General features: G+C 39.7%; 2 protein-coding genes and 1 pseudogene across 3 annotated transcripts in view; all 3 read right to left on the bottom strand.

The window, feature by feature from the left end:
- Positions 1-16,168: 16,168 nt before the first annotated feature.
- LOC308382803 (membrane-spanning 4-domains subfamily A member 4D-like) lies at positions 16,169-30,315 on the bottom strand (the record flags this gene model as incomplete). Its single annotated transcript, XM_080860325.1, has 7 exons — positions 16,169-16,282; positions 16,390-16,467; positions 16,590-16,706; positions 16,852-16,953; positions 20,538-20,594; positions 29,931-30,041; positions 30,157-30,315. The coding sequence occupies 7 exons, from the start codon at positions 30,313-30,315 to the stop codon at positions 16,169-16,171; spliced, it is 738 nt and encodes a 245-aa protein (XP_080716451.1).
- A 12,548-nt stretch (positions 30,316-42,863) lies between these two features.
- LOC308382801 (membrane-spanning 4-domains subfamily A member 4A-like) lies at positions 42,864-45,863 on the bottom strand (annotated as a pseudogene). The gene is made up of 7 exons: positions 45,705-45,863; positions 45,479-45,589; positions 45,243-45,299; positions 43,520-43,717; positions 43,293-43,406; positions 43,104-43,181; positions 42,864-42,996 (listed from the first exon to the last, which is right to left on the bottom strand). The product of its transcript is annotated as a membrane-spanning 4-domains subfamily A member 4A-like (transcript).
- A 7,891-nt stretch (positions 45,864-53,754) lies between these two features.
- The window catches only part of LOC308382799 (membrane-spanning 4-domains subfamily A member 4D-like), a gene marked incomplete at both ends in the record, with an annotated part of 5,129 nt that continues 1,326 nt past the window's right edge, over positions 53,755-57,557 (bottom strand). Inside the window, 2 exons of the mRNA XM_080860322.1 lie at positions 53,755-53,856; positions 57,511-57,557. The exon at positions 57,511-57,557 is cut by the window's right edge and continues 34 nt beyond it. Of these exons, the coding sequence (XP_080716448.1) occupies positions 53,755-53,856; positions 57,511-57,557 (149 nt within the window). The remainder of the gene's footprint in view (positions 53,857-57,510) is intronic.

The following is a 57,557-nucleotide window of genomic DNA, read 5'->3' as shown; positions in this document are numbered from 1 at the left end:
ACCTATTAAGGTCATTGATGAAGAAGCAGTCAGTATTAATTTATTAAGATATATTTCATCAGTGAACACAACTTTAACGTAACAACCATATTGTACACAAAGTCAGGTCATTTTTTATTTAGAGCACATTTTTTTTTTAAAAACAGGAGCTGCCCCCAGGTGATTTCCAGTCAAGGCGTGCATTCATGAATAAGAGGAAAAAGAGTTCAAAGCAAGACTAAAGAGAAAGTAGAAAAAATAATAGTGGTGTAAAGGAGAAGACAAAGTAATACAGAGTCCAGGCAATGTTGTTGCACTGGGGATAGAGAGGCAGGGCTCTACTTCTAGGGGGCGCTGTTGAACAAAATTTATCTTATTTAAAAACACATAATTTTAGGGAATAAAATGCATTTTCAGTGACTCAAATTTCGATTTCATATCCATAGCCTCTGTTTTAAAATTCACCAAGATTTTACACAAATATAATTGCATAGTTTTATTTACTGTGACATCAGAGATTAACACTAACATAACCAAAGAATAACAGAAAAAGAAGACACATTTTTGTTTTTGCTCGTATTTTCAGCCCATATGTATTGTTTTCTAAGCATTTGAATGTGGAGAATGTGTTATCAAATAAAACGTTGGCAATAAGGTTAATATACATTGGACAGCGTAATTTATTACAAACTTCCAACGCTTATTGGCGTGAGATTGACGGAGATTAATTTATTTGTATGCTAGACCGGACTGAGGTTGATGACTTTTGGGCATCTGAAAAACTACAAATCTCTGTGAGACAGGGATAGCACCAATAAGGTAACTTGCATCCTTTTGTAACTTTTAAGTTCTCACCAACGAGTAAAAGCCAGAGACTGAATATTTTTCGGTCTCTTCCTCAATTCCTCTGACAACGTCTGCCTCGGTTTCTTCATAACTCCTGCCATGAAGTCCAAACAAAGAATACAGCATTAGCTTCTTCCTATAGCTAGGAGATAGGTCTAGTTCTTGCATGAGGTGGTGCCATAAAGCACTTTGTAGTTCTTGCGAGAGGTCTCGCGCCCTGTACCCCCAAAGTCCCATAGTGCAACATCAGGCAAGTCATTGTGCCGCCAAAAAGATTTTGAATCTGATACTTTAAGGTACATTTGTTACATAATGTTACTTTAACTAGCTACTCAAGTCGGAGGACTTGTTTGTTGTGACCTTTTCATTTTCTGCCTATACCATCATTGCACTGGTGTGTTCTTCTGACTGGCATGGACTGCAGACCCACCATCACTTGGCTTGTATATCATGGCTTTTCACCAGTGTATAGGACAAACAACTTCAAAAGGAGCTGACCAAGGACAGAAAGACAAAAAAAATCAGTGATTATGGATGCACATACGAGAAAGAAATGGAGGAAAAAATCTAGGGAAACTTGTGTAATGGAAGTGAAAGAGGAGGAGAAGGTGTTAAAGATACTGCATAAAAATGCTGAAAGGAAACTTAAAAGACACAGGAGGTGGACCAAAAGAATCAACAAAAGGTAGATTAAAAAACAAAATATGTGAAGCACCAGGACAATTGTATAGAGCGGTGTTCAATCCAAGCTTTCCGACTCATCTGAGAAAGACAGCAAGACAGATTTACCAACATCAGGTTTTCATTTCAACATTTTCACCTTTTCTATCTTTGCAGCACATAATGTGCATGATGTCAGTGTATAAACTGCTACCTCTCTTACAAATATGTTAATCAATTTGTTATGTTATTCAGAAAACAATTCTCACTCAGTTTAGTTAACCACTCTCAAATCAAGCCAAACTAAAAACATGAACTTACTTCTGATCTATTCGTATTGAAAGTAGAATGGAAACAGGTTTCCGTTGGGTATAGGCTACAGATCAATGGCGATACCATCCGGAATTGTTTTTCACCAATTCACCGAGTCTCAACTTAAGGTTACTGCCTTCTTGCTGCACTGGCAGCTGAACTAGAATGATGAGCTTGCGATGTTCCTTGGTTATCTTGACGTTCTAAAATAGCTTTTAGAAAGTGATGAAACATCAGACTCTGGTGGTAGACAAGCATATTACACCTTGATTGAGGTACCTTTGCTCCAACCACAGGCCTATAGCACAAAAATGCTGAAGCTACTGAAATGAAGCAGCCTTAATATAAACCACACAAAACAGTAATACGTCACAGTATATATCTTTATGAATGTGTATAGGCTAGTTATCTGGATTAGCCTACATCATCACAGGGTAGGCTGTACGTCATTGCTTTACAGTCTTAGCAGAATAAATGCTACCAATCACAGCTAGACCTTGACCCCTCTCATTTCCTCCATAAATATTTATACTTCAGAGTTGGAGTTTAAGGTTTTCTGTTAATTTGGAGTTTCTGTGTAGGTCAGGCTAGCTGAAGAACTGTGTCAAGTCATAGTTCCATTTAAAACATGCATTTTTACAGAGACTTCCCATTTGTTCATCTTATATCAAAATTCTGCCTAGGGTAGTTTTTAAAATTTGAATATAGAATTTTGCATACAAGGAATTTGAACAACATACAACAATTCCTCTTTTCTGTTAATGTTTCCTTTTTTCCCAGGTATGGGTGAGTGATGTTTTCGCAAACTTTCACAACCTTACTTACAGTATGTGGTCATTTCATCAAATCTAGAATAGGATTTAAGTTTAAATAAAAAAAAATCATGCCTTAGTTTGAATCTTTGAACTCTATTCCAAAATCACAACTTTTTGGTAATATTCAGAACAGTAATCATGAAGAGTCCTGTACTTTTGTTTAAACTCAACAGATAATATGAATATTCTATTCTTGTGTTGACCATTCCTGGACTTACTTATTCTACTATTCTAGTAACTCATACTACCCTTCAATAAGTAGGCCTATAAATGAATTTAGGAATGTAGGGAAATTACATTGATGGCATAGCAGAATGATGAAGATGATGGTGATGACATAGCAGCATGATGAAGATGATGGTGATGACATAGAAGCATGATGAAGATGATGGTGATGACATAGCAGCATGATGAAGATGATGACATAGCAGAATGAGGAAGATGATGATGACATAGCAGCATGATGAAGATGATGGTGATGACATAGCAGCATGATGAAGAGGATGGTGATGACATAGCAGCATGATGAAGATGATGGTGATGACATAGCAGCATGATGAAGATGATGGTGATGACATAGCAGCATGATGATGATGGTGATGACATTGCAGCATGATGAAGATGATGGTGATGACATAGCAGCATGATGAAGATGATGGTGATGACATAGAAGCATGATGAAGATGATGGTGACGACATATCAGCATGATGAAGATGATGAAATAGCAGCATGATGAAGATAAAGTAGCAACTCTTAGTTGGAGCCCCATGAGAAATGTGAAAGTCATCATGGATCAAATCAATCATTTCCAGTAACTCTTGGGTCTTACAGTGTTAGTACACCAGTTAAAGAAGCATTATGCAACAATTGTACTTCAGGGTAAGGGTTAGGATAGGCAGTTTTACCTTAAAATAACAGCTTGGAAAAAATTGGGGCTTTACAATTACTTTTAATATGGAGAATCGCCACCATATGCATATTACTGCTAAATGTATAATTGCCTGAAGCCGCCCGGCTTTTTACTGTCTGCCGAACTAGTAAGTAGCTTATTTGCCGTCTTGCTTTGTCTTGTGTTGCACTTGCTTGATGTTTGACTGTGTTAGGACAGTTGTTGACTAACTAGTTTGTCATAATGTCAAAGAAGCAAAGGATCTAATGGATGTTCGTGGGTTAGACTGGCAGTAAGTCTAGAGTGTTGTTGGGTAGACTGATTGAGATGGTTGGCCGGTTGGCAGGTGGATTTATGGATGGGAAATTAGCAGGGAAAGGCTGATGATCCTCCAGCCCGTCACCATGTAGTCCACTGCCAGCTCTGGTGTCAGGTAGCGAGCTGCCACGCTCAATAATTAATGGCGGTGCATTTAAAAAATGCAACAAAATAGCTGTTACTTCTCACACTCTCTCCCTGCTCCCCGGAGCCCTGCATTAAATCCTGGTAGGGGCGAGTGCAGCTTCCTGCCAGTGAGTCAGACTTTCTGGAAACCGGATCGGTGCCGAGGTGGCCGGCGCTATTCCCCGTTCTCTCACCTGCGACTCAGGCAGGTGTTAGTTACACAGCAGCAACAAGACGAGCGGGCCGCGTTTCCTTTTCCTGGACGCCTTTTGTCTGTCGGTTGGCCTATTTGTCAGCTCAGACAGCTTAGTTACAGCATCGGCAGGGCCTGTGTGCAAACCTGTGACAAAGACGTCTGGAGCTCGCCCAAGCCCAAACACCTCTCTAGTGTACTCAGATTAAGAGATCTGGATGGCAGAGTGATCGATCTCATTAGCTTTGGACCATCACTAGCCTTTTGGTATGGTGATATGGAACGGATGACTTTAGTTATTTTCTTTGGAATGTGGAGGTAAATTTAAAGATTGCCCTTGTTGGATTTTATCTTTTCTATTTGTTACCTCATCTTCAGAAGTGGTATTTGATGGTTTTATGGTTGCTGTTTTTTTAATAAAGGCATGTGTTGAGGCATAATCCTACAATGTCCACCAGTGCTTAATTTAGATTAAAGCAACATTATGAACTTTTGGGGTAACACTAGTGAGCTAGCTACCTAAAAAGCATGTAGAAACCTTGCAAACACCACCAACAGCCTGGTTGGCATTGAGAAAGGCTTGTTAGCATGATGGCTATTGTATTTTGGCAATATAGTTAGTGATGTTATGCTGTGAAGGCTTCTCTTCCATTTCTACAAGGTGATCCGTCCCAGACCACGATCCCTGGTCCAGACCCAGATCTATGTACGCAGAGTATTGCCTGGATGGCTACAGGGGTAGACAGGGTGTTTATTTGTCCTTCACATGACCATATTCCTGTCAGGATCCTGCTCGGTCCATTTTGTGTCAGCCTGTTTTGTCTCGTGTTTCTTGTGTATGTTGTTTGCCATGTGTTTCCCTGCGTTTGTTTTTACATGTGCTCTTTGTGTTTTTGTTATGCCATGTGTTTTCTGTTTTGTTCTAAGACTCCGCCCCCACCTGCCCTCTGTCACTTCCTGGATTTCCCTGTCACCATTTACCACACCTGTCCGTTAATCAGTCATTGTCTTGATTAGTTGATTAGTTTCTCCTGCCACCTGTTTGTTCCCACCAATTACATGTCTCCCCTTAGTATTTAAGTTAAGTCTGCCCTTTGTTCCATGTCTGATCGTCGTCTAAAGTCTGTGAGAAAGACTCTGCCTGGTTGACCTGTTACCTTTTTGACTTTGCTTTTTTGGGATCTTTTGTGTGTTACCTTTTGCCTTTGACTTTTTGGATCTTTTGTGTCTTGATTTTTGAACCTTTTTGAAGTTTTTTGCCCGCAATTTTGGTCTGCTATTGGGTCTCTTTTTCCCTACGGAACCTAACAATTCCAACTCAATTAATCTGAAGATGATACTTAAAATAGTCACCAATAAAAACATACCCTCAAGTGCCATATTGGAAATTGTTGCTTAAATAATACAACCCTTATGTTACAGCTATTTTCTTTCACAATCAATTACACGTTGAAAGTTCTTCAAACGACAAGTTACTAAATCACAGAAGGAAATATTAAAACCTTTCCCACTACACTGTAAAAACTTGTCTTTGAATTTGGGAATTATAAACTTATAGATCTTCTGTTATTAATACTCCAGAGAGAATACGTCACACTGCTGTGTACATGATAAGTATGGAATCAGATCAATGCCATAAATATTTTGTAATCTGTAATATAGATTTTGTATCTGTGAAACCATCTACACTTTCAAAACCTATCTACAGATACGGATTTAAAATACGAAATGTATCTACACTTTCAAAAACTATCTTCACTTTCAAAATCTATTTACAGATACGGATTTCAAATACGAAATGTATCTACACTTTCAAAAACTATCTACACTTACAAAAACTATCTTCACTTTCAAAATCTATCTGCAGATATGGATTTCAGTTACGGATTTCAGTTACGCATTACGGATACGGAGACGGATACGGATTTCAAGTACGAGTTACGGATTTCTGTTACGAATTACAAAATCTTTTTGGCACTGTCTTTACTTCCTTTCTAAAGAGCCAATCAGCGCTTTTGGCAGATTTTCTAAAGCGCCAATCAACACATTGTATCCTGTACTGACTAGCCAATCAGCGGCGCTAGCTTGCTGGTAACTGGGAAAGTTGAGTGAAACGGTGTATGCAGCAGTCATGGATCAGAGACCGAGAAATGGCACAAGTAAGAAGTCCTATATTTGGAGTTGTTAATAAAGTCATTGTAAAACGCACAATCATAGTCAGTGGTTTTCACTCCACACTTCGTTACACCTGTTTCAAAGATCCTTGTCGTTGTATGGAAGATATTAGGATCTGCTTTGGTAGCTAACGAAAGCTAACGTTAGCATTTTCGTGACCGATCTCCTATTCACATTTAAACAATGTGAGTTAACAATGAACAGTATTCATATGACCCATTATCACGATGAGAACATTTAGCAGACAGACTGCTATTGTCTTGTTCTCCAGACACATGCAAAGTGATGGTGGGGGTATACCGTTAAGTGCATATGCATCCTCAACAGCTGGATAATGACCAGCCTGATTTCAAAACCACCTTGTAATGTCATTTTCGTTTCTTTTCATGGCACTTTGGGGTAGGCTATTTGTAACCCTTTTCTGAAGTCCTTGAAAACGTTTTATTGTGTATTTTGTGTGGAAGCGAGTTTTCTAGCGTCTCAGTGGAAGAGATATATGAGACCAATTTCTTAGTTACAATGCGTTCTGCAGCCAAGCGATCTCTGAATCGCCAGAGCCTAAGATTAACTAAATAGTACAGGTGTTCATCAGCCCTTTGGGCCAGACATAAGGCATTCTTGTTTAACACCGTACACCGTATTGTATTCAAACCGTGCGGGGGAGACCCCAGATCTCTCCCTAGGCAGAGCGGTGGCAGATTCAGGTTATAACTATTGAATAATGAGCGGGCCAGCAGCAGTTGCCAGCAAGCTAGCGCTGATTGGCTAGTCAGTAGAGGATACAATGTGTTGATTGGCGCTTTAGAAAATCTGCCAAAAGCGCTGATTGGCTCTTTAGAAAGGCAGTAAAGACAGTGCCAAAAAGATTTTGTAATTCGTAACAGAAATCCGTATCCCTATCCGTAATGCGTAACTGAAATCCGTATCTGCAAATAGATTTTGAAAGTGAAGATAGTTTTTGAAAGTGTAAATAGTTTTTGAAAGTGTAGATAGTTTTTGAAAGTGTAGATACATTTCGTATTTGAAATCTGTATCTGTAAATACATTTTGAAAGTGAAGATGGTTTCACAGATACTAAATCTATGTTAACTTACATATACAAAATCTATAATACAGATTACAAAATATTTATGGCATTGATTTGATTCCATCAGTGGAGGCTTCTCCATTGAGGAGAGGGAGGAAGATCCTCCTTAACATTTTGAGAATAAAAAGTGTACTTTGCCCAGACTACTGTGATTAATTAAAACCCTTAAATATGACTACTTTAATACCTTTGTATATGTAATGTTAGTTTCCCTGGGTAAAGATGACATTAGCACCCCCTATCGCTATCGAAAATTACTGCTGGAGGACCTTCCTCCCTCTACCCTCCATTGACTCCCATTCATTTCTCTGCCTGCGTGGGCGGCTGGTAGAATGCGTTCACTTCAATGGCAGAGAGGAGGACGATCCTCCTCTGAGAGGCTGTGACTAGTTTAGGGGTCTGGATAGCGCCAAAATCTATTAACGAATAGGCTGGAGTCACGTCTGCGCTATGAACTAATAAGCAGAAGCCCTGGATATGGTGGGTGGGGTTATCCCCTCAAATCTAGGCTACGAAAGATAATCTGCTCAGTCTAAGAGACACAGTTTAGCAAGAAGATCTGATCATTTTAACAATGAGAACACATTAGCAAATTAGCAAATAAAGCAAACTATGGAAACCGAGGACATTGTTCATGTTTTATTACAGAAACCATTCCATGGGGTGAGTTACAATGACAAGTTGGCCATTAAAGCAACAGGTAGACCAATTCCAAAGATTGAAATCACCAAAAGCAACGGCAGTCAGTGTCGTGAGTGCTACATGGTTTGCTAGGTACTCGTGGCTGACTGGTAGCATTACCAACAATCGGTTATATTGCTGGCCCTGTTTACTAATGAATGTCAACTCTCTAATGTTCATGTTGTTCTTTTACTTGTTGCCTTTGTTACTATAAAGGTTATTTTAAACTTAGGCTGTGCCGGCTGTGCCGACATCGCAGGTAAGGCCAAAGCTGGGAATTGGTACAATTCGCATGTGCGAGAGTCGCCATTCGTTTCAGAATTGGTACAATTCGCATACATGCGAAAGTCGCCATTCGCTTCACGCGAATCAGGCACAATTCGAGTGGGCGAGAGTCGACACTTTGGGCGCATATGAGACATACAGTATGGCGCATATGAGACATACAGTATAGGCTACGTTGTTGACAATTCTCACAAAGACACGCGATCTGAATTGCACAGAGACGGGCGCATATGAGACATATACGTTGTTGACTCACAAAGACAAAACAAATAGCTACACGTAGCCTATAAACGTTGTTGAGACTCTTATTAAAGATTTTACTCATTCTCGTGGTTGAAAGTCGGTAACAAAACAGAGACAAATAGCTACACGTTCAAGCAATGTCATTTCATGTAATTTATTTCAAAAACAAACAATCAGAGTGTAAGAGCTCTGGTTCCAAGACACAAAAAAGCCAGGAACCAGGTCTGATGGCCCATCAACCTAAACAATAGGCCAGGAGCCACCTTGATGGTTGTAACCTGGTGCTGTGTAAACTACCTTGTGGGTGTTGAATTGGTATTTTTTTTGTTCAGCCACTTAACATTTTATAGTGTATTCATATCTATTTATGTCATATCATGCCTCATGACTCTTACCTCATATTCATTGTACTTATATATCTTATCATGTCTTACCTCATTCATAACCTCTATTGCTACCTTCACCTGTATCATATCTGCACTAATGACCAACTATTGCTGCCAATGTTACTACTGCTCATACCCCATATCTTGTACTGTCATATCATACTGTATACATCCCATCTATTTATTTTTATATTACCACTATGCAGAATACTCTGCACTCTTCTGCTATGGTTCCTTTGGTTAGATTCCTTTGCATTGTTCTTCATATCAACATCAGCAATGATCTCACCTGGTGTGCCCACACTGACAAGGTGGTCAAAGCTGCCCGAAAACGCCCCTTCTTCCTGAGGAGACTCAGGAAGTTTGGCATGAATCCAGACATCCTCACCAACTTCTATAGATGCACTATAGAAAGCATCTTGACTGTTAGCATCTCAGTGTGGTTTGGAAGTATCTATGCACAGCCATGGACCGTAAGGCCCTACGCAGTGTGGTCAGATCTGTTGAGTTCATCATCGGCAGGAAACTCCCATCCCTTCAGGACATCTACCTTAAAAGATGCCTCCGAAGAGCTGGCAGGATCCTAAAAGACTGTCATCACCCATCCTTCAGACTGTTCACCCTGCTGCCTTCTGGTAGGCGGTTCCGAAGTGTCCGGTCTCACACCCGCAGACTGGAGAACAGTTTCTACCCTAAGGCAATCAGACTCCTAAATGAACAATAATGCACTCCTCACTTTACACTTGCCACTTTACTCTTCACTGGCTCACTTTTACTGCTGTTTGCACTACTTTCTCAGTCCAGCTCATGTTCAGTTTAGCTCATGTAGGTTGTTTATCTGTTTAGTATCTGTTTAATATGTGTATTTATGTTTAGTATCTATGGTAGTGTGGTATGGTGTCCTGTCTTAAGCATTTCAGTGCCCAGTCCAACTCTGTTGTTCTGTGTATCTGACAATAAAAGAGTTGACTTGACTTGACTTGACTTGTACCTGTATCATATCTGCGCTAATGACCAACTATTGCTTCCAATGTTACAACTACTCATACCCCATATATCTTGCGCTGTCATATCATACTGAATACAAATGCTATACAATACATTATCTGTAAGGTTGTGAGTGTGCAGTGTTAATGTAAGTTGATATTGATTATGTTTTTATTCAGTCACACACAGTAACAACAAACAAGTTCAACACAAATAATAATACATTCAAAGTGACTGAAAAGGCACAAGCTGAAGCATAATGCTTGTATTTAAGCCTGTCCTGTTTGACCAATTTAAGCTACCCATCAACATATGCATTTTTATTTTATTTTTTTACAAGTAATACATGTAATGGAAATAAAAAAACAAACAAAAGAATTGCCTCCAAAAAGTTAGTCACAAGAAGAGCAATGAAGCAAGATCCCAAATAAACAGCACAAAATCCTGCATACATTATGGACACTTGTAGCCCTCGAAAATTGCTTTAGCTACTATCCCTTTGAAAACAAAAAATGTCTTACACTTTCTTAAGATTATGTTAGCATCATTCCATAATGAAATTCCAACAACAGATATACATCTCCTTTTAATTAATTTTTTGGCATTTGGTACACTAAATTTACAGACATCTCTGAGATTATATTTTGTCTCTTGAAATGAGAAAAACCTTTGTATGCTGACTGGGAGTTGGTTTGATTTAGCTCGATACATTATTTGCATTATTTTATAATATACCAGGGGCCGTATTCACAAAGCCTTTTATCTTACCACTAGGAGTGCTCCTAACTCGCGCTAACACCTTTTACGTAGGAGTAATTTCTTAAAAGTGATTCACAACGGCTCTGAGACCTACTCATACTAAGGATAATACCAACTCCTAAGCTTAAGATAAAAACTCCGTTGCTATGGATGACGTCGCTTCTCATGCACGAGTTTAGAAGGGGTGAGGACGGTGATTGGTTGTTGACAGGCTCTCTCATTAAAAACTCAGTCCTAACATCCCCCTAACGATCCCACTAAATAAACAGAAAATAAGAGAATAACCTAGGCTTCAAATTAAGTCATATTAAATAGTTATGGACAGTGCACTTAGCAGAATGCACACGCATGATGACAAGTTTGTGCATCCAACGAGAATGACGCTTTGCACGTTAAGAGAAAGAGAAATTGCCGAAAAAAACACGGAAATTGCATGAAATCAAAGAAGTAATAATTAAAGCACCCTGCAAACTATGCGTGAGGCATGGGAGGACATATGTGTTAACATAAATGCTTCATTCCCTGCCGTGTGTCGCTCTGTCGATGACTGCGAGAAGCGGTGGTATGCGCTCCAGTCACAATGTAGGATGGAGATTGCGGAGTGGACTTTAAAAGAGCCGTCGCGGCTACAGGTATTGTGTCACCAAAATAGGCCTCATGCGTATACTTGCATGTTGTAGTTCAACTGTGCTCCCGGTTGTGGATTGAGGAAGGGTGTCAAAAGCCATGTCTTGCATGGATGGCCACTGTCAGGTCACCCAAGTGGCATCCAGCAGGTACATGGTCCCGCTCAAAAAGCTGGCGCAGACCGCGCTCTCCATTAAACTGCGCGAATCGTGAGTAGATCCAGGCCACTTCGCAACAATATCCATGATTGTGAAATTTGGATCAAACACTATCTGTGTATTAATTGAATGTACCTTTTTGCGGTTTACAAAGACGTCCTCATCTCTGGATGGAGCAATTATTTTAATGTGTGTTCCATCGATGGCACCCACGACACCGGGCATTCCTGCAAACGCCATGAAATTGACCTTGATCCTCTGAAGTAGCCGATTGTCCAAAGGGAACCGGATAAACTGTTGTACAATGTGTGGTCTACAGAGTGCGGTGATTGCGATATTCTGAAGTCGTCTGCGTTGCAAAGTTGCATTTTCCCCGTAGCCAAAAATCTTAATGTTATCAAACATTTAACTTCCGGACTGATTGGGTTGTTTCGGATAGTTGGAGACGTGATTGCATCCCGCACTAATTCTAGTAAAATGTTGATGCCTTCACGGTTTAAACGATATCTTCTCAACAATTCAGAGTCGTTCATTGTCTCCAACACGTTACGTCTGGCTTCAGCCATTTTAAGACTTTTTGTGAATAGGTCTTAGTGACTTAGGAGTCCTCATGAGGAGTTTTAAGCTGTCCTAGACTTAGGTGCTACTTTTAGGGATAAAATATTTTGTGAATTGCTCTTAGTAAAAAAAAATAGGAGTCCTAAATTTAAGACTGACACGCCCATTATTTTTAGGAGTTTCTCCTAAATTCGCCACTTATGAGCTACTTTTAGCCCTAAGATTCTTTGTGAATACGGCCCCAGATCATTACATTTCATAACAAATGATTTCATAAACAATGGGTTAGTGGGTGCATAATAATCAACCTTATTTATTATCCTTATGGCTCGTTTTTGTAAAATAATGATTTCATTGACAGTTGTTTTATATGTCAATCCCCAGACTTCCACACAATATGATATGTAGGGAAGTATAAGTGAACAGTAAATAATATGTAAGGCCTTATAGTTTAACATGCTTCTTGATTTGTACAAAATTGCTATCATCTTAGAGATCTTTCCTTTGATATAATAAACATGTGGTTTCCATGTTAATTTATGGTCAATGACCACTCCTAGAAATGTTATCTCGGTCACTCGTTCAGCATCACTTATTTTTAATTGAATGTCCTTACCTATTTCCTTTTCGATTTCTAAAGACCATGAATTAGTTTTTTTATTTTTCTATTGAGTGACAATCTATTAACATCAAACCAGGTTTTGAGGATTTCTAAATCTCTTTCAATAGAAGTCAAGAGTTGCTGTAGATTATTACCCGAACAGTAGGCTACATGTTTGTATCAGTTGGATTCGTAGAACGTAATAAATTACATTGCTTGACCGTGTGGCTATTTGTCTCTGTTTTGTTATTGTTGTTGTTACCGACCACGAGAATGATTAAGATCTTTAATAAAAGTCTCAACAACGTTTATAGGTTACGTGTAGCTATTTGTTTTGTCTTTGAATGAGTTGTGGTCGCCCACTCGAATTGTGCCTGATTCGCGTGAAGCGAATTGTGCCAAGCGAATGGCGACTCTCGCACATGCGAATTGTACCCGTTCGCAGACAAGACCTTAGCTCGACATCGCGAAAACCTGTGTGTAAATTGGGCCTTACTTCGCCGACACTTTTGAAACCGCCGACAAGGCTGCTGCGTTTAAACTTCAACAGTAGCCTATGTAATCAACGTTCTCGTGACACTCGAATGTACTGACGTAGGCGGAGGACACCAGCCATTCGTTGTTGTCAAAGTTGTCAAGTCAACGGCGTGTGCCGTTTTTATGGCCAATAATACTTGCGCAAAAGGATGTAAGTGAATGATTCAGAGCATGATGCATTTGAAATGGCATCAATTATGGTCTTGTGTCTTCATTCTTTTTAAAACAATTGTAGCTGAAAATAATCAGACAAATTACAAGCAATAGCTTCAGTCATTGAGCGGAAAAAATAGGCCCAATGATTGGCCCAGAATCTTATTTAGTTTTACAGCCTGATTTGACTAATTGGCTTTGCATCCTTTCCTTCTGGCCTGGACTAGTCCATCAAAGACATGCTGCCCACCAGCTTTCAAAGTACAATGCTGCCACTGGTGAATTTATCAATTTTATTCACATAATTATCCCTCCCGGCTATTTTGTGCTGTAGTTCACCAAAACACCCTGAAACAACTTGAGTCTCACATACTTATGCCACCAACAGTACAAACGGGCCAATGGCAACCAAGCACGCAGTCCTTCCTCCCTCACTTTAAAAACCACCAGCCGCCACTGGATTCCATAGATAAGATTCCCTTCTAAGTATGTGGAGTCTAGATATTTTCTGACACACTGAATCGATAGTAATACTTATTAATAAGTAATTAATACTGTGGAGGTTAGGTTGGAAAAAAACTATTAGCATTCCATTAAACCTCTACAACAGGGGTTTTCAACTGATTTTGTCCCAGGGACCACCATTCTGACTAGAAAGTAGTTTGCGGCCCACTGATGAGCCTGCACGTGCGTGCGTGTTTGTAACCGCCGCCGCCACGCGCCCTCCCCCTGCACAGATATTCTGCCTATAACACGATATTTTCACTATATTCATGAGTAATCAGGAAATGTGTTGAAAAATCAAAGCGAATTCATTAAAATAAAAAAATTCAATGGTGAACTGATCAACATAGGCTCATGTCGCGGACCCCCTGCAATGTCGTTGCAGACCACCAGGGGGCCACGGACCCCCTGTTGAAAACCCCTGCTCTACAATAATGAATGTTTCAACATTGCATTACGTGTTCATACATTTCATGTCAACAAAGTTGCTTTAAAACCTTTTCTCTGCTGCTTTCATTTACCATCACATTTCCATAATGCTTAAAAGGAGATTCAGTTGCGCACAATTCAACGACCATTTGTGATTTACAACCGAAGGATTGGCGTACACGTGTTTGTTGTGTGTACGTCCGTTTTCTGTGGATCTCACTTACGCTCATTTCAGGAAACGTCTTAGACAAAATGTAGGATGGTTTCTACGCAACTTTTTATAAATGAGGCCCATTGTCACATGACTAATTTTTGGGTAATAGTATATCCTGGGGGCAGATCTTCATGTTTGACTCTCTTCCAGTGCTGCTAAGATGAACAAAAGAAGCCACACTGGTTGGGAAGAGAGGGCATCTGGAAAAGCAACACATTAACTGAATGATCCACACCAATCTTTTTATAATGAGTTCAGTCATGATGGTCTTTTCCATTTAAATGTTCATGACCATGTACCTCAGAGGGGTTCAGTGGAAGTGCAGACAGGTGGGAGGTGGGAAAAAAGGGGTACAACATCTAATACAAAATACATGGTAAGAGCTACATTTGAAACATATACCTAAAAAAAAAAAATACAAAACATACAATCATATGCAACATGCATTCAGATGGACACACTGCCTGCAACTTGCAACCTGCACACACACAGATGAGTAATGTTGGCATTTGTTATTTAGTTTGGTAGTGTACTTATGGAGATATCAGTCGTAAGTTTATCTTTTTTAGTTCTGGTGAGTGGGGACAGCTGCATGTCACACCCTAGATCTGTTATAGCACTCTGTTTGTTCAAATTAAACAATATGTAAAGCTTTTAAGGCACTATGCATCAGATGGTCTTTGTGATGTTCTGGGCTGGCCATGTAAGGCTATCCCAATTAACAATTAACATATCCTGATAATTCCTGCCCCTAAATTGGATCATGACAAAGATTTGGGAGTGAGAGAGTAATTTACACAGAGAGGTCAATTCAATTAAATTCAATTCAATTTTATTTGTATAGCGCCATAACAACACAATTGCCTCTAGGAGCTTAACAGAGCCCAGAGCCTAAACCCCCTTAGTGCATGCACAATAGCAACAGGGGCAAGGAAAAACTCCCTGTTAGGCAGGAAGAAACCTTAGGCAGAACCACGGCACATAAGGGGGACCCATCTGCTTGAGGTCAGCCGGGTGGAGACAGGAAGGGGGGAAGGGGGAGGGTTGAGTGGCAGAAGGGGAAAGGAAGCAACAGGGGTTTTACACAGCCAGCATTTGGTCGCTGGACATAGTATGTATACAGACATCCGGTGGTACATGATACAGGCAAGACCAGATTACTGTACAAATAGGGTTACTGTTACAGGGGTAAGGGATGTAGGGACAGAGAAACATTTCAGTGGTGGCAATAATGTATATTGTATATAAATGCTAGCATAGGGTATTGGGTAGAGTAGGTGTACGGCAATACAGTGGCTGTGGGTGCGATTGGCCAAGGGTTTCTCCAGGCAGACCAGGCAGACCATGTTTAGTAATGCTGGCATTTGTTATTTAGTTTGGTAGTGTACTTATGGAGATATCAGTCGTAAGTTTTCTTTTTTAGTTCTGGTGAGTGAGGACAGCTGCATGTCACACCTGAGATCTGTTATAGCACTCTTTCACAGTGCAACATACACTGCCTGCAACTTGCAACCTGCACACACACAGATGAGTAATGCTGACATTTGTTATTTAGTTTGGTAGTGTACTTAAAAAAAAATCATGATAAAAGGAATAAAAGTAATACAAGTAATAAAACCCTTAAAACAGTTTAAAGTCACATGACTTATTTTTGGGTAATAGTGTATTGTGGGGGCAGATCTTCAGGTTGGCCACTCCTCCAACCATCAGCACTGCTGTGATGAAGAGGAGGAGCCACACTGGTTGGGAAGAAAGGCATCTGGAAAAGCAACACATGAAGAAGATAGCTGAAGGTTTCACACCCACCTATTTATCACAAGATAATTAGTAATGATCTTTTCCAAATAAATGCTCATGACTCTGTACCTGTGTACCCTGTGGAGGTTCTGACGGGTGGGAGGTGGGAAAAAAGGGGGGCACCTGGCTTGAAACGGGTAATACCTGCTACAAAATCAAATACAAACATGTAAAGAGGGACAGCCTATTCAGTGTGGAGTCTTTTAACTGACTGACATTGGCAACAAAAGTGCTGCCTGACTGTTAAGATTTAGTCCAGTTTTACTCACCTCAGTGTAAGAACAGCAGGTGGCTTTGCAGGCAAACGCAGACACACATATGGAGACAATGAACTCCAGCACTGACAACACTATCATCACTCCATTAATTCCCAGTGGTATGCTACTCTGTTGTAGGGGGGAGAAATATTACACATACCGACTGTAAGACAGATCAAGACTATTGTCATGTATGTTATAAACAGAATAGTATGCTTTATGCAATTTCTAATGTTTGCTATAAAATGTTTGGTTTATATAATTTGATACCTACCCAGTAAATGGAATAGCTGATGATTAAATCCAAGCTAAACAAAATGATGGCAATCCCTGCAGTTATTGTGCTGAAGATGTTCATCCCAAGTGATGCTTTGACCTACATGAAAAACAGAAAAATCACACCACAATAACCATTTTTAAGGTAGCCTCCAGGGTGTGGCGGGCATTCTGTCCTCTCATCGGGGCAACTGCCAGTCTCACCCCCAATCCAATTGGCAGACGGAGAAGCAAGGAGCTCGAGGCCACCCTGACAGGACCAACCTTGGACAGTCCTTTCAAGGTGATCATTGGGATCAACCCAGTGTCCTACAAGCTCCAGTTCCCTAAGGATTCGCCTTTCATGTCTCCTTGTTGTGACCTCTGCTCTCTTTGCCTTGAACCCTGCCCACAACGTTCCTCCCACTCCCCTCATTTCAGTTTCATGTCTCCCATTTAAGTTTCATGTCTCCCATTTGAACCCTCTAGCGCCACCAATGGGTCAAAGTTGAAGATGTGTTTACACACGTTACTTTTGAAGCGCATGGTCGAAAGTTGTGAAATTTGGAACACTCTTTGGTACTAGTCCCCTCATCATTTTCAACAAGTTTCATGTCTCCCATTTGAACCCTCTAGCGCCACCAATGGGTCAAAGTTGAAGATGTGTTTACACACGTTACTTTTGAGCCATTTGCCGCATTTCCCAAAATCATGGGATCATTAGCTGCTCCTCCTACAATTCTTGTCGAATATTCTTCAAAATTGCCACACATGATCCTCAGACCAAGCCTCACAAAAGCTATTCCCTGGCGTTTTGATTTTTTACAACTGTTTGTTAGTTACAGTCAATCAAGTTGATGTGGCTGCCATTTTGAATGAATGAATATAACGTTTTTGGTGAATATCAAATATTCACCACATTGATTGATTTTGATTTGTTAAGATAAGTTACCAGGCAGGAACGGAAAACCACCATTTATTTGATTGGCTAATACCAGGACCTCTACTTCTTTTCACTGAGCTACATCGTAGTTTGCCTAACTTTTAATGTGGTGTCAAATTAATAGCAACTGAATTACACTTGTGATAGGTGTAATCTGTAGCAGTAAATATCGTAAACGTAAATAACTGATAAAGGATGTAATGTTACACTTCACAAACACAGGTAATCGTTGGGTTTTTGCTCAAAATAGAGGTCCTAGTATTAGCCAGTTCCTGCCTGGTAAGTAATCTTAACCAATCAACATTATAGAATTACATCCGTATGCGGATCATTTTTGAGTCAACCCTTCGTTTACCGACAGAGAGGTCACCAGATGTTGATCCCAGAGTTCCATAGGGACACATGGGCTGCAGATGCACAGCTAATGCCCTGACAGTCATTGGCTACCCCAAGTATGGTTTCATGCCTCCCCTCATCCCCCCTCTCCCTATAAGTCGGACCCACCTCTGTCCAGTTAGTTAGTAAATGCAGAAGCTGGAGGAGAGCAGCATAATTTTCATGTTTGTTGGACCACTTTATATAAGCGATAGATACACATTCATCCTTGTCATGTGTCAATGTCATCCTGTTCATGTCTATCCTTCACATGGATCATGATCATGATATCACGGTTCAGGTCCATCCTGCCATTCATGCCTTGAGAGTGTGTGTGTGTGGTAATAAAAACCATCATCATTGGGACTTTCCTTGACATCCATCATTGTTCTTCCCGGACAAACCTGTGGCGATTGACAACTATTCAATCAACCAGCATACATATCCATTTTGGGATTTATACACATATCCTATTTTATAGCGTCCATAGCCCAAAGATCTCTCCAGAATTAATATATCCTTTATATTGCCTCACAATTACACGGTTATATTAAAATACTCGATTTTATATATACTATTATATGTACTCTGTGTCACAAGCCAGCAATACCTAATAAGTTAAGATTGTTTCATTGAAAATAAATGACGGGTCTTCCGGAAAACGACATGAAAACTGAAAATAGTGTGAATGTAATAAATTATAGGCGTTCAGGCCAATGTTCCCTCTAATTTTTTCCAGCACTGAGCAAATATTTTTTATTCTGAGCGCACATTTCAGCACTGTGAGCAGTTCGTAAACCACGCAACCTGCCGAAAATGACCACAAGCCTGCATTAGCAATATGTTTTCAAAGAGATGACAGCAAATGTATCAATATGTCTACAAGGTTGATATTTATTCAATATCCTTTATAATGGCTGGACTTTGGAACATTTTATTGATGGTGTTTTACCAGTCAGTTTAGTTGAACTTATAGGATCTTTGGTTGAAAATAAATTTAGGTTTAGGGAGGTTTTGACTGGTTCACTGGTTATGAATGATAATGATATATATATATATATATATAGTTAAATATACAGTATATAAAAGTATCCAAGGTGTTTAGTCATTTCTCAGCAGGTACAACATTTAAGTGGAACTTCATTTAAAGAAAAATGCTAATTCAGTGCTTTACAAGAAATATAGTAATTATAAGGTAGCCTTTATAAATAATTTTATAACTGGAGTGGTTTGTAACAAACTAGGCTACAAAACAAGTAATTTGAATTTCATTGAGGGAGATAGGCCTATCTGGCTGTGTGGCTCATCTTGTCTGCAGGCCTATGGAAGACACATCTTTCTGACTAAACATGTCAAAATGTTGTTGCAGTTATCAAGATCACTTTGATCTATAAGACCTAATAGGTCTAATTGAAAATATTGGAAATGTCTTCATCAAATCTTCTCTCGCCTCACGATTTTGTCTTAGTGGTATTTATTAGACTGAAACCGTGTTCACAGTGCTAGATGCTTGGAATGTGCCACAAAAGTTGTACCAGATCTGGAAAAAGCTCACTTTTCAGCGACCAGGTTACAATATCAGAAAATTACTTAAGCAGCCAGCTTTTCCTTTTTTCATTAACCATGAACTTGAATTCGTTGTATTGTTGACAAATGCGTCCCGGGACCGCATATTATGCTTCCTCAAAAAGCGCTTCGAGCCTTTTCGCCAGATTGGTCACGTCATTCAGACCATGATCAAATTAACTAACTGCTCCACCCAACGTATCCGGCTCAAAGGCAAACAACTCAGCTCATTTTCAGGGAAGGGGGCATCCAAGTGCTCTCAAATTTTACGGACAAACAGAATAATGTCACTTGTGTTTACTGCATGTTTTCCCACAAGCAAACTCTCTTTTCGCGTTTGCCTCCGAGCAGAATTTGCAGATCACGCCACTCCTTTCTTCATATGTAAATATGTCTGAAAGTTTTATCCTACCTCAGTTTGGACTATTTCATCTATCCACTCATGTTTAAACGTTAGGCAGACCTTTTTCTGCGGTACCTGCTCTGCTTTTCTTTTCGCCATGGTAGCCTATATAACTGCTGGAGCAGAGCCCGCCAAGAGAGCTAAAGGATACTTTGTATGTAAACATTCTAACGCACATCCGGCTTGGTTGTCAGACATGTCAGAATTTTAAATGTTTATTACCTAGCCTACATAGCTTTGATGCTCAGATTTGTAACCCCTAAAAAAAAAGTTTGTGCGGCCTGAAAAATGTGCGTGGGCTGAAAAATCTATTGCGCGGACACTTCGACTGGCCTGCGCGGTCGCGCGCGCGCAGCTTAGAGGGAACCTTGGTTCAGGCGTTTAGTCAGTGTTCAATGATACATCATCAAATACTCACCAAACATGGATTGAGCTTCTTACTGGCTTTAACAGTGAGAGAACCAGCAGTGATGTACTGAAGAAAGAATGTTTTCACACATGTAAAAATACTGTACATAGGGCATTAGGAGGCAATTGGTTATATAATGACACAACAAAGGTTAGACTGTGGGTCTACATAGTATATTATAATTATATACAGAAATATAAGAGATGACAATAATTTAAGCAAACTACTTTAGTGTATAGATTTTTTTAAAGGAGAAAAAAAATGTAATGAATGAATAAATCTCACAATGATGGCTCCCCAGAACGTGATACCACACAAAATGGATATTTGAAAATAACCTCTGGACATATCAAATGCAGTCACGATACCAAACAAGAACCCAACCACGCCAACCATAATTTGAACTGTCTGTGGAAAATAAAGGCAAACAAGTAGCTCCATGAACGTTGACTGCAGAAGTACAAGTTATAAAATGATTCACTCTGAGTTAATAGTCATTTGGGTTACACTGAACTTGGGTTATCCTAGGCTCACCCCCAGGGCTGCTGGTTCTCCTTTTAGGAATAGCCAAAGCATAGAGGAGACTCTGCTCTGGGGTGAAGTGGCACTTTGGGTACCTTGTGGTGGGTAAACATGAGTGACAACCACAATGCCACTGGCAGGGGGACCAGAGTTGGCCATGGTTGCTGCTGGAAGTTACACAAACCTGAAATGACCAGCAGATCAGAGAAGGAACAGTTTACAGGGCACATTTAGGAAAAAATATGTTAGCTAAAACACTCAGGAAGAGTAAGTGATCAATAACTTTTTTTTTATAAAATCCTCTTCATCAGTAACAGTGGACAAACCACACAAATACATTAAGTGTTGAGCATTTTCTGTAGTGCTGAATCAGTCTTTCATTTTTGGCATACATGGTGCTTCTGAGTTGTCTAATTAAAGGCATAGATTTACCAACATCAGGTTTTCATTTAAACATTTTCACCTTTTCTTTCTTTGCAGCACATAATGTGCATTATGTCAGTGTATAAACTGCTACCTCTCTTACAAATATGTTAATCAATTTATTATGTTATTCAGAAAACAATTCTCACTCAGTATAGTAGTTAACCACTCTCAAATCAAGCCAAACAAAAAACATGAACTTACTTCTGATCTATTCGTATTGAAGTAGAATGGAAACAGGTTTCCGTGTGGGTATAGGCTACAGATCAATGGGGATACCATCCGGAATTGTTTTTCACCAATTCTGAGTCTCAACTTAAGGTTACTGCCTTCTTGCTGCACTGGCAGCTGAACTAGAATGATGAGCTTGCGATGTTCCTTGGTTATCTTGACGTTCTAAAATAGCTTTTAGAAAGTGATGAAACATCAGACTCTGGTGGTAAACAAGAATATTACACCTTGATTGAGGTACCTTTGCTCCAACCACAGGCCTATAGCACAAAATGCTGAAGCTACTGAAATGAAGCAGCCTTAATATAAACCACACAAAACAGTAATACGTCACAGTATATATCTTTATGAATGTGTATAGGCTACTTATCTGGATTAGCCTACATCATCACAGGGTAGGCTGAACATCATTGCTTTACAGTCTTAGCAGAATAAATGCTACCAATCACAGCTAGACCTTGACCCCTCTCATTTCCTCCATAAATATTTATACTTCAGAGTTGGAGTTTAAGGTTTTCTGTTAATTTAGAGTTTCTGTGTAGGTCAGGCTAGCTGAAGAACTGTGTCAAGTCATACTTCCATTTAAAACATGCATTTTTACAGAGACTTCCCATTTGTTCATCTTATATCAAAGCCTAGGGTAGTTTTTAAAATATGATTATAAAACAATTGGGTTCTAGCGCGTAACTTAGCTGTTTCTGATTGGACGAGAGACGTTCCATGCTATAGGTTATTCGTCAACATACCTACAGTTACTGGACTTTTCACAGCTAAAAATAAATCACTCCGCGATGAAACATTCGCATTGATGATAACCGTTAATTCAAAGTTTTTAAAATTCCATACCAAGACGTTGACAATGGAACTATTTTTTGTTGCGGAGAAACAATGGCGAAATAAACCATTTTTAATCAATAACTTCGTGTTGAAATGTTAATTTGTTGACAGTAGAATTGTTTTATAAAAGCAAAATAGCACTCGTGGGAGTGGGGTAGGTAAGGGATAATCCCACGGGTGTTGTTGCCTACGCCACTCGGCCTTCGGCCTCGATGGCTACGGCCGAACACCACCCGTGGGATTATCCCTTACCTTCCCCACTCCCACTCGTGCTATATTGCTTAAATATAGAAGCTTGCATACAAGGAATTTGAACAACATACAACAATTCCTCTCTTCTGTTTGATAATAAGGCATGATACCAGGATTTTCCTTTTCCTTTCCGAAGACTTTGAATCTCCAAAACGTCCCTGCAGGATTTCGTTTGTGATCAAAACGACTTTGTCATTCAAGGAATTGTGAGAGGTTTTCGCAAACTTTCACAACCTTACTTATGTGGTCATTTCATCAAATCTAGAATAGGATTTAAGTGTAAATAAAAAATGCATGCCTTAGTTTGAATCTTTGAACTCTATTCCAAAATCATCAATTCTATCTAATCATCTGTACTATTGTTAAAACTCAACAGATAATATGAATATTCTATTCTTGTGTTGACCATTCCTGGACTTACTTTGTCACTATTCTACTAACTCATACTACCCTTCAATAGGTAGGCCTATGAATGAATTTAGGAATGTAGGGAAATTCCATTGGTTGATTGGATGACATAGCAGAATGATGAAGATGATGGTTATGACATAGCAGCATGATGAAGATGATGATGATGACATAGCAGCATGATGAAGATGACGATGATGGTGATGACATAGCAGCATGATGAAGATGATGGTGATGACATAGCAGCATGATGAAGATGATGGTGAGGACATAGCAGCATGATGAAGATGATGGTGATGACATAACAGCATGATGAAGATGATGGTGATGACATAGTGTAGCGGATATAAAAGTACTCCCTCACGCGTTGTGTCTTTTTGGCTATCCAGCCGTTTATTCTGAAAACAGAACCAGTGTGTCTCAGCCTCACATTCAGCTCCACACTAGTTACAGGCTACTCAAGACTGGGCAATACACACAAAATACACAACAAGGCGAAAGTTGCAAACTGTACCTGAAAACAGAACCAGTGTGTCTCAGCCTCACATTCAGCTCCACACTATAAAAATGAATGATAGAAGCTTTAGCCACTACAACCACACCAGCAAGCTAACGCAACGTGGTTAGCTATCACTTTGCAGCTAAAACTAAAGAAACAAAACAAAATGGTCTCTAATATAAAATGAGAGACCTCCCGTTTGGGTTTAAATGCATCCATACAAAATTATCCCAAATACAATTACAGTTACTATTACAAATATTTAAACACATTAATCTAACTAAAGTGGAGCTCAGCATATGCGACTTACCTAGTTACAGGCTACTCAAGACTGGGGATAGTCGGCAAAAACGTGCCCCCCAAGTCTGCAGAATTGCACCTATAGATGGCGCTCATTGCTAGCCAAATGAAAAGTTCTCTAAATGGCAAGTGGAATTATTAACTCCGCTACATTAGCAGCATGATGAAGATGATGGTGATGACATAGCAGCTCACTATGTGTTTGCTCACATCATTCCTATATGTAATGGTGACTTTATTGGATGGATTCTCATTGCAAGGGGATAGTTGAATTGACATTGATAGTAACTTGGAGCATGATAGTTAACTAGAGTATCGATTTAATAGATACATTTGAGTGAGTATAAAGAAATTGCTTTACTTGAATGCATCTCTTTAAGAATTTTTTGAAGTCACAAGGTTACAATTTGCTTGAGACATAAAGCCTCCCCTGTAAATCTAGATGTAGTGACATGACTCTTGGGTAGTGGTGTATTCTGGGGGCAGATAGTCTTGTTTGTCATCAGCACTGACGTTATGAATAGGACTACGAGTAACCACATTGGTTGGGAAGAAAGGCATCTGGAAAAGCAACACATTGCCATCAGTACTGATAAGCAGAAGAAACCTCACTGGTTGGTAAGAGAGGCATCTGGAAAAACAACACGTGAAAACGGTGTGAAGTGGCTATCCAGATAATTTTTAGCCACGAGGTTGAGGCAGAGGGTTACCGACACATTCCAGTTAAGTACGCACGGAGAGTGGAATTCGGTTTGATACTTTATTCCAACAGTAGGGTTACTTTCAGAAATGAGAATGAAGGATGGCAAGAAGCAGTAAATTAACAATATTCCAGTATATTCTTCACTTTGATACGTATGTGGTCGGAAAACTATTCCTTCTCCGCCATTTGTCCTACTACCTTCCCTGTCAATGGGCCAATTAAGGTCTACACATTCACGCAACAGAGGCATGTCAAGAGGGCGTGGTTACGTCAACACATTTACACACGTAACAAGTTTAGCAAACTAAGGCTATGCAGATCAATATTTTAAGCAAATATGTAGGTTTATACTAAACCATTGATAAATTATAAAGAATAAGAAAGTAACTGAGGGTTGTTATACCAACTGTACATATCCTTATTTATGGCTTCTACACTGGCCCCTAATTGTCAATGTTACCACAAGACAATTACAAACAATATATACACACAAAAGAAGCCATAATACATAAACATAAAGGTAAGTACTCTTGATGCTTTCTCCAAAAAGTGTGAGCATCAGTCCCCAATCATTTGTTGAAATAGGTCAACATTAATACATTTATACGATTTTTTTTTTCAGGATCCCAAGAATCCCGCCCAAAAGCCATAGGGTCTGTTGCCCCATTCCTAGGGTCTGATGGATCCCAAAAGTTCATAGAGTATATACAGTATATGGTGCGAAAATGAATAGTCCATGTGCAAATTGAAGTGTGAATGTGCTGTGAAAATGGTGTGGGCACGCAAATCCAAGTATGTAGGTTTGTCAGTATATGAAAGCGTGCTAATTGGATACTGGAGCCTGGCACTGCCAGGATTAGGCTGAGTTCTCAGCCTCTAGGATCAAACAGAGTTTGTCGATGGGCCTAAGCAGCGTGTTGGCTCTGGTTTTCACCAGGACGCTTCGGACAAGACCTCCATCCCCCGGCAGGGTCTTAATCACCCGACCCAGGGGCCAGGAGTTCCTTGGAGCTGTCGGGTCCACTATAACTACGAGATCATTCTGCTTAAAATTTCTCTTGATGTGGGCCCACTTTTGAGTGAGGTACTCCGTAGTCCATCTTTTCCAAAACAGGTTGGCTAGGTATTGTACCTGCCTCCATCGCCTTCTGGCATAGAGGTCATCCTTCTTAAAGAGTCCGGGCGGCAGAAGTGGTTTGCCATTTAGCTGTAGCAGGTGGTTCGGTGTGAGTGGTTCTAGGTCATTTGGATCACCAGATGCAGTTGTGATTGGTCGGTCGTTCAAAATCGTTTCCACCTCGCACAAGGCTGTCTGTAGCATCTCATCGTCAAGTGTCTGTTGTTTCAACACTGAGAGAAGTACCTTTTTCACCAGTCTAATCAATCTCTCCCACACGCCTCCGAAGTGAGCAGCGAGTGGAGGATTGAACAGCCACTGGACATGAGTAGTCAGCAGAGCGTGATGAGCATGATATTCAGTCATAATGATCTTTTCCATTTAAATGTTCATGACTGTACCTCAAAGGAGTTCAGTGGAGGTGCAGAGAGGTGGGAGGTGGGAAAAGAGGGGGGCACCTGGTTTGAACTGTATACCACCTGCTACAAAGTCAAATACAAACATGCAAAGAGGTATATTTCATGTGCTTTTTTCTGACTGACTGTGAGTAGGAACTGGACTGTAAAGACTCTCAAGACACGTGGTATATTGTGGGGCAGATCTTCAGGTTGGCCACTCCTCCAACCATCAGCACTGCTGTTATGAAGAGGAGGAGTCACACTGGTTGAAAGGCATCTGGAAAAGCAACACATGAAAAAGGTAGCTGAAGGTTTCACACCCACCTATTTATCACAAGGTCATTAGTAATTATCTTTTCCAAATAAATGCTCATGACTCTGTACCTGTGTACCCTGTGGAGGTTCTGACGGGTGGGAGGTGGGAAAAGAGGGGGGCACCTAGCTTGAAACAGGTAATACCTGCTACAAAATCAATTAAAAAACTTGTAAAGAGGGACAGCCTATGTGGAGTCTACTAACTGACTGACGTTGGCAGCAAAAGTGCTACTGGACTGTAAAGACTTATCACAGTTTTACTCACCTCAGTGTTAGAAGAGCAGGTGGCTTTGCAGGCAAACGCAGACACACATATGGAGAACTCCAGCACTGACAACACAAGCATCACTCCAGCAATCCCCTGTGATCTGCTCTGATATGGGGGAAACAAGACATTTAAAGCTGAAATAATTTAATGACTAACCCTGTTCTAAATTAAATTATCATGTACTGTATGTTACACACTGCAGTTTATACTATATGAAGTGAAGTGTACAGACCAAGAACATTTCCCAGTTCGTCTGACATGGATCATCGTAGGTATCATAGCCTCTCCTAGCACCATAGGCATCATGTCCTCCCATATTATGACAACCACTGTTCAGATGGATGAGGATGATGATAAAATCATGGCTATGTAGAATTATGGCGATTCCTGCCGCTATTGTGCCAAGGATGTTCATCCGTAGTGATGCTTTCACCTGCATGAACAACATGAAAGGGTAAATCATTAGAGGCACTATTGCTCAATAGATTTCAAATTATGAATATCTGCTGGATAATGTATTATAATCACCCAACCGCATTAAACTACCCCAAATGCATTAATATGTGGCTCATACTATTGACCTGTTAGTGTTCATACAATTTCCAAAATGTAGGGTTAGGGTTAGGGTGAGACATGTTCAAATGTATCAAATTTGAACATGTCTCAATACTTCATAATCAATCAAAATGTCTTAAAAGCAAAACGACAGGGTTTTTTCAACCTGGGACCTGGGCCCGCAAGGGACAAAAACGATTGAAATCATGTATCTCTGTAGATATCCTTCCCATGTTGTCAGACCCTAACAGTAACATTTAGAGCCGCATACTTTTGAATCAGGGTTCCAAAATGTGAAGATTCGGATTGGTGTTTGTCTAAACCCTGAGCGGAACACTTTCTAATCTGATAATGTAATTGCTCCATGTGATCGCTTCGCAACCTCAGCCTAAACCCTTATTAACCCTGCTGTGTCCCTTCATAACAGCAACAACATAAACTAAATGTATATGACGTGGCTCCTTTTTCGTGACTTAAATTTTTCTACTGTGCTTAGTTGTTTGTATTGGGATAGTGCACTGCTCTACCTACATGGGGATAGTTTTTCGTTTCTTACTTAGGCAGTTGGACGTCATTTCTGAAACCAGCCAGAACAACAGTGTGACGAACCCCTTTGGGATCGTCTCTATTCCCGATTTGTCTGCGTTTATGCGTGTGCGTGAATACGTATGTGTGTTATTTGAGTGCGTGCGTGGCTGTTTTCGCTCTGTTTTCCAGGTGCCGATAATTAACTACATGGGAGGCGTGTCCATGGCCTATAAAGAACCCTCCACTTCCTAAGTTCAGGAGAGCAAGAAAACACACTGTTGGAGCGTTTATTGAGAACTTTGTCAATAAAATGATTGCATCGAGAAACTTTGCAGTGTTCTGGATTATACGTATGTAAAGCGCCTTGCCGCTACAACGGACACGACCGGCATTATTTGATAACTGAATGGGTTGTCATGGAGCAGCGAGTGTGGCAGCCTGTTTTAGCAGCTTTCTCTTTAGAAAACATGTCGTTTTGTTGAGCTCGCAATTTTTCTCACGACACAATGTGTTTCAGGTGTTGCGTAGCAACCAATAACTTGCTAATTTCAAGTTACAATGATCAATAGAAAATGTACAACACGCCCAGCTAAAATGGCATTAATTTAAAGTAACAACACAAGTCATTCAAACTATAGTTTCTAGTCTTCATCATGTCTTTCAATTACAAATCTTCGCTTCTTCTGAATTTCCTCATGCCTGTAGATGTTATCATTTTCGTCTGGATAGTAAAACTCAAACTGGTGACTTTCGCTCCTTTTGAAATTTTTGTCAGAGGGCAATACGGATCCGTATTGGCGGGTGAGGAGGGCAAAACACGGGTGACATGATGGAACTACCCTGGCGGGTCTAAGCCCAGCCCTGGGATATCTGCATGCCTGTTCTCTATGTCTCCACAGCAGGTGATTGCGCACAGGTTGATCGTTGATTGGCTGGGCTACAAAAGCCCTGATCAGCCGGCGGGACAGCTTTGGTCAGCTTTGGTCTTCCCGGCATTTGGTTTACGTTGGTCGTTTGATAGTGATTGGATTGTGGATACTCGTTTGATTTTGGATCGTCGTCATCGTTTTATATTACCCTTGAACTGACTGTACATTACATTTTTGGTTTATATTCACAACACTGACTTCCACCACACGTTTGCTATAATTATTATATAACTATAACCTTGTAGCTATAAATCGTACTGTCGTTGCCATATAATGAGATCAGTGAATGCTATTTGAAGCACACAACTAATATCAACATATTCATCCAAACAGTCTCCACTGGTTGGTCATCTAAAGAATTGCTCTCTGCAAAAGCCTCTGATCTTCAGTGTTCTTGGGTTACTGTTAGGCCTGAGGAGTTAGGCTCCCTTTCTCTCCAGGACTGCTTTGGGGTTGAACCCATTGGTACACAGGGGTTGCTGATAACTTTTGTGAAGTCTGCATACCTACTTGTTACTTTGGTGCTTTTTAAGATTTTTAATTAAGTTCCTCTTATTCAAGCTAGTTGACTTTGTGCCTCCTCTTCATAAATTTGCAGAACACATTTCTACATTCTGAAGACCTGATGTCCTCTTTGTCACAGTAGTAGGTCCAATAAAATAACCTACTCCCAGACTGCCTGCCTAACCTCGTATCATGGTATTGGTCACTTTTCCAATGCCAAGTGTATGATGGGTAAAGAGACATGGTATCGGCAGACTATATGATACCAGCACTCATACTGGTTGCATCCCTTTGAACTGTTAGATGTGAGCTTGTTAGAGAAAGAATGTCCACATACCTAATAGCTTAATAGTTTTTCCCTCACACAAATACTCACCAAACACTGATTGAGATTAGTATTGGCTGCAACAGTGAGAGAACCTGCAGTGATGTACTGAAAGAGAGACATTTGACATTTTAAGCAGTCAACCCTTGTGCTGTAATACTAAAAAAAGGGAAAGGATAACATGTTTCAAATAATACATTAATAGAAAAATACAACAGATGCCATTATAGCACAGATGCCATTATAAAAACACCTTTTTCACATGGATTTAGAAAAAAATAATCTCACAATGATGGCCCCCCAGAACATGATTCCGGATTTAAGGGATGGTGTTGATGCATAGAATGCTGTCACGATACCGAACAAGAACACAACGACACCAACCATTATCTGAACTGTCTGTGGAAACCAAAAAGAAACGTCTTATGTCTCAGTACCTCTCCCTGCTCCATGAAAGTTGATTGCAAAGGACAGGTTTAATGCCAGATAACATCATCAGAGTTGTCAAACTCACTCCTAGGATTGCTGGTTGTCCTTTTAGGAATTTCCCAAGCATAAAGGAGACTGGTGGAACAACTCCGCTCTGGGGTGAAGTGGCACTCTGGGCACCTTGTGGTGGGTACGAATGAGTGACCACCACAAAGACACTAGCAGGGGGTACAGAGTTGGCCATCGTGGATGATTAACCTAAAACATTTAATAACAAGGTGAGCCTATCAGGGGAAATGCAAGTCATTTCCAGAAGGAATCTTCAAATAATGCTTACAAACATGGTCATTAATATATGATTAGTTTATTATATGTTCTTGCTGAAGATACGAGAAGAGGTTTAATAGGAGCTGTGTGTGGGCAGGAAATCACATGGCACATAGGTGGAACAAGAGTGAACTTGTGGGTTTAACAAGAAAACAAATCATGAATCAAATCATGGTAAGACATGAAATGTACTGCTTGTTTTCCAATCAGAATAGAGTATAGTCTTATATAGAGTATAGAATCAGAATAGAGTATAGCATAATCACTTCTAGAATAGACTATAGAAAACAAGAAATTGTAAGAAAATCTGAATTATTTTCATCAGCACTGGGTTTTAGAGACATTCACATACTGCCACTACTGAAGCAGCTTCAGACTGTTTCCTGCACCCAGACCAAGCACTGACAAACATTTTCCCCTGCAGAGCATTATACATACCTCAATGTGTATTGTATAGCTCTTTGGGCTCCTAAGTCAAAGGGAAAAAGCACATCCTGAAGGCAGCACCCTTTTCTGCAAGAAAGTTTAATCAACAACCAGCTTCTCCCTGCATGAGTATTCTTTGCAAAAATCCATAAATGATCATTGTCAGAGTGGGAGAACCACTTGAAATAAAAGTTGAAATTTAATTTTAGACTATACCACTAAACTGTACTGATTGAGTATGTCTTTCATTTTACACAGTGCTTCTGATTTGTTTGCTTTAGTAAGTAGTTTATTTTACCTGAGTTTTAACTTAGACTGCCTCTCTGAAATGAGCTGACACAAATTTAGATAACTAAATATACATTTAATGTATTATTGCAGAGTTCATCTGAAATTGAAATCTACAGAATGGTATTTGTCCCACACCATGTAACTCACATTTTAACCTTGTAATTATCACTTGTGACATAGAATGTAGAGAGTTCACTGTATAACCTCCTATAAACTGGTTTACTTTCTAATAATGTTTCACAGCTATCAAGGATAATTCACTCAATGCTAAGTTAAAGTCATGACCAAAAGACGCTCTGACAAACAAATGTTTCCAAGGGGACAGAAGTCACCAACGTTACCTTTTGAGCGGGCTGATGCTGCTGCTTTTGCTGCTGCTCGACTTGTAGTCTCAACTGTACTGTCCCCTTGCTTCCGTGATGACTGCTTTAGTAGTGAGAGCTTAGCAGTGATGCGTTTTCAACCACAAAAAAAGTCAAATCTACTGAAATAATACAATATATTATATATATAATTCAATACTTCAAGACTTAAATAGTTAAACTGCTTATACCACATATTTTCAGGACTCTGTAGTGTTTATAATGTTCTTTCTTGAATAGCTTTTTTGAAGTTTATAACTTTTTACATAAACTTTTTATCTGGGCGTTGGAAGCTGAATAAAATGTTTTTACAAAATGTCACACAATTGATCAGAAGTTTATCTATAATATAGTTTTATATGACTCAGGTATTTTCCATACCAACAAAGACAGAATATGAGCCATTGTTTACCAATACTATGGGGAAAGTGCAACAATCAATCAATGGCTAGTTACGCCACAAACACCTTCAGAATAGTGGCTAGTGGTTGATGTATCATTCTTGACTGCATTGCATTGATGGTTGTATTGTGTCATCCTTTACCAAGTAAACTTATCTTGCTACAAAAAAGCTTTGTCCGGTGACTCCTCTCTAAACCAGCACGCAGGTAGAAAATACCTAACAGATGGTCTGGGGCTCTGTTGAAGCAGGGAAAGTTGACTATCTGTATTGTATCCAGGGTTAGTTACTTAACCAGCATGTATACAACAGCCTTTTGTCTTGACATGCTGTTCCCTCTGGTCAGTGTCTTATAGGTCCTAGTTTAAATTTCCTATGAGACATGGGCGTCAGTTTGGTGGTCACCCACAAATCAGTCTCATAAATCAATCTAATGTATCGATCTAATAAAATATATTGCACTATCAATTTGGAACTCTGAATAATTATGAAAAATGATCAACTACATCAAGGTTATCCTTTACGAGTAAAGGTTGAAGGTTAAAGGAGTTCTGAATAAAAGAGGGTTGCAGCATTTATTCTTGTGCAACATTGAATAATCCAATGTATACAATCAAAGCATTTTTTCCAAAATGATCAGTAATAAAACACAGAATATGTAATCTAACTGATGAATTAAAGGGTAGTGTGTGTGTATTAAAGAGAGGGAGTGTGTGTGCAAGCTTATGTGCTCTAGTGTGTGCATACATGTGATATGAACCAAGAACAAGCATATGTGAAGCACAAAGTTTAAGTGTTCCCTTCAGGTGTGTGGCTACATTGAGGCCAATGTATGTGTAATCCGTGTGAATAAGGTGCCAAGTTAGAGGAAAATGGTTTGTAATGCATGCAAGACCTAGCCTGGGTGCCATCCTTTTTGTACGCGCTCCACTGATTGCTGCCTTCTCACAACGGTCTGGGATCGCTCCACCAGGTTTGGTCTGGTTATGACGATATTCGGGCAGAATATGGCCGAGCGCGCTGATTGGTCCCTTCCATATGCGCCCCAGCGGGAAGGCTTCTCATTTTCATAAACATGGCCGACGCGGAAGCCGAAACAAGGTCTAACATGATCGAGCAGGCGATTTCGTCTGTTCTCGCTAATTTAGACGGAATTTCAGAGCTAAAACGTGAGAAAAATGAGGAACTGAAAGCTTTTCTTTCTGGGAAAGACGTTCTCGCCCTGCTACCAACTGGTTTTGGAAAGAGATTGATTTACCAACTTGTGCCTCTCGTATGCAAGAAACTTGCCCCCGCCCAGCGCGCCCCACATGGTTCAGCTCATTACAGTTCAGTTCATACCCAGACCAAACCGGGTGGAGCGATCCCAGACCGTTTGTTCAGCGAGAAGGCAGCAATCAGCGGTGGGTACAAAACTGATGGCACCCAGGCTATGCAAGACCCTTTGTCTTTGGGAATAACTAACCCTTGTATGGAGTGGCGAAGCCAACTTCCAAATAACCATCAATTTACAGTATATCTATGGAATCAGATCAATGCCATAAATATTTTGTAATCTGTAATATAGATTTTGTATCTGTAATATAGATTTAGTATCTGTGAAACCATCTACACTTTCAAAACCTATCTACAGATACGGATTTCAAATACGAAATGTATCTACACTTTCAAAAACTATCTTCACTTTCAAAATGTATTTACAGATACAGATTTCAAATACGAAATGTATCTACACTTTCAAAAACTATCTTCACTTTCAAAAACTATCTTCACTTTCAAAATCTTTCTGCAGATACGGATTTCAGTTACGCATTACGGATTTCTGTTACGAATTACAAAATCTTTTTGGCACTAGTGATGTGTCGTTCGTGAACGATTCGTTCATTTTGAACGAATCCTTACAACGACTCGAGAGTAACGAGTCCTCTCAAAAAAAGATTCGTTCTTTTTCTCGTTCATGACCGCGCATCGGGACAACTGGGACTGTTGCATTGGCTAAGCCAAGGAAACAGAAATGATTTGTTGAATGCAGGTCACGTAAAAATGATCCAAAGACCCGTATCCAAGAGACCCAGTCGGAAAAAGAACGAATCATTTCTGTTTCCTCTAGCTGACTGTACTGAGCCTATGCAGGTCACGTGGAAAAGGATCCAACGACCCATATCCGGCAGATGAACGAATCATAGATCCAAAGACACGGTTGTCAAAAGAACGAATCATTGAACGAAACAGACACGTTTGGCAAAAGAACGAAACATTGAACGATCCGGCAAAAGAACGAATCATTGAACGAAATACCCATATCCGGCAGATGAACGAATCATAGATCCAAAGACACGGTTGGCGAAAGAACGAATCATTGAACGAAAGACTGATATCCGGCAAAAGAACGAATCATTGAACGATATCCGGCAGATGAACGAAACGTTGATCCAAAGACGGTCGGGAGGTGAACGATTAGGTCATCTGCCGGATACAAGTATTTGGATCATTTTTCACACGATCTGCATAGGCTCAGCATGGGAAGCTAGAGAAAACCGAAATGTTTCGTTCATTTTGACTGGGCTCTGGATATTTTTTCATGTAACCTGCATAGGCTCAGAAGAGGAAACAGAAAGGACTTATTAACCTAGTTCACTTCCGAGTGTCTATGTTTAGTAAGACGTGAATGATATTCGTTCACAAGAAATAATTACAGGTTTAGTTATTTTAACTTTTTAAAACTTGTTTGCCGTGATCATTAAATGCTTATGTGATAATAAATGGCCATTTCATCCAAACTAGTAACCTCCATGAAAATATGATACGTATTTGTAGTGGACGTATTTACGCCAGTGAATTGGCTATAAAATAAAATAATATAAAAATGTTGAGTAGCACCCCCCCCCCTTTCCCCCCCCCCCCCGTTAAAATGAACGAGTGACTCGAAAAAAGATTCGTTCATTTTACTGAACGAGATTCAAAGATTAGAGTCGGTAAAATAGCTTGCTGGCATTATCCATCAGGCTACAGTTACAGATTGATTGGAGAGGACGCGTTTTACCAGCCTGACGATGGCATATAGGGCGTGTTTCAATCGAACCAGAAAAAAAATACCTCTTCGCTCAATTGGATATACCTAGAACCAATCAGAGCAACGTAGTATGACCACAACGTCGTAGACCATCGGGGCCAGCTGATACATTAAACTTTTATTGGATCCCGTAGGAAGGACAGCCAAAACATCTTTTTGATCGACAAATGCCTTGATCGTGTTTCTCTGTTCCTCTTTCAAAATGAATGCGCTGTCAATGTCTTCTAAAACAGACTTGAATCTCCACATTTAGCTCTCCAGCGGCAGCCATGAAAACAAATTCAACCCAAACGCTCTTTGGTGACATGGTTGGTTACATTGCGGTTGATCATCTGTCCATCATCGTATATAGCCCGCCCTGACAATTTGATTGGTCCGGACCGAGTTTTAACTTCTGATAATTTCTCCCCAACGGAGCAGTACCAGACTGAACTTCCAGACCTCAAATGTTGTGGGCGGGGCTAAGTTCTGTCTGGTATCCAGGCTAGCAGTTTACACAAGTTCATGATTAAACCACACAAACGATCCTGATCAAATCACACAATGGATGAATTCCAGGTGTACCAACAATGCTCCCAGATGGCACCCAAAAAATCAAATCCTGCGCACTTCACAGTGGAGACTCTAATTTAATGATGTTAGCCTCAGACATCTATGAATGTTAGCCCTGAGAGCTCAACGCACTGCAAGCATGTTGAGACGTGTTCATCGCTTTGAAATATCTGTGGCAGACACTCCTGTTGTGCTGTCAGAATTTGCATTATTCATATAGCGCTAAAACAATACAATTGTCTCTAGGCGGTTGAAAGAGCCTAGGGTCTGAACTCCCTTAAAGCAAGCACTATGGCGACAGGGGCCAGGAAAAACTGCCCTGAAACCTTGAGCAGAACCTTGGCACATAAGGGGGAAGTATCTGCTTGGAGCCGGCCGGGTAGAGACAGAGAAAGAAGGGAGGTGAGGGGGTTTTGGCAGAAGGGGAGGGGAGACATCAGGATGAGCATGCTAGCATACATGTGGTAAATATACACAATACATACAAACATAATGGTATATACATGATACAGAAAAAAATGATAATGGATAAGGTGAGGAGAGAGCTTTCAAGTATTGTAGAACAGCTTAGAGGGTATACAGTGTAATCGTAGGTTACTATTACAAGGGTAAGTAGACCGATGGAACAGAAAACTATGTCTATGCTGTTAATTATTTCCTTTACAGTTACAGCTAGCAGAGTATGGGGTAGAATAAGTGCATGACTGTGTGGTTTGGGTGGGTAGGTGTAGGCCGAGGGTCTCTGCAAGTAGGTCAGGTGAAGAACCACAGCCTCGAGATTTGTTTAGTTATGGTTGGCTGACCTAAAAACATTTTGCATGCAACCGTGAGAAAGTAGCTCCCCGCAATCTGCACTACTTCTCAGCGAGAGCCGCTAACACCTTTATGGATAAGGTGGTCAACAAGTTTATAGGAATGAAACGCCACCATGTTGATGTTTTCTCAGAGTTATAGGCCTATTAGCACGGCAATTTTTAATGTAAAATCAAATACTTATTAAGGATCAATCAATTAAATGTCTACAGTAATGCAATTTCTACAATTAATATGTTGAAAATCAAATCTGTTTTGTGTCTTGAGCCTTCTCTGGGAGGAACTGCACAGTAGACCTATGTCTAGACACAGTGTCCAACTAGTATGAAACAACATTCAGTGTCTTTAGAGTAATATTTGCAAAGAAGGTTTGGATGCCTAGTCAAATGTTTGGATGCTTAGCGTTTGCAAAATTGTAACTGAAGCCAATGTGTGTTCTTTTGTTATTTAATCAAAATTATTTGTATATGCTCATCATTTATTAACTCATTATATTTAATCAAATATGACTCATTAGCTTGTGTTGTTACTCAGCAATATGATGGAATCACAAAGCAGGGTGTTAAGGAGGAAAGTGTTTGAAATACTAAGATGTAGAGAACACTGTATTAACACAGAAAACCTACAAATCACAACAATGACACAAATAATATTTTATCTTTTAAACAGATTTGAACCTGTTTATGCTTCTGAGTGCAAAAAGAAAAAATTGGAAGTGAAGAATGCTCTGACCAGAACCAGAATGCCAGAGAGAGAGCAAAGCCCATCTAAGTGGTGCAACACAAGAATATGAATAGAGGAAACTAAACCAAGTCAGTCAAATCAGTCTCTCATGTCAAAGCAACAACTTAAAATGTTTCATTAAATTACCAAATCAGCCTATACCAGAACTTGGGTTGGAAAAATACACAATGTTTTTAGAGTATATTCTGCTTAGAATAAAATGACTATGGTCCCGACCTCAGGGACCTCAATGCTGTCTATGGCCATGTTATAAGATGTGAAGCATTTTCAAACTTTTGGAGGGTAATGTATATAGATTGTATATCAAATACATTCACCCTCTTCAATCACATCAGCACGTGCATTGTACTCTGAGATGTAATTGACTGAGAGATTGTATACTAATTAATCAGACAGACTGTTAGTCTCTTTTTCATTACAGAGCCTGGGGAAAGGGAACAGATTTCTTCCTTTCACTATATTCACCACTACCTAAATGATGAGATACATTTGTGAAACATTACAAACATCACAAAAGCAATATTATCTAGCCTTGCTACCACTGGTGGGTAGCACTTTGCGTTATATTTCCTAAATTCAGAGGGTATGGTATGACTATTTCTGCACAACCATGTTGTACACATGAAGAGGTGAAAAAAGGGGGGTTTCATCGTAACATAATAATTAAAATAAGTCTCCTTGAAATATTTATAAGCTTGTTTGTAGTATGTATAACTATTAAAGGAAGTCTAGAAGGGACTGAATCAATACATTGTTGCTGTGTTCATTGACTATTTGTATAGAAAGTCTCCATGTGTGTCCCATGGAGACTGAATAAGCCTGTTGACCATAAACCATTTCATCTGATGTGGCGCCAAAAACACATGACCATATCATCTATGATCTACATGGTAAGCCCTTTGTAGACAAATACAGGAAATATTGATGCTTCTCCCATGTTTGATATTTGTGACACAAAACGCATACCCTCGTTAAATGAAAATTCATCAAGCTTTACTTTAATGCATATAACAGTCATTACAGTTTCATGATCCTGCTATGTGACCCATTCTTAAGCAGTCGAGGGAAGATCTTCAGATTTGTCACCGCTACTATGATGAGGAGGAACAACGGCAGATGGGAAAAACTTGGTCTACAAGAGGAAAAAAAACAACTCATTCTTAATGATCCATACCTCTGGGTAAAACAGCACAGTCACAACAACTAAATGTTATTGTTTATGTCTTACCTCAGAGGTGTCCACTGTGGTGGCAGCAACATAAGGTGGGGCCTCATACTGGGCCTCTTGACTTGAAATATCGTTTGCCATCTGTGCAACATCAATAGAAGACATACTATTATTGATATTGATAGACATACACTGCACAGAAAAAGAGGGTGATGAATTGACATATCAACAAGGCCCGTCCTGTATATCAGAAAGAGACAGCTTCACAATAATTATAATTATTACATTATCATAGAAATTAGAAATGGCAGAATGTGTATTCGTGCTCACCCAACTCTGACTGTGCTTCTTATCAGCTGCAACAGTTAGAAAGCCAGCACACACACCACACACACACACACACATACACACACACAGAGTATTGTTGACAGCTTAAAAATATGTACGTATACTATATTAAGCTGAAATATCACTGAAAGCCATTACCATTAAATTAACTATCATGTTGAATAATACTGCATTTATTATGCAATACTACTAATATAACACTGAGTAGGTTAACACATGAATGGGTGAATGAATCTTACTATTAGGGATCCCCAGAACATGATACCACTCATTGTTGATATGGTCGTGACATCAACAGCTGTAACAATGCCGAACATGAACAATACAACACCAATCAGTATCTGAACTGTCTGTGAAAGGTGAAAACAATCATTGTTATTTGACATTCTGTAAAAATATGTTATTGATTTCAGTTATCATCAAACTGGTGAATAACGTTATTATGAATTTGAGGAGACGTACTCCCAGTGTGGTCCGCGGTCTTCTCACAAATGTTTCTAACAAATGGAAGAGTGGCACAACAGCGCCATCCTGGGTGGAGCTTCTCTTAGGGCACTGTTTTGTAGCACTGAGGAAACTGGTGGAAACACCACATTTGGTGGAGCATCTCCCCTCAAGACATCTTGGTCTCGGTACACGTGTGTAGCGACCACTAAGCCATTACCAGAGGCAACACTGGTGGACATCTTCATCAACAGAGGTCTAATGAAATTACAATTGGCAAGATTAAAACAGATTTAACTGAAAATACAAAGTAGAAATCTATTGTACCATTCCATGATCGAGTAGTCAAATATGTAAATCACACCTCCATAATGTCTATCTGCTGGCAAATGTATACCCAAATACATGTGTAACCGGCAGAACTCCGGTACTGTTCTCAAGCAGCCACCGTAGCTCGGGTCCTGCTCTGCCACGCCCCCGAGTAGCACTCCGTGGCTGTTCATTACTTAGCTAAAGTGCTGCGCCTATATAACCAGCTCACCAGGTAGGTAAATACAGGTGTCGGTTTCCACATTCTTGCTCTGTGCGTTATTGTTGCATAAGGTATGTGCTCCTGTTTTATTTCAACTATGTATACAGCTTGTTAGCAATTCAGCTAAATGATCTTTCATGCCTAAAGTGACTATTTGGCAACAGGTGTTTACCGTTCACCCAAACGCTTCCGGGTATGCCTGTCCGCTACCGAAAGGTCTGGGTTAGACACCGAGCAAGCACACCCGATGTAACCGACGGAAGACTGGTTGAGGTGTTGGTTGGGAGATGCCCGGGGCTTTATGTTCAGTGAGTGTTCCGTCAGTGATGCATGCACATAAAGGTAACCTGCGACAATGCGTGCTGTCATATTCATCATAATGTGAGTGCTCATTTTGAATCATTGTTCATGACAGATTGTTGGTTCCTTTATCTAGGAAGATTTGCCACTGCTGCTTTGCCTGTCGTAAAATGAGTGTGCTTTCAGCTTTGCCCTCCGTTGTTTTGAATAGCACAGGGAGTATTGCAGCTGTTCTACGGGGCAGGTCCCACGGCTGGCGTGGCGGTCTCAATCCCTTTTTCAGGACAGGTAACCCCTGCAACAGCTGCTCCCTATATCCCCTTCCATTCTGGTGGCAGCCATTACCCACTCCCTATTGCCGTATTTTATCCTCATTTAGTTGTGTATAAATAAATACTGTTTTATACTGGAATACATTGTCTTTGTTTGTCACTAGAACGTACCTGGGTGAGAACCCGCTTGTCTCTGTTAAAAGGTACCATTACAACAAAGTCGTGTCCAGAGCCAAGACCTTAAAAGTCCCTTAGGTTACACATGCATTTCTAACAACTTTTTGTGTGTGACATATACATATACATATACTGATTTAAGTAATATTAAATATATTGTAGCTTTCAGTAAATGTCACACATTGTTTGAAAATGGTTGTGGCCAAGAACAATGTGTGGCTGTCAGCGTGTGCTCTTTACTGTGCTATCTTTTTACAACCTTTTTACAAACATTATAAATGGAAACAACATCACAGCTAGACTTTGGCCTCTCTTATTTCCTCCTTAAACACTTCATGTGTTAACCCAGATAGAGTTTCCCAAGTATAACCCATGGCTATAGACATGTAGGTTTTTCTAGAATACGTGTCAAAAGGAAAAAACCTGTATATATAGGGGCCACACATGATGATTCATATCTTTTAAGCCTGTGACACGAGAAATGTCTGGCTGTCGGTAAGCATCTGGTTTTTGAGGTGTGACCTGCACCATTGCCTCTAGTAGGGCAGTTTTTCTGCCGAGATTGAGTATGTTGAAACGGAGCCCATGAGAAAGATCACTCTGATAAGCAGTACAACGAATAAGATGAAAAAAATATTATAGAGATATCATATTATACCTCTCAGACGAAGAAATGTGTTCACATGTTTGTGAACATTTGGTTAATAAATGGTCAATGCAATGTCCATGTTAAAAAGTAGGCTACACTATACAAGAACATGACTGGTAAACAAGACATGATACAGAACCTCTCAAAATCTACACTAGTTGTGCCAGTTTAGAGTTGGTTTATGGTGTTCCCGTTTGTGAATGCAAATGCTGTCATATGCCCGTGTATCCAAGGAAATAAGTAACTCACCTTTACACTGAAACACAGCTTTTAAAAAGATCACAGAACGTATGTGCTTCTTGATCGTTGGCTGTTGTCTTTGCAGTGTGTTCAAAAGCAACTTTTTGGCACAGACACAGCCAATGTAAGGTGACGTAAGGTAAAAAGTCAGTCAGAAATATTGGAAAAGGTCATTCTGCAAATGCAGAATGAAAGGTCTTTCTGCAGATCTAGATCTTCGTTTGTGTAAAAATTTAAAATTAAAATGTAAAACTCTACCTAACATCCCACCTCATTCAAGCACATCTTCCACCTGAAATCTAGGCTACTATTTTAAGACTCATTAAATTCAATTATAATGATTTGTCATAGATGAGGATTATGCACCTGGATGAACAGCAGTATGTGGCATTAAGGACCACAGATTGGGTAGTGTCACAACACACTGTGTCTTATTAGAATGCTCTTTCTTGCTAGGAACTGTAACTAGTAATAGAACCCCACATTCAGTTACATAATATGTTTTATCTGCTTAATCTTTCAATCATAAAATCTGTCTGTGACAATCCTTACTTTCAATACACACCTTTTGGTAATCAAGACATTTATAAAAATGATTTTTTTAAAGAACAATATATTATGAAATGTAGAAACATCAGCTTTTAATGTAGATTAGATGATTCGGGTCACTTTGGGGGCAGGGCATACCACGATACACAACAAAACGTATGTGGATTTTTTTAATTATAAGATATGGAACTGGTTGAACTGGTGTTCATTTTACAGCACAATTAACTGATGTTTCTCCTTGTCAACAACAAACTGTAAACACATAACAAACACTGTATAACACAGATGATGATGACAGACACTTACCAGTATGTATAGGCTATACATTCTGACAATTCATAGGCAGACAACAACACAATATTATATGTTATAATCAGGTGAATGAAGCCTTAAAGGCACCCAGTGCAACTTTCGAGGCTTAAAAATAAACATTCAATTTCTAGTCTTTTTTACACGTAGTAAGTTTCAATAACTCCATACCATTACATATCGACATTCAAGGAGCAGAGATGAGACGTTGAGTGGTGAGAACTGATAGAAAATCGATAACAACAACAATCGCCGCCATTTTCTTTCTTTATTGGTGCCACCATTAAATAAAGCAGGATTCCAGTCAATGTTAAAATGGCCTCTCCGATTGTTGTTGTTTACGATTTTTTTTAATCAGTTCTCACCACACAACGACGTCTCATCTTTGCTCCTTGAATGTCGATATGTAATGGTATGGCGTTATTGAAACTTACTACGTGTAAAAAAGACTAGAAATTGAATGTTTGTTTTTCGAGTCTCAAGCCTATAAAGTTGCACTGGGTGCCTTTAATAGTTCTGCCCTAGACTCTCTAAACAAATGTTCAAGAAAGTTATGGATGAGATCAAATAAGTGACTCAGTGCTAAATACCTTGAGGATGTATTTAGCCAGTCACTTGGAGAATGCTAGTTAGCTAAAGTTTCAATGAAATAGATACATTTAAAAGAATAGATACATTTAGAAAAAGTGTATAGAAATTGCTTGACATGCATACATGCACACACTTACTTTTTAAGAATGTATTGAAGACGCAAATTATTCAAAAGAGAGTCACAAGGTTACCATTTGCTTGAGGCATAAAGCCTCCCCTGTAAATCTAGATGGAGTCACATGACTCATTCTTTGGTAGTGGTGTATTGTGGGGGCAGATCTTCAGGTTGGCCACTCCTCCAACCATCAGCACTGCTGTGATGAAGAAGAGGAGTCAAACTGGTTGGGAAGAAAGGCATCTGGAAAAGCAACACATGAAGAAGATAGCTGAAGGATTCACACCCACCTATTTATCACAAGATAATTAGTAATGGTGTTTTCCAAATAAATATTCATGACTCTGTACCTGTGTACCCTGTGGAGGTTCTGACGGGTGGGAGGTGGGAAAAGAGGGGGGCACCTGGCTTGAAACGTATACAACCCGCTATAAAATCAAATACAAAACATGTAAAATTCACTGTGGAGTCTACTAACTGACTGACATTGGCACCAAAAGTGCTGCTGGATTGTAAAGATGTATCGCAGTTTTACTCACCTCAGTGTTACAACAGCCGGTGGCTTTGCAGGCAAACGCAGACACACATATGGAGATAATGAACTCCAGCACTGACAACACAAGCATCACTCCAGCAATCCCCCATGCCCTGCTCTGATACGTGGGAAACAAAACATTCAGAGCCAAATGACTCACCCCGTTCTAAATTAATTTATCGTGTATGTTACACACTGCAGTTTAGACTATATGAAGTGAAGTGTACAGACCAAGACCATATCCTTGTTCCTCTGACATGGATCGGCATAGGCATAATAGTCTCCCCATTCATCATAAGGGCCATATCCTCTGCTCATTTGACAACGACCGATAGACAGATAGATGATGATAAAATCTATGCTATGTAGAATTATGGCGATCCCTGCAGTTATTGTGCTAATGATGTTCATCCCCAGTGAAGCTTTCACCTGCATGAACAACGTGAAAGAGTAAATCATTAGAGGCATTATTGCTCAATAGATTTCAAGGTATGAATATCTGCTGGATAATGTATTATAATCACCCAACCGCATTAAACTACCCAAAATGCGTTATTATGTGGCTCATACTATTGACCCGTTAGTGTTCATACAATTTCCACATTTCACATCAAATTTGAACATGTCTCAATACTTCATAATCAATCAGTGTCTTAAAGAGAAACTTCAGGATTCTTCAACCAGGGACCTGATTTTTTTAGATCTTTTAGGGTCCAATTTTTTCACAAGGGACAAAGACGATTGAAATCGTGAAAAAGATGAAAGTGTATCTCTGTATAGATCCTTTCCATGTTGTCAGACCCTAATAAAAACATTTATTAGCCTGCCAGTGGCTAAAGCAAGCGGTTTTACTTTAACGTGCATGTGTCAGCCTATTGGGACTGTATAGGTGAATGGTATAGTGTGTTTCCAGCTTGCTACAAATATTGTGTGCTTTGACTTTTGATTGCTGTGCTCATGTAAGATGTATTGATTGCTCTGATCTCTTATGTTCACTGTTCACTGTGTGTATTGCTGTGATCTTCCTATTATGTGCACTGTGTGAATTGCATAGACTACTATTCCCCACACAGACTTCCAATTAGGGATTACAAATTACTATATGGCTTTGACCTGGACAATAATTACCTGGACAATTATCATTTAGCCTATGCCCGAGATTGTGGGGCAGAGAGGAGGGGTATAAAAAGAGGAGGCTACAGACTAACAACAAAACGACGGGGACAGCGACACCAAGCTCCCAACACCCAGAAGATCACGCCTCTGATTGCCTGCCAATGTTCGCCTGCTCAGTGACTGTGGATTTATCCCGTGGATATTTAATTGATTGAAGACTGCTTTTAAAACTCTTTCATCCCCATCTTGTAAAGCTATTTTATACTTACATACTTTGTGGTACTTCTGTGTCCTGGGCATTGGTAAATGAGGGGATGAGTGGTAACGAGGTTACAATGGCAAAATGGCTGACACATGCTTGCTCCATAGGATAAAATTAGACAGACGTTTTGCGGTTTCCTGTTTTAACATTCTAACTCATTACTGAACCAATTTCGATCCTTTTTGTCCCATGTAAAAATTTGGAGCCAAAAAGATCCCAGATTGAAAAATCCTGAATTTTCCTTTAAAGCAGCAATGAGGAGGGTAATCTAAAACTAGCCGATAACTTTTGTGAAGTCCGCATAGCTACTTGTTACTTTTTAAGATTTTTAATTAAGTTGCTCTTATTGAAGCTAGTTGTCTTTGTGCCTCCTCTTCATACATTTGCAGATCACATTTCTACATTCTGAAGACCTGATGTCCTCTTTGTCACAGTAATATGCCCAATAAAATAACCTACTGCCAGACTGCCTGCCTAACCTCGTATCATGGTATTGGTCCTGTTAGATGTGAGTTATCACAGAAAGATTACCACATACCTATAGCTTAAGAGTTTCTCCTTCACCCAAATACTCACCAAACACTGACTGAGATTCTTATTGGCTGCAACAGTGAGAGAACCTGCGGTGATGTACTGAAAGAGAGACATTTGACATTTTAAGCAGTCAACCCTAGTGCTGTAATACTGAAAAAAGGTAAAGGACAATATGTTTCAAAGAATACATTGATAGAAAAAGACAGTAACAAACACATTAACACATTATAAAAACACATTCATTTTGCACATGGATTTAGATTTTTTTTTTATCTCACAATGATGGCTCCCCAGAACATGATGCCAGAGAAAAGGGATGCTGTTGATGCATAGAATGCTGTCACAATACCGAACAAGATCACAACCATGCCAACCATTATTTGAACTGTCTGTGGAAAACAAAAAGAAACATCTTATGTCTCAGAACCTCTCCCTGCTCCATGAAAGTTGATTGCAAAGGACAGGTTTAATGCCAGATAACTTAATTAGGGTTGTCAGACTCACTCCTAGGGCTGCTGGTCGTCCTTTTAGGAATTTCCCAAGCATAGAGGAGACTGGTGGAACAACTCCGCTCTGGGGTGAAGTGGCACTCTGGGCACCTTGTGGTGGGTACGAATGAGTGACCACCACAAAGCCACTAGCAGGGGGTACAGAGTTGGCCATCGTGGATGATTAACCTATAACATTAAATAACAAGGTGAGCCTAGTATAGCCTGTTCAGAGAAAATGCAAGTCATTTCCTAAAGAAATATTCAAATAATGCTTTCAAACATGGTCATTAATATATGATGAGTTAATAAGTTGATGTTCTTGCTCAAGATACTCTGCACAAGAAGAGGTCTAATAGCGGCTGAATGCCAGTATATGTGTGTGGGCAGGAAATCACACGGCACATAGGTGAAACAAGAGTGAGCGTGTGTGTTTAACAAGAAAACCAACAGTCAAATCATCTCTGTGGTTAGGGTAAGACTGCTTGTTTTCCAATCAGAATAGATTATAGTCTCATATAGAGTATAGAATAGCATAGAAAATAGAATCAGAATAGAGTATAGCATTATCACTTCTCATTAATAGCCAAGAGAAAATAAGAATTTGTAAGAAAATCTGAATTATTTTCACCAGCACTGGGTTTTAGATACATTTACATTCTGCTGCTATTGAAGCTCATTCAGACGGTTTCTTGCACCCAGACCACAAACCACTGACAAACATTTTCTCTGCAGAGCTCATAGATACTTAGAACCTCAATGTGTATTGAATAACTCTTTGGGCTCCTTAGTCAAAGGAGAAAAACACATCCTGAAGGCAGCACCTTTTTCTGTGAGAAAGTTTAATCAACAATCTGCTTCTCCTTGTGTGTGAATTATTTTCAAAATCCACAAATGATCATTATCAGAGCGGGAAAACCCATTTCAACTAAAAGTTGAAATTTTATTTTAGAGTAGACCAGTACTGGTCTTTGATTGAGTCTGACTTTCATTTTACACAGTGCTTCTGATGTGTTTGCTTTATTAAGTAGTTTCTTTTACCTGAGTTTTAACTAAGACTGCCTCTCTGAAATGAGCTGACACAAATTTAGAGTGTCTAGTTTAAGAAAAAGACGCCTCACAGGTCCTCAACTAGCAGCTTTTTAAATGGTACCTCCACCTTCTACAGTGGAGAGGCGACTGCGATGCTGGCCTTATAGGCAGAGTGGCAAAGAAAAAGCTATCTGAGACTGGCCAATAAAAAGAAAAGATTGATATGGGCAAAAAAAACACAGACATTGGACAGAGGAAGATTGGAAAAAAGTGTTCTGAACGAATTTAAAGTTTGAGGTGTTTGGATCATACAGAAGAACATTTGTGAGACGCAGAACAGGTGAAAAGATGCTGGAAGAGTGCCTGACGCCATCTGTCATGCATGGTGGAGGTAATATGATGGTGTGGGGCTGCTTTGGTGCTGTTAAAGTGGGAGATTTGTACAAGGTAAAAGGGATTTTAAATAGGGAAGGCTATCACTCCATTTTGCAACGCCATGCCATACCCTGTGGACAGCGCTTGATTGGAGCCAATTTCCTCCTTCAACAGGACAATGACCCAAAGCGCACCTCCAAATTATGCAAGAACTATGTAGGGAAAAAGAAGGCAGCTCGTATGCTGTCAGTTATGGAGTGGCCAGCGCAGTCACCGGATCTCAAACCCATTGAGCTGTTGTGGGAGCAGCTTGGCCGTATGGAACGCAACAAGTGCCCATCAAGCCAATCCAACTTGTGGGAGGTGCTTCAGGAAGCGTGGGGTGAAATTTCTACAGATTACCTCAACAAATTAACAGCTAGAATGCCAAAGGTCTCCAATACTGTAATTGCTGCAAATTAACCCCTTTTTTTTACGAAAGTAAAGTTTAAAGAACAAAATTAATATTTCAAATTAAAAAACATTATTTCCAACCTTGTCAATGTATTGACTATATTTTATATTCATTTTGCAACTCATTTGATAAATACAAGTGTGAGTTTTCATAGAAAACATGAAATTGTCTGGGTGACCCCAAACTTTTGAACAGTAGTGTAGGTGGAACAAGAGTGAGCGTGTTTTTAACAAGAAAACCAACCGTCAAATCATCTCTGTGGTTGGGGTAAGACACAAAATGTACTGCTTGTTTTCCAATCAGAATAGATTAAAGTCTAAAATAGAGTATAGAAGAGCATAGAATTAGAATTAGAATAGAGTATAGCATAATCACTTTTCATTAAAAGAATAGACTAGAGAAAACAAGTCAGACTGTTTCCTGCACCCAGACCACAAACCACTGACAAACATTTTCCTCTGCAGAGCTCATATATACTTAAAACCACAACCTCTCTTTGGGCTCCTTAGTCAAAGGCAAAAAACACATCCTGAAGGCAGCACCTTTTTCTGTGAGAAAGTTTAATCAACAACCTGCTTCTCCCTGCATGAGTATTCAAAATCTACAAATGATCATTACCAGTTCAACTAAAAGTTGAAATTTTATTTAAAAATAGACCAGTACTGTACTTTGATTGAGTCAGTGTTTCATTTTACAGGGTGCTTCTGATTTGTTTGCTTCAGTAAGTCGTTTATTTTACCTGAGTTTTAACTAAAACTGTGTCACACATATATTGAAATGAGCTGACACAAATTTAGATAACTAAATATACATTTAATGTATTATTGCAGAGTTCATCTGAAATTGACATCTACAGAATAGAATTTGTCCCACACCAGGTAACTCACATTTTAACCTTGTAAATATCACTTGTGACATAGAATGCAGAGAGTTCACTGTATATCCTCCTACAAACTGGTTTACTTTCTAATAATGTTACACACCTATCAAGAAAAATTCACTCAATACTAAGTTTAAGTCATGACAAAAAACACTTTTACTAACAAATGTTTCCAAGAGGACAGAAGTCACCAACGGTACCTTTTGAGTGGGCTGTTGCTGCTGCTGCTTGACTTGAAGTCTCAACTGGACTGTACCCTTGCTTCCGTGATGACTGCTTAGTAGTGAGAGCTTTGCAGTGATGCGTTTTCAACCACAAAAAAGTCAAATCTACGGAAATAATACAATATATGGGCCATTCTACCGAATTGGTGCAGTCACGTCGGAAATATTTTTTCCCCCAAAATATTTTTATTCTCAAAACTTTGTCCGTATGTACATTGTACCATATCTAAAGTACACATATCTAGTAAAAGAACAGTCCATTTTTAAATTGTATTTTCAGAATGTGTTGGAATGTTTTTCCTCTTCCAGAAATTGTCACTACCGAAACATCACATTTACTATAGTAAAAAAGTATTATTATTGACCTGTTCAGATTGTGTTTCCTTCCCTTCTCTGAAGAGTATTTTTACAAATATTTCTTGAAGGTTTTCACAATGAAATCCATAAAAACGAAATTTTTACCAAATTTTCAAGTTCAATTTATACAATGTATCTGTTTCGGTAGTGACTGCACTGTTGGATGGATGTTCATTTCTCTCCCAAAATCTTCCAAAAGGTGCTCTGGGCCGCCCTTTAGTCCACACAACACATTTATTTAACCATTTAATTTTGTCACTACCGAAATCATCTGGTCACTACCATATGCTTCGGTAGTGACTGTTTCGGTAGTGACAATTCTTCAAGGCTATTTTATGATATCTAGATAAAGAAGGTAGAATCTCCCTGAAAGGTGTGCACTGTTGCCTACGAGTGTGTCAATGTGATGTGTAAGATAAAATCTAAATGTATCGAATGAAATAAAGCATACATAAAACAGCAAGTTAGGTTCACATGGGAAAATGTAAGGCCAAAGTACTTGACAATATGCAATGTGCAGATCAGAAGATAAAAAATACAGAAGGAATATAAGGAGAAAAGTACCACAAACATCTTGTGTTTTTACTATGTACAGAGTGGACCAGACGATATGTTACCGTCTCATGATCGATGGGGGGGGGGGGGGGGGGGGGGGGGGGTGGCCTCTCGGGACCCAGAGTGACATCACAGAACTGAGCTTTAAATGCTTGAACATTTCTTGTGTTAGGCAGAAGGCCTTTTCTAACTATCGATGTTGATGTATCATTCTTGACTGTATTGCATTGATGGTTGTATTGTGTCATCATTTACCAAGTAAACTTATCTTGCTACAAAAAAGCTTTGTTCGGTGACTCCTCTCTAAACCAGCACGCAGGTAGAAAATACCTTACAGATGGTCTGGGGCTCTGTTGGAGCAGGGAAAGTTGACTATCTGTATTGTATCCAGGGTTAGTTACTTAACCAGCATGTATACAACAGCCTTTTATCTTGACATGCTGTTCCCTCTGGTCAGTGTCTTATAGGTCCTAGTTTAAATTTCCTATGAGACATGGGCGTCAGTTTGGTGGTCAACCACAAATCAGTCTCATAAATCAATCTAATACATATATCTAATAAAATGTATTGCACTATCAATTTGGAACTCTGAATAATTATGAAAAATGATAAACTACATCCAAGGTTATCTTACACAAGTAAAGGTAGAAGGTTTTAGGAGTTCTGAATAAAAGAGGGTGGCAGCATTTATTCTTGTGCAACATTGAATAGACCAACGTATACAATCAAAGCATTTATTCAAAATGATCAGTAAAAAAACACACAATATGTAATGTAACTGATGAATTAAAGGGTAGTGTGTGTTTATTAAAGAGAGGGAGTGTGTGTGCAAGCTTGTGTGCTCTAGTGTGTGCATACATGTGATATGAACCAAGAACGAGCATATGTGAAGCACAAAGTTTAAGTGTTCTCTTCAGGTGTGTGGCTACGTTGAGGCCAATGTGTAATCCGTGTGAATATGGTGCCAAGTTAGAGGACAATGGTTTGTAATGCATGCAAGACCCTATGTCTTTCGAAAGAATAACTAACCCTTGTATGGAGTGGCGAAGCCAACTTCAAAATAACCATCAATATACTGTATATCCCAACAGTAATGTTCATGTGCAATGGCAAAGGTAAACAGTATTATGGCTTAGCCAGATAGTATGCTAGGGTAGCTGTAAATGCCAAGCTATGACCACAACGTCGTAGACCATCGGGGCCAGCTGATACATTGAACTTTTACTGGATCCCGTAGGAAGGACGGCAAAAACATATTGTTGATCGACAAAAGCCTTGATCGCGTTTCTCTGATCCACTTTCAAAATGAATGCGCTGTCAATGTCTTCTAATACAGACTTGAATCTCCACATTTGACCTCTCCAGCGGCAGCCATGAAAATTAATTCAACCCAAACGCTCTTTGGTGACGTGGTTGGTTACGTTACGGTTGATCATCTGTCCATCATCGTATGAAGCCCGCCCTGACAATTTGATTGGTCCGGCCGAGTTTTAACTTCTGATAATTTCTCCCCAACGGAGCAGCGCCAGACCTGGTATCCTGGTATCTGGTATCCAGGCTAGCGTTTTACACAAGTTCATGATTAAACCACACAAACGTGGCAATATATGGCAAACAACAACACGCATGGTGCAAGCATGTTGAGACGTGTTCATCGCTTTGAAATATCTGTGGCAGACACTCCTGTTGTGCTTTCAGAATTTGCATTATTCATATAGCGCTAAAACAATTAAATTGTCTCCATGCGCTTGAAAGAGCTTAGGGCCTGAACCCCCTTAGAGCAAGCACTATGGCGACAGGGGCAAGGAAAAACTGCCCTGAAACCTTTAGCAGAACCTCTGCACATAAGGGGGAGGTATCTGCTTGGAGCCGGCCGGGTAGAGATAGAGAAAGAAGGGGGGGGGGGGGGGGATGAGGATGAGCATGCTAACATACGTGTGGTAAATATACACAATACATACAAACATAACATGGTATATACATGATACAGATACAATTGATAATGGATAAGGTGAGGAGAGAGCTTTCAAGTATTGTAGAACAGCTTAGTGGGTATACAGTGTAATCGTAGGTTACTATTACAAGGGTAACTAGACCGATGGAACAGAATACTATTTCTATGCTGGCAATTATTTCCTTTACAGTTACAGCTAGCAGAGTATGGGGTCGAATAAGTGCATGACTGTGTGGTTTGGGTGGGTAGGTGTAGGCCAAGGGTCTCTGCAAGTAGGTCAGGTGAAGAGCCACAACGAAGATAGTCTCGAGATATGTTTAGTTATGGTTGGCTGACCTAAAAACATTTTGCATGCTACCATGAGAAGGTAGCTCCCGGCAACCTGCACTACTTCTGAGCGAGAGCCGCAAACACCTTTATGGATAAGGTGGTCAACAAGTTTATAGGAATGAAACGACACCATGTTGATGTTTTCTCAGAGTTATAGGCCTATAAGCACGGCAATTTTTTATGTAATATCAAATACTTATTAAGAATCGATCAATCAATTAAATGTCTACAGTAATGCAATTTCTACAATTAATATGTTGAAAATCAAATCTGTTTTGTGTCTTGAGCCTACCCTCCCTATACTCTGGGAGGAACTGGACAGTAAACCTATGTCTAGACACAGTGTCCAACTAGTATGAAACAACGTTCAGTGTCTTTAGAGTAATATTTGCAAAGAAGGTTTGGATGCCTAGTCAAATGTTTGGATGCTTAGTGTGTGCGTTCTTTTGTTATTTAATCAAAATTATTTGTATACATATGCTCATCATTTATTAACTCATTATATTTAATCAAATATGACTCATTAGCTTGTGTTGTTACTTAGCAATATGATGGAATCACAAAGCAGGGTGTATACATGACTGTATGCAAAGTGTTTGAAATACTAAGGTGTAGAGAACATTGTATGAACAAAGAAAGCCTACAAATCACAACAATGACTCAAATAATCTTTTATCTTTAAACAGATTGGAACCTGTTGATGCTTCAGGCCAGACTAACTGAGCAAATGAAATGCAGTGAAGGGGCGGGGAATTCCCAGACAAGCTTCAGAGTGCAAAAAGACAAACTTTGCTGGAGTGAAAAATGCTCTGACCAGAAAGAGAGCAAAGGCCATCTAAGTGGTGCATCACAAGAATATGAATAGAGGAAACAAAATCAAGTCAGTCAAACCAGTCTCTCAAGTCAAAGCAACGATTCAAAATGTTTGATCAAATAACCCAATCAGCCTATACCAGAACTTAGGTTGGAAAAATACACAATGGCCCTCATTCTCGATCATTTTCTGTAATTCTTCAGAAATGTTTTTTACGCGACCTCGTAAAAACAACGTAAGGGAAACGCTTCCGCTGCATTCCCGCACGCTTGAAAATGCGTTCATAAGCAGCCGAAGTGTTCTCAGATGTGTTCCCTCGGATTAGTTTCTTAAATTGATGCGCGTTCTCGTGAAAGTGGATTTGCATTTCCTTATAGGGCACGACGCTATAGCCAAGTGTGCTGTCGGAATTTCCCAATTCCACACGAAAGCAACTCGTAACAGGTGTTCATTAATAAGGTGGAGATCTTTTCTTATGTTGAACTTCCGAAGTCCGTAAAACACATTTCAGAAGTCACTTCGAAAAAAATCGAAAAACACCCACCATAAGTGAGAAGACTGGTCACGAGTAGGAGTATAAGTTGCAGTAAGTGCATGGAAAAGTTCCTAGAGATTGGTTTTAGTGTTTATTTATTTATTCACTTACATTTACAGTGTTCGTGCACATTTACATTCACATTCAGTCATTTAGCAGACGCCTTTGTCCAAAGTGACTTACAAGGGAGAGAACAATCAAGCTACGAGCAATAGAGACCTCGTGTAACAATACATTTTACCTCGTAGAATCATGACTATAAATGTGAATAAATATGGTATGACTATTTCTGCACAACCATGTTGCACACATGAAGAGGTGAAAAAATAATCAATATATTGTTACTGTTTTCATTGAGTATTTGTATAGAAAGGGCAAGCAATGTGTGTCCCATGGAGACTGAATAAGCCTGTTGACCATAAACCATTTCATCTGATGTGGCGCCAACAACACATGACCATATCATCTATGATCTACGGTAAGCCCTTTGTAGACAAATACAGGAAACATTGATGCTTCTCCCATGTTTGATATTTTTGACACAAAAACTGCCTAGTTAGCTTCTATGTGAACCATTCTTAACAGTCGAGGGAAGATCTTCAGATTTGTCACCGCTGCTTTGATGAGGAGGAACAACGGCAGGTGGGAAAAACTTGGTCTACCAGAGGAAAACAACCAACTCATTCTTAATGATCCATACCTCTGGGTAAAACAGCACAGTCACAACAACTAAATGTTATTGTTTATGTCTTACCTCAGAGGTGTCCACTTTGGTGGCAGCAACATAAGGTGGGGCCTCATACTGGGCCTCTCGACTTGAAATATCGTTTGCCATCTGTGCAACATCAATAGAAGACATACTATTATTGATATTGATTGACATACACTGCACAGAAAAAGAGGGTGATGAATTGACAGTGACACATTTGTTTTGCAAACCCTAACCTCAGGGGTAGAGGGGAAGATGACTTTGTAATTAAAAACTGATACAGCAGCTGAGACCGTGAACTCCAGTAGAGACAAAACCAACATTACACCAGAAATCCCATGGACCCTGCTCTGTAAAGAAGAAAAAGACCATATTTGTGGACAACATTTTAAAATGGCTTTTTAACATAAGCGCCGTTACTGCATTGTACCATTTGTAAGATTGTAGTACCCGAATGCGCCAGTAGACATAATGATGGAAGTCCAAGCAATAGATAAGTACGGCAACTGCTGCTGTTACGGAGCTGAAGATATTCATAATCAACAAGGCCCTGTCCTGTATATCAGAAAGAGACAGCTTCACAATAATGTTGGTCCTGCACCAGTATTATTATTACGTTATCGAAGAAATGGCATAGTTCAATAAGCTGTGTATTCGTGCTCACCCAACTCTGACTGTGCTTCTTATCAGCTGCAACAGTTAGAAAGCCAGCAATGACATGCTGAGAGAAGAGCATGCACACCACACACACACACACACACACACACACACACACACACACACGCACACACAGAGTATTGTTGACAGCTTAAAAATATGTACATATACTATATTAAGCTGAAATATTACTGAAAGCCATTACCATTAAATGAACTATCATGATGACTTATACTGCATATAATGCACTACTAATATAATACTGAGTAGGTGGGTGAATGAATCTTACTATTAGGGATCCCCAGAACATGATACCACTCATTGTTGATATGGTAATGGCATCAACTGCTGTCACAATGCCGAACATGAACACTACCACACCGATCAGTATCTGAACTGTCTGTGAAAGGTGAACACAATCATTGTTATTTGTCATTCTGTATAAATATGTTATTGATTTCAGTTATCATCAAACTGGTGAATAACGTTATTATGAATTTGAGGAGACGTACTCCCAGTGTGGTCTTCTGTCTTCTCACAAATGTTTGTAACAAATGGAAGAGTGGCACAACAGCGCCTTCCTGTGGTGGAGCTCCTCTTAGGGCACCGTTTTGTAGCACTGAGGAAACTGGTGGAAACACCACATTTGGTGGAGCATCTCCCCTCAAGACATCTTGGTCTCGGTACACGTGTGTAACGACCACTAAGCCATTACCAGAGGCAACACTGGTGGACATCTTCATCAACGGAGGTCTAATGATATGACAAATGGCAAGATTAAGAACAGATTTAACTGCAAAATACAAAGTAGAAATCTATTGTGCCATTCCATGATCCGTCAATCAAATATGTAAATCACACTTCCATAATGTCTATCTGCTGGGAAATGTAAATATATGCAAATACATGCATTTCTAACTTTTTGTGCGTGACATATACATATACATATACTGATTTAACTCATATTAAATATATTGTAGCTTGCAGGGGGTACAGTTTATGACACACGATTCACAAATGTATTGCAATATAAAACAAGAAAATGCATTTACCTCAACAACTCCGAGTCTCTCTGAGTCTATTGTTTGAAAATGGTTTTGGCCAAGAGCAATGTGTGTCTGGCAGTGTGTGCTCTTTACTGTGCTATCTTTTTACAAATAGAATAAATGCCACATCCCAGCTAGACTTTGGAATCTCTTATCTTATTCCCTCCTTAAACATTTATGGTTTACCAGAAGGCTTCATGTGTTAACCCAGATATCATTAGGAGGAATTTCTCAAAGAGATTCCCAAGTAGTATAACCCATGACTTGATGTTGATTATCAGTAGCCTGTCATACCTTAGTTTCGGGGGGCCGCACATGATGATTCATATCTCGTGACACCAGAAATGTCGGAGCATCTAGGTTTTGATGTGTGTCCTGCACCATTGCCTCTATTAGGACTCCTGTTGCCATTTTTTCTGCCGAGATTTAGCATGTTGAATCGGCAGCGGGGCCGGTGAGAAAGACAACTCTGATTGGCAGTTCAACGAATACAATGAAGAAATATTGTATTATATCCCTCAGACGAAAAGCTTTTAACCAGATGATTTGTGTCCCTTTGAGGGCAGGGCACACAAGGATACACAAAACACAAGACACAAGATTTTTTTATTTTAAGATACAGACTGGTTATAATGGTGTTAATTTTACAGCACAAGCAACTGATGTTTCTCCTTGTAATCAACAAACTGTTAACACATAACAGACAAACACAGATGATGATTACACACACTTACCAGTATGTACAGGCTATACATTCTGACAATTCATAGACAACGCAATATAATATGTTATAATCAAGTGAATGAAGCCTTAACCCTCGTATTATCTTTGGGGTCAATTTGAACCCACTCAATGTTTAAAGTCTCTAAATAAATGATTGACATCATTTTTTTTTTCATATTTAATAACTTTTCATAATTAAATGGGGACAACAGGGTAAACACAAAATGAATGTGATGGAAAGTTTTCATTGTACTGTACCCAAGATGTACGCATAGGTGTTCTTTGGGGTGAATTTGACCCCAGGCTGTTTTTTTTCATGATATGATCTCCTCTCGTGTATAATTGCATTCAATTCAAAGACATGGAAGTCAAATAAGTGACTCAGTGCATGCTAAAAGCCTTGAGGATTTATTTACTAGACTTTACTAATTCAGCCTTACTCAATTCTCACTGAGAATTTAATTAGAACACAAATTCATTGATTTGCAAGGTTACCATTGGCTGGAGACCCAAAGTCTCCCCTGTGACATGAAGTCACATGACTCATTCTTGGGTAGTGTGGTATGCTGGGGGCAGATCGTCAGGTTTGCCAATCCTCAGGCCATCAGCGCTGCTAAGATGAACAGGTGGAGCCACACTGAAGAGAGGCATCTGAAAAACACATGAAAAAGGATCCACACCAATCTATGTTTCATGAGTTTTTCAAGATGAGAAATCTTTTTAATTTAAATGTTCATTAACCTGCACCTCAGAGGAGTTCAGTGGAGGTGCAGACAGTTCTGTGGTGTATTCTGGGGGCAGCTCTTGAGGTTTGCCGCCTCTCCAACCATCAGCACTGCCGTTATGAAGAGGAGAAACCACACTGGTTGGGAGCAAAGGCATCTGGAAAAGCAACAGATGAAAATGGTAGCTGAAGGATTCACACCCACCTATTTATCACAAGGTCATTAGTGATGGTCTTTTCCAAATAAATGTTCGTGACTACCTGTGTACCCTGTGGAGGTGCTGACGGGTGGAAGGTGGGGAAAGAGGGCGGAAGCTGGCTTGAAAAGGGTACCGCCTGATACAAATACAAACATGTAAAGTTCAGTGTGGAGTCTACTTCATTCTTAATGATCCATACCTCTGGGTAAAACAGCACAGTCACAACAACTAAATGTTATTGTTTATGTCTTACCTCAGAGGTGTCCACTGTGGTGGCAGCAACATAAGGTGGGGCCTCAT

This window comes from Sprattus sprattus (assembly GCF_963457725.1).
Source record: "Sprattus sprattus genome assembly, chromosome: 2".
Taxonomy (NCBI): domain Eukaryota; kingdom Metazoa; phylum Chordata; class Actinopteri; order Clupeiformes; family Clupeidae; genus Sprattus; species Sprattus sprattus.
This window is presented reverse-complemented; position numbering and strand designations above follow the sequence as displayed.